The sequence below is a fragment of the Juglans regia genome, chromosome 10, assembly GCF_001411555.2.
Source record: "Juglans regia cultivar Chandler chromosome 10, Walnut 2.0, whole genome shotgun sequence".
NCBI lineage: Eukaryota > Viridiplantae > Streptophyta > Magnoliopsida > Fagales > Juglandaceae > Juglans > Juglans regia.
This window is the reverse complement of record NC_049910.1, coordinates 15,716,391-15,788,479: the sequence shown is the minus strand read 5'-3', so window position 1 is coordinate 15,788,479 and position 72,089 is coordinate 15,716,391. Positions and strand designations below refer to the sequence as shown.

General features: G+C 35.8%; 1 protein-coding gene across 1 annotated transcript; it reads left to right on the top strand.

Annotated features, from left to right (window-relative positions):
* Window positions 1-34,902: 34,902 nt before the first annotated feature.
* Window positions 34,903-70,153, top strand: LOC109008001 (26S proteasome non-ATPase regulatory subunit 2 homolog A). Its single transcript, XM_018987926.2, has 25 exons — window positions 34,903-35,214; window positions 35,469-35,569; window positions 42,960-43,080; window positions 43,205-43,264; window positions 43,485-43,552; window positions 43,808-43,850; window positions 44,229-44,294; window positions 44,374-44,412; window positions 44,537-44,619; window positions 45,320-45,434; window positions 45,714-45,788; window positions 62,600-62,758; window positions 64,663-64,770; window positions 64,841-64,945; window positions 65,027-65,167; window positions 65,253-65,357; window positions 65,609-65,830; window positions 66,041-66,154; window positions 66,478-66,693; window positions 67,105-67,164; window positions 67,308-67,421; window positions 67,531-67,616; window positions 67,831-67,939; window positions 69,431-69,609; window positions 69,735-70,153. Exons 1-25 carry the CDS (start codon window positions 35,125-35,127, stop codon window positions 69,808-69,810), a joined length of 2,655 nt encoding a protein of 884 aa, XP_018843471.2. The 5' UTR covers window positions 34,903-35,124; the 3' UTR covers window positions 69,811-70,153.
* The last annotated feature ends 1,936 nt before the right edge of the window (window positions 70,154-72,089 follow it).

Below are 72,089 nucleotides of genomic sequence, written 5' to 3'. Positions count from 1 at the left end.
TTGGTAAAGTTTGACACAATGAACCCACCATCTGGCTCCTTAGACTCAACTGCTAAAGCCTTCTACTTTTTCTTAGAGGCTATATAACAAACAAGTTAGTAAGTGCCTATGCATTGTAGTGGTAGAACTCGATCAAAATGCTTTAAACAAAGTTTTACACCATTTGCATTGAGGTTGTTTAGCATCATCTCGTTTAGTTTCAGCAAAATCCTTCAATATAATAGAAGTCTTCTTTCTCTTCTTTCTTTCATAGGCAACCGTTTGCACTTCAATTTAGCCCTCGTTGATGACAGTATCAAGAACATCAGTATTTGCAATGTCTCCATCATCATCAGACATGGACTATACTAAGATAATCCAATAGTCTTCAATTTCATACTCCTCCACTGGATCAAGTTCATTCAAATAATCATCCATTTGATAACATAAATCATTTGTAAACATAGAACCAGACAGTTTATATTAATCAACTAAAACATGTTAAAGTCAAATAGCTTTGACTTGATACTTGTCAAAACAGCTTTGACTCGATGTGCCTTCAAAAGGTAAGTGTGATGCCCTCAAGTCCGGCTTGGGATTTGGTGAGATCTGAAGCATCAGGACATGCAACACAAGATTAAATACCCCCCCGTTCATGATAATTAAAAATGCAATGCATCTAACAGTATGCAATATATGCAAAGGATAATTTTTTTTTCTTTAGCAATACTATGTACCATATATGATATATCCCAAAATAAACATAAGCATACTTCATAATTCACATGATAGCAAGTAAAAGTTACAGTATTTGTCTAAAAAATCTGTAACGTCATAAGTATTGGAGACAGAGCTCCATAATTACAGTCTAAAAATAAAATATTTAAATAGATCGTTGAGCTGTCCATGCAGCTCTACTATGATTTCCAAAATAGTGTCTAAGAAACGGATAACCATGGTTATCAATTCTGTGACATTCCTTTATGGTCCAGTCGACCTTGTCCAGACCTCTGGGCGCTGGTTCTTGATATGTTGACACATGGTCTACCATTCTAGGAGGAATGGTAGTTGGAGCTACCAAATGAAATTTGATTACAAATCTCAACAAGTTAACAACCAAATTAACTAGCAGTATACATATGCATGCATGACAATATAATGACATAAATGCGGATGTGAACATGAATGAGAGAGACATGACTTGGCAAATAGCATGACGTGTGCTAACATAACTAAAAACTGACATGGACTTAAAACTGACATTTTACTAAACATGAACTTGAATCTTGTTAAAAATAAACTGGTTAATTAAACATGAATATGGATGCTACACGGTCCTCTAGAGTCATGTATCCTTGTCGGTACCGCATCACATCACATGCATCTGTACCAACTATGAGTATGTCAATAAACTGAAATGAAATTGTGGTTGGCACCACTAGTGTTTTTGCTTGATTTCGCTCTAGAAACCAGTTGTTTAGATTCCAATCAAAGCCTATTGATCTTTACCTTCTCAACCTAGGAAATTTCACGCCAGTTTTAACACTCCAGAGTGAACAATGAAATTCCACTAGGATAATACCCACTTGGGGTCGTGATGAAAGTAAAGACTTAACGGACTTGAAGATAATATTTTTTGTGACATAATCTGTAAATGACATGGCAAGATAGAGACTAATTGTTTGTGTGACAGATGACATGGCATAATATGGCATGTAACAGATAAGCATGTGCTTGAAACAATTAACATGGCTAGACATATGACAACATTTATAATAAGCATAATGAACATGAAAAAATGATTTCTTACCCCCACACATACATAAATATCCTAAAAGTAAGTTAGAGGCAAACTTACAGTGACTGTAACGTAATGTACGTAAAAGTAGCGGGAAAATAGCGTGCACTGAAATGATATAATTCTAAGGGTTAGGATATCCCTTTAAACACTGGAATACAAACCTCACAGACTCGTAGCAAAATTTGCCATTTTACCCCTCTACATGTGAGAAATGACAATTTTGTCCCTAAATTATGGGTTTCACATACGAACTCCAAATGCTACCAAAATTTACATTCCTCATGTAAATTTTGTACTAACTCCAAAAATCTAATCACAAAAATTGAATTCAAAACACAACCATAAAAACTATGCCTTGGCCAAAACATGTAAAGGTTCAAAAGTCTTGATTTTTGTTGCAATTCTTTCCAACCTCAAATTATATACTTAACCGATTCTTGAAATACTAAAAATCATATCCTAGGTTCTAAAATCATACCAAGAAATCAAATTAAACATAACACAAAGATCTAAATTCCTCACAACAAGAAAAGTGCCAAAAAACTAAGTTCTAGACAAATAGAACAACTCCTTGATGTACTTGTACTTGGTCTAACACCTTTCCAATAACTCCTAGGACTTGAAAAGTCCATAACCTCACTCTTAAAATGTGTATAATTCAATCCTAGGTGATAAACATGCTTGAACATAAATAAAAAACACAAAAATCATCATCAAACCAATCAGCATGCTTACTAAGTCTAAACCAAGTAATACATGTTCTTAACTTAAATCAAACACACTAAAACTAAAACTTTCATGAGGTAAACCATCAAAAAATAAAACCATATACTTCATAGTCAAGCCCTAAACATGATCCTAGCATTAAATCTAAAATCACATGGCAAAATGTTTCATAAAAACATCAAGCAAACCGAAAGCTTCAATATTGAGCCATAACCGAACCATTTCATGTAAAACATACTTCCACAATTATCTAATCCAAATCTCTTCAAAACATGACTCTTAAAATCTAAATGAAAGTCTTAAAGCATTCCCATCCACTTCTTCATAATTGGTCCTTAGTTAAATTATTGGCAAAAATATAAAAATGGAAGAAAAATGAGCTACATCTGGTTCCCTATAGTAACTTTTGATTTTAGGATGTAATTTGGGGAGCAACTATACACATCCTAAATCATTCTTTTGATTTATTCATTCCAAAATTATATTTTAATAGAATATAAAAAAAGAATATAAAGGGCAGTGAGAGAAAAAAAAATAATAAAGAAAGAATAGAAAATTTTATTTTAATTAAATATAGAAAGAATAGGAAATGTGATGTAAGAGGTTTTTGAAAGATGAGTAAGATTTAGGAGAAAATTTTAGGAAATGTGTTTTTTAGCCAAATTATAGGGAAATTTATAGGGAAACCAATGAGAATGCTCTAAGAACATCATATAAGAATTTCATAGCCTTTGGACTAGGCTTTGAGAACCAAAATCATCATAACCTCAAAATAGAAACTATTTTGTGTGTTCCAGTTTCAACCTCAAAGACAATATGCATAACTCTTTAATAAAAATACTAACATGCTTAGGATCCACTCATAACATGTATTACAACATGTTAGAATTTAATCATATCAATATCAAGTCCTAACTTTAACAAAAAAATATCAAAACATCAAGACCTCACAACATCATCCAAATTGTGCCCAATATAACATCTGTGTGTTCAAACACACTTCACCAATCAATACTCCATGAGAAATCACAAAAAACTCTTCAATGAAAACGAGACTCAAAGAGGAACAAATCATATGAAGGAATATTCATGCATATCAACTTATAAAGGCTTCAAAAAATCCGAGCAAGATTTGACAGAAACACTGTATGAAACTCCAACTCGAGTTTTCTTCAAGAAAGTGAAACAAAAGTGACAAAAGCATGAAGGGGGATGGCATGGACTACTTATATAGGATTATAGGATTGATGGAGGATGAGAGAATGACCCTTTGATAGGGGCTTTTGTCAACCAAAACTAGGAGTAAAACGGTTGGCAAGATAGCCCATGGTTTTCAGCTAGAAGCTGCTGTGTGATGGGGTTTTGGGGTGGCGGTTTTGGCCTCCCATCAGCTACTATTTAGCCTGACAATGACAGCCATAGTATACCTAGGGTAGTGGGGGAAAACTTCTTAAAGAAGTTTAGCTTGGTGACACTTTTTTATGGACCTTAATGGATTGGGCCTCACTTTGGGGTATAAAAAGGATTTGGTTTGGTGTTTTGGTTTCTAACAATCTCAAATCTAAATTTTCTTTACCCAATGAAATTACCAAGATATAAAAGAATAAATGAAGGTGTGATGACATGAATTTGAGTGGTTAATAACACATGAAAGTGATTTAATCAAATGATTAATCACTTAAGCTAAAACCGAACAAATAGGGTTTAGGGTAACCATTTGGGGTTAGGGGAAACCTTTTAGGGTTTGGGGTTTCAATTGGATCTCAAATTTTTGAGGTTTCACTAAGGTCGAAACCTTCTTTGGTTTTCCACAAAGCGTTTTGTTGGATGGAATACTGTTTGGCTTAGGTGGTATAATCACAATGGTTGATTTTTCTTCATTTCCTTCACATTTTCATCTCATGGTTCCTCTTAATGCCAAGTGTCCTACACTATTCATAAAGTGTGACTAAGATCTTTCCAAGTGTCCACTAAAAATTTCTCAAGACTGATTTTGGACAATTCACACAGTGATTTAACCATCGATTGAACTGGATGCCACATGGTGCCATGACAGATGTTACTATTCACTTTGAAAAATGCAAAAATAAACATTGCACCATAAAATTTTAAATAATCATACAAACATAGTGGTGCAATTCGTTTCACAAAATTCAATTCTTAAGTACCTTGATTAAATCAAAAGGCATTTTTAAACACGTTTTATCATAAAATTAAAAAACATATGATTGCACCATAAAATCCTAAATATTCATCTAAGACCAATGGCTCAAACAGTTTCTCAATCTCATACTTCTAAGTACCTCAAATAAATAAAACAACACTTCTTGTGATAGATACACTGCCCCTCCTCACATCATCCGCCTGTTGTCGCGTCGTCGCCTCCTTGACTAGCTAGTAAGTCTCCTCTTTCTCTCTCTTTCTATTTCTCCGTTCATGTATATGTCTTTCTCTGTTTTTGTTTCTCTCAAACTCCATCTTCAACCTCTCTGCAATGCGAAACCCTTGAAACCCTTTTTCATATAGACAAGGCCTTCGTTTCGTTCGTCGGGAATGCTCCAATGGAAGGCCTAAACCTTATGGCCTATACTCCAAAAAGACTAGTCAATGATACAATTAGAGCCACATTAGAACCACATTAGAACCTTATAAAGAGCAAGAACTTATCCTTCCCAAGCAATGTGGGATCTCATACACCACCTATCTTTATCCTTATCATATGGAGTATCAAAATCTACCCCCTTAAATTGCCGATGTCCTCGTCAAGCCTGTCCGTTATAGGTGGCACGACTCAAGTCCCACATAATTCGAACAAGGGCTGAACAAAAAACTTTATGAATGAGTGGTGGACTTTCAAATTCGAGACTTTTCAGAGTTGATGAATAAGGCCATAGTTTTTTAACGAAGCCTTCAAAGAAGTGCTGCACTGCTTGAGCAGAGGAAGAGGACTACTCCATCTGAGTACCATTCTAGCATGGACTAGGAACTGTGGAAAAAGAGGAACGAAGGTAGTAGCTTGGGAAAGAGGTTGGTTCAGGGTAACCAACAGCCCTATCAGTGTAGGACATGCAATCAAGTGAATTCTGGGGAATGCAGAAAAGGGGTAGGATTTAGTTTCCGTTGCGGCAAACCAGGACACTACATCAGGGACTGCCCATTGCAAATTGGTAGCAACAAGGCGACCATACTACCACCTTAGAGAAACAAAGTTACAGCACAAGGCAACAACCAGCGTCCTACTGCGCCTACACTGGTTTTTGCACTAACACCTGGAGAGGCTGAGGATAAGAATGATGTGATCACTAGTATGACTCCTTTGTTTTGCTTTAAGATTTTTTATATTTGTTGGTTATGGTTAAGACTTTGAATATTTTAGTTCATCGATAATGTTGAACGTGTTCACAAGTACTCTTTCTTTGTTTTCTAATAACGCTTTTGTGTTATTTGATTCAGGTGCAACACATTCATTTGTTTCCATGGCTTACTCTAGATTTAGCACTTTAGAAACCAAAAAGTTGAAGCACAAGTTAGTGGTCGCGACCCCAACAGGAAATTCCGTAGTTTGGATGAGATTCTACCGGGGTGTCCTTTATCTATTGAGGGAAGACTAATGCCAGTAGATTTAATAGTGTTTCACATTATCAGGTTTGATGTGATTTTAGGTATGGATTGGCTGGCTTCCTACCAAGCCAATATTGATTGTTTTAAAAAAGAAGTGGTTTTTAGATCCCTAAAAGAAAGTGAATTTCGGTTTACATGGTCGAAAGTGAGGTTGCATCCACCCATCATATCTGCCATTCAAGTTGAAAAATTGTTACGTGATGGTTGTCATGAATTCTTAGCCTGCGTGATAGAAGCACCAAAAGAGGAGTTGAATTTAGAGCAGATACCCATGGTAAGTGAATATCCAGAGATTTTCCCAGAAGATTTATCTGTACTCCCACTCGAGCGGGAGGTAGAGTTTGCTATTGAATTAGTCACAGGCACGACACCCTTTTCGAAAGCACCTTACCGGATGGCACCGTATGAATTAGTGGAACTCAAGGAACAATTACAAGATTTGTTGGATAAGGGTTTCACAGGCCCAGTGTATGGGGAACTCCAGTTCTTTTTGTGAAAAAGAAGGATGGATCGATGAGAATGTGTATCGATTACAGGGAACTTAATCGGGTGACTATAAAGAATAAGTACCCACTACCCCATATAGAAGATTTGTTTGATCAGCTCCAGGGTGCTCAGGTATTTTCAAAGATTGATCTTTGATCTGGTTACCATCAATTGAAGATCAGGGTAGAAGACTTGGCTAAGACGGCTTTCATGACCCGTTATGACCATTATGAGTTTTAGGTTATGCCTTTTGGCCTGTCTAACGCCTCAGCAGTATTCATGGATTTCATGAACAGGGTGTTCCATGAATTTTTGGATAAGTTTTTGGTTGTTTTTATTGATGATATACTAATATACTCCAAAAGCAAGACTGAGCATGAAGAACATTTGAAACTAGTACTTGGGACACTTAGAGATAAAAAGTTGTTTGCTAAATTGAAGATGTGTGGATTTTGGGAAGATTCAATTTCAATCTCATTTTTGGGGCATGTAGTTTCGAAAGATGGCATTTCAGTGAACTTGGAAAAAGTGGAAGCAGTAGTTAATTGGTCGACACCGAAGAATGTTCATGAGGTTAGAAGTTTTTTGGGATTGGCAGGTTATTACCGTCGATTCATTAATGGTTTCTCCAGGATAGTAGTTCCTCTCACTACACTCACCAGAAAGAATAATAAGTTTGAATGGACAACAAGGTGTGAAGAAAGTTTCCAAGAGTTGAAATAGAGATTAGTGACAGCTTCGGTGTTAACAGTTCCTACTGCTAAAAGAGGATTTGTAGTTTACAGCGATGCATCAAGGCTTGATTTTGGGTGTGTATTGATGCAACATGGGAAGGTTATAGCATACACCTCATGCCAACTGAAAGCTTATGAGCAAAATTATCTCACGCATGATCTGGAACTCGCTGCAGTCATATTTGCACTTAAGATTTGGAGACACTATTTGTATGGGGAAAAGTGCGAAATCTATATGGATCACAAGAGTTTGAAATATTTCTTTACCCAGAAGGAATTAAATATGAGGCAGAGGAGATGGCTTGAATTGATCAAGGATTATGATTACACCATCAATTATCAACAAGGCAAAACTAATGTTATAGCTAATGCCTTAAGTAGGAAGTCAATGGGACTGGCAATTGCAGCCCTTACCACTCAATATAGGTTGTTAATGGACTTAGAAAAAGCCAATATTGAGGTCATCACTAGTGATACAAGTATTTTCATGGCCAATTTGATAGTTCAACCAGCCTTGATAGATAGAATCAAAGCTGCTCAAAAAGTTGATTCAGGGTTGGTGAAGCTAGTGGAAAAAATTGGGAACGGGGACAAATCTGACTTTAGCGTTTCCGAGGATGAAGTTTTAAGGTTTAGAGGAAGACTGTACGTGCCAACTAATGATGAACTAAAAAGGGTAATTCTCGAAGAAGCACACCGTTCTTTGTACACAGTTCACCCAGGAAGTACCAAGATGTATCGGGACTTGAGAGAGTCTTTTTGGTAGAATGGTATGAATAGAGAAATTGCTAAATTTGTGGAACAGTGCCTAACTTGCCAACAGTCGAAGGAGGAGCATTAGAGACAAACATGATTGTTACAACCACTCCAAATTCCAGAGTGGAAGTGGGAGCAATCTCCATGGACTTTGTGACAGGCCTACCAAGGACATTGAGCGGACAAGATGCTATATGGGTGATCATGGATCGCTTCAAGAAAACTACTCATTTTGTGCCCATTAAAATTTCTTATATACTGGAGAAACTTGTTGAGTTGTATGTGTGGGAGATAGTGAGGTTGGATGGGGAACCGGTATCCATTGTGTCGGATAGAGACCCTTGTTTCACTTCCAAGTTCTGGCGAAGCTTACAAGAGGCAATGGGTACTAAGTTAAGTTTTAGTACTGCTTTTCACCCTCAGACAGATGGGCAGTCAGAAAGGATTATTCAAATCTTAGAAGACATGTTGAGGACATGTGTGATGGATTTTAAGGGAACTTGGATGCGACATTTACCAGTGGTCAAGTTTGCTTATAATAATAGTTTCCAGACTAGCATTGGGATGGCACCCTACAAGGTTTTGTATGGCAAAAGGTGTAGATCTCCATTGTATTGGGATGAAGTAGGTGAAAGGAAACTTTTGGAGCCAGAGATTATTCAGTAGACCATAGAGAAGATAGATACCATTCGAGCTAGAATGAAAGCAGCTTAGAGCTGACAAAAGAGTTATACAGATAAACGTCGCCGCCAGTTAGACTTTGAGGTTAGAGACAAAGTATCTTTGAGGATAGAGCCGATGAAAGAAGTTATGAGATTTGGAAAGAATGACAAGTTGAGCCCAAGATATATTGGACCGTTTGAGATTCTTGATCAGATTGGACTAGTGGCTTACGGGGTGGCATTACCACTGGCATTCTCGGGAGTGCATAACGTGTTTCATGTGTCTGTGTTGAGAAAGTACATCCATGACCCCACCCACGTTATAGATCATGAACCACTTCAGATTCAAGAGAATATGACCTACACCAAGGAACCAATATGGATTTTGGACATGAAAGAGCAAGTGTTATGGACTCAAACTATCCCTTTGGTTAAAGTGTTGTGGAATAATCATGCAATTATCGAAGCGTCTTGGGAGTTCGAGAAAGAGATGTGAGTTAAGTACCCCCACCTATTTGACAAGAATTTTGATAGCTTGTAGCAAATTTCGAGGACATAATTTTTGTAAGGAGGAGGATGTGAAGCCCAGGCCCGTAGCCCAGACAGCTGAAGCCCAGCCAGAAGACCCCTGAAACTAAGTCGTTTAGCAGGTTAGTCATCTCCTTTCTTTTTCTTCCCCCACCCCCCGACGGTTTCTCCCATTTCTTTTTCTCTCCTCTGTTTTGCCGAAAACTTCTCCCCTAATCTTATTATCTCTACACAGTAGTTTATTTTTCCCTTGTGGTTAGTTTTCCTCCTGAAATCTTTAGTTCTCTCTACAGACTCATATCCTCTTCCTCTCTCACATGGTGTTCTTTTGTCTACGGGTCTCTCTCTCTCTCTCTCTCTCTCTCTCTCTCTCTCTCTCTCTCTCTCTCTCTCTCTCTCTCTCTCATTCTACACTTACACTCTGAACTACAACCCCTCACAGCCGACCCTCTCTTTCTCATCACTTGCAGATTTTTGCTTTGTGATTTTTGGTGCTGTGTTTTCATGGGTCCCTGAGTTTTATAACTGTCGAAGCCCATCACTGGAGACACTATCGTTTGCCAGTAGGCCATTCTCATTCTCTGTTTCTCACGCGCACACACACATTCACTTCAAGTTATCTTATTTCACTCCAATGAAATTTCCGGGATATGATTTCAAAATGTGTAGTCCGTAGGTTTTTGGGCATTTTTTGTGTAAGCAAACACCTGGTGTTGGAATGGTCTTGAGTTTGGATTAATTAGATTGGACATGCAGTGAATTAAATGGATACTCGGGGTTGAATAGTGGTTGTTTATATACTATTCGGGTTTTATACGACCGTTGGAGTCGAGGTTAAATTATTTTGGAGGTATATTATTGTTGTTTTGGTATTTTGGGTTGAAGTGTGGGCTATCCAAATTATTATATGTCTATTTGAGTTGAGTTATTTTGCTAAAATATGGTTTGAAATTATGGGTTTTAATTAGTTAGATCGAAGTTGTGTCGTTGGTCATTTAACCCTTATCTTCATAATATTTTCAAATGATGTGGAGAGTCCAACTGAGGACTAGGATTAAGAAATGTGGGCATGGTTAAGTTGAGGAGAGAGTGTTGAGTACCCTAGGGTACTATCATTAAAAGAAGGATTTCTGATATCTTTTAGATCTGATGTCTTTTAGATTTAATTATGTATTTGATTTAGTAGAAGTTATGGATTTATCAGTTTAGTATGTTATGACTATTGGGAGATTGTGGACCCATTGGTTTATTATTATTGCAATGATGACTTTGTGGAGTTTATAATGTGTTTATTTAGAAAATATGAGATTGTTTATTGTTTATGAAATCTTTGGAGATTTTAGATGTGTTGGGAGACATGTTTATAAGTGACAGGTAGTAATTCTCCGACCCATCCAGGTACGGGGCGTTATAGTCTCTTCGCCTCACTGTTCATTCTCTGCTTATCAAGAGTAATTCTTCAGATCTACTTTCTCTTCCTCTAATTTTTCTTTTCCTATTTTGGAACTGTTTTTTTATTTTTTATATGCTATATTTCACTTCTGAGAGCATGGGAAATGAAAGTAGCAGAAAATTTTCCTGATCTGGATCTTTGTGTTTTCCCGCGTTTTGAGTCGGGAAATCTACTCTGAATTGGTTGCCAGGAAATTGAAAAAAAAAAAGACGCATCTTCTGTGGGATATATACTAGAAGTGTTTCTTTTGTTTTCATCTTTCGTCCTCGATTTTTCTTAGGAACAAAATGAAGTTGTTTAGGACACTTGTTCTTGCACCGGTGCGTTTTTTCCTGATGCTTTTATAGATTTCTTTTTATAGTTTGTGCATCACTGCTACACATATAGGTATCTTAGTTGTATTGCAAATATTACAAGTAATATTCACAATTTAGATCATTCATTTTTAACTAAGATGCTTTAATGGATATAGTTCCTGTTGTAATTCATTTTGTGGGGTTCATTAGTAAATCAATTGTTGGAATGTGCTTCAGTTGCTTCCTTATAGGCTTGTCATTTATCTTTCAGGTTACTATCAAAACCAAATCAATAGCTTCTGTGTTTGTGGTTGTGCCTTCCACATACTTGATTGATCATTGTTTAAATGATTTTGTTATTAGCAAGACAGAAACTATGTGAAGGGGCTGACTTCCATATTGGTGCTATTTTCATTTAAATTTGGAATGAGGGAAATTTTGTATTCCTTGCTCATTGAAAGAATTACAAGGCTCAAGCTCTTAATATTCCATAAGTTAAATCCTGCTCAAGTCAAATTGTAGTAGAGTTTCTAGGCATAGCTTCTTTTCCTTTGTTTATTGGTAATTTACTTGTAGTGCATGTAGAGCCATGGGCTTACATTATACCCCATTTAAGTTAGGCATGTTATAATGCCAGGGTTCTTCCTTCATAATTATGTGAAGTTGGATAACAACTCACGTCCTAACATCAATAAACCTTGAGTTGCTAATATTTACTTATGATAGAGTATAAATTAGAGGAGACCTCAACGAGAAATTATGCTCTGTTTATAGGTATCATGTTATGATACTAATACACATTTTTTTCCTTAATATTAACTCCTCCTTTCCATGTTTTTTGCTTATTTATTAAAATTTTTCTTCTTCTTCAACATGGCTATATCACACTTGATTACTCAAAAAAGTCTAGAAACAAGTTTCAGTAGAGTTGAGTGTGTTTTGTAAGCTTTTTGGTGCATTTTGCATCATTTTAGAACATATAGTTGATCCCATTGACTGCACTATTTTAATCCTCTTCTTTGCATATGAATCATATCATTTAGGTTATGGTTCCTATTTTGATAATTTGTTTCTATGGCCTTGCTTTTCCCTTCATCATTTAGGGTATGGCAAATTAAAAGAAGCAAATTAAAGTTTTGTCACCAGACTAATTAAATGGACCCATTGCATGTATCCAACATGTATTAAGTATCCTATGTTTGGATTTGATGTACCCGAGATAAGAATATCTGAGAGAATCTGCTTCTTTTTCTTCTTCTTCTAGTTAAGAATATTCATAAAGCATTACCAGCTTATGGCTGTCTCAAAAGTAACATATGCAAGAATAGAATGGATTTGTTTTCTCTAGGGGGTACTTTATATGATTTGGTGCTGAGAAGATGGGCCAAAATTATGCTTGGACTTATCGGTTGTCTTCAATTGCTGCATTTTAATTGGTCAAAGCTGTTGCAGATCATAACAGATGTTGAAGGGATTCTATATGCTTGGACTTTGCTCAGGAGATGTAATATCCCCTTCCCTAGGGTTAGGAATGTTACGCACATACGTGACTAAAGCCAAGTAAGAGACTTGCATAATTTTTTTAAAAAATAAAAAACATGGTTCATCCCAAAAGAAAACTTAAGTTAAACCATTGTCTAAAACATAGTCATCCAAGTTTTCAAACCAACTAAATGAAAAGAACTCATAAATATAGTCTAAGGTTCATTAGTCTGCTCCTTTTAAACTTGGCCCACCTGATTGTAGTCCTCATTCTCCTCACCTAAGTGGTAAAAAAATAAAATTAAATTAAAATAAGCCGAAGACTCGGTAAGAACTCACCAAAATGTAAACATAATAATTAAGGGCAGGTTTGGGGGGTGAGATGATAATTTTGTATTTTGTTTGAAAGTTTAAAATATTGTATTTTAATATTATTATTATTTTGGGATTTGAAAAATGTGACTTGAGATTTGAAAAAATTGAATTGTTTATTATATTTTGTATAGAAATTTTAAAAATGTGTAATGATGATATGAGATGATATGAGAATTTTGTGTCTCATCCCATCCCCCAAACCTGCCAAAGGCTTTCATAAATTTTCATACTAAATAAAATTATTGTCATATCATGTTGATGCACATGCTATGCATGACTGTTTTAACTTATCTAAATTAACTGACTGATCTGACTAGCCCACACATTTAACTATGCGTGCAAAGTTGTGCACTAGCCCTACATCCTGCTGCAGCAAGGGGAGCTACTGAGTAGTATTCTAACATACTACGGTAGACCACGCTTGAGTTTGTGGCTTGCACATCCACCTTCAAAGCTGAACTGAAAGGCCATTTGATTATCTGATTTTATCTTATCTTGCACTTGAATTTAAGATAACTTACGTGTTTTATGCAACGTGAGATATGTGACATTCATACTAATATAAATAACTGTAAAATGTTGAACCTAAACATTATACGAAAAATTAACATAATCATTAGCTATGATGACTGATATTGCTTACATAGATCGTAACATGCATGGTACATAAAAAGAACAACTATCAAAGAACTAGCTTTAATAGTAATAGTCTAACTATATGCTAATCCTAATTTGTAGTCAAATTACTTACCTCTTAGCGCTACTTCCACAATCTCACTTTGTAGTTTGTTACCTATACGAAGCACTAGTCGTCACTAATTTTCTAGAAAAACATGTCATCGCATTCCACTAAATTAACCACATTCTAGGGAAAACAATTTAAAATATTTGGTTAAGTACACTAATATCATAGAATTATTTAAACATTAATATCATATTTAATCTTCCAATTATACTTAGTAGCATAATTTAAACTTACTACAAATTCCTTGACAAGTAATAGAAAACTCACTTAATGACATAGGTTTAATTGCATTCAAAATGATTAAGAAATAAAATCTGAATTCTCATAAAATACTGTTGTAATCTGATTTATAAAAAAATAGTACTAAATGACATAATTTAGCTCCTACATACTTTCTAAAAACAAATTAAGATTTATGGGCTAATTCTTTAAAATAATGTTTCTGGGCTAACTTTAAATAGATTACCGAACTTAAAAATAGTTTTGTATTTTAACAACTAAATCAGCCCAACATCATAGTGGAGCCCAAAAATCAACCTACTCTTATATTTATAGAGTAGGTTTTAGTTTAAACTTAGAACCTTTCGTATCCTGGGAAGGAAAGGAAAAAGTTTTAAAAAGATCATTAATTCCCGTCTCCTTTTCTTAAAAGTTATTTTCTAAAAGTCCCACCACGAGGACTAGCGTTAGAGGAACTTCCTATTAAATCGGATCTAGAAGCTATCTCGTGTTATTGATCTCTGAGGTACATTGGATTTCCATTCTCTTTTGGAGCAGCTAGAAATATGTAGACAAAAGTTTACACACATACTGATTTAGACCCACTCTTTGGTACTTTTTTCCAGCTTAGATTCTCTTTCCAGGCTTAAATTGATTTTAACAGTTCCTATTTACATTTTTCAGGTGACTTGCTTGCTGGGTTTGTAGCTGATATATTGGTTTGTGTCCTGATCTACTTGCCATTTGCGGGCTATGATTTTCTTCCTTTCAGAATCACAATATGAGTCGTGTTTTTCATGCAGAATTTTGTTGTGTTTGTAGGCATGTACACTGATTTGCTACAAGGGAAAAGAAAAAAGTTTACGGCTTGAATAAAATATATGTTCAGGTTTAAAACATTCTTTCAAAATTGCATTTAGATACCTCCAGCATCCAGTAGCAAGCCCATTAATTAATGAATCACTTATACAATTACTCATGGTTAACGTGGTGGTTGTTACTTGTTTGTTGATAAGTCTTCCAACTTCAGAGGCACTAAAAAGAATGTATATGCTTGGGGCAAATCCTGGGAGGCAGTTTTCACATTAGTTTTATAGGAAGCCTAAAATATGAACATGTATTATATTTTTCATGCAGCCTATGTAATGTGTATATATATATATATATATGTTTTTTTTTTTTTTTTGTAAGGGACCTTTTCCGAGAGATAGACATGCCAAAAATAATTTTTTTTGCAATATGAGACTATTTTCAGCAATTTATATTCGCCAAAAATATTTATTCCCCGTGATCAAAATTGTGGCAAAAACTTATTTGCCACACTTGAAATAGCGGCAAGTGTGTATTTCCCACTAAACAAATTGCCCACAAAAAAGTCCTCCCAGTGACAATTAACCATGGTTTTACAATAACTTGCGGCAAAAATTGCCACAACCCGTAATCGCCGGAAAAACTCAATACTTTGTGACTATTGCAAAAAAGGCTAGAAATTCGTTTACTTGGCTCGAAAATTGAGACAACATTCCAACGATAGAAAATTGTCGAAAATAATTTTTTGCAGCGAATATAGGGCGTTTTCCTTGTAGTGGTGGCTAGAAAACTGATTATGCTGATAGGCTTAAACCTAAACGGTCATTTGTTTCGTGAAATCTTTTTGGAATTTCTTGACACTCCTGAGGTCTAAAAAAATCCATCCATTGAATTTTTGACAAGAAGTTACATAGCACCTTAGAAACTTCCAGAAATAGCATAAATATAGAACCATGCAGTTTATATTAATCAACTAAAATAAATTGAAGTCAAACAGATTTGACTCAATACTTGTCAAAACAGCCTTGACTCGATGTGCCTCCAAAAGCAAAGTGCCTCCATAAACTTCCAACAAGAATATAAACATAGAACCAAACAGTTCATATTAATCAACTAAAATAAGTTAAAGTCAAACAGATTTGACTCGATACTTGTCAAAACAACCTTGACTCGATGTGCCTCCAGAGGCAAAGCACCTCCATAAACTTCTAGCAAGAATATAAACATAGAACCATATAGTTTATATTAATCAATCCAAACGTGTTAAACTCAAACAACTGTTACTTGATATTCATCAAAGTAGAGCACCTCTATGTGCCTCCACAAACAAAGCACCTCTAGAAACTTCAAGGAAGAACATAAACATAGAACCAGATAGTTTATAATAATCAACCCAAACATGTTAAGGTCATACAATTGAACTTAATACTCACCAAATCAGAACACCTCTACGTGCCACCACAAATAAAGCACCTCTAGAAACTTTCAACAAGAACATAAACATAGAACCAAATAGTTTATATTAATCAACTACAAATTCCTTCGTCAACAATATACACAACAAACCGAGAGAAGCATATAGTTCAATGAAAAAAATAGAATCTATTGTACAAAAATATAAATGGAAAATCAAGGAGGAGGATAAATGTAACACCCCAATCTCTAGGGTTATGAAAAACATCATTTCGAGAATCTAGGGAACTGGTGTGCTGCTACTAACCTTAACTTAAAAATATTTTCTTTCTTCTAAAAGAATCGTTAGGTACAAAAATTCTTTTTATTAAATAAAATTATTCTTTATCAAAAATACTAAAAATATAAAAGAGACTACGCGGAATCATTTATTAAAATTTTTCCAAAACCTTATTACCATCAAAATCATAACTTAAAAGCTTTGTGCATGATCTAGTCCTCTACCACACATTTCTAGATCAAGTCTTATCCTACAGCTCTAGTTTCATAAATATTCTAACCTAGGTGGTTTTAAAAACACAAAAAAAAAAAAAAAAAACTCAATAAGAAGCTCATCATAACGTAAACATACTAAATGTAAGGTTTTACATTAAATATTTTATGCTAAGAATTTAAAATCATGATTATTTATACATATACTTTTGACATGGATGACTTATCTTGAATTATCTAATTTATCTAATTGACTAACTTGAATTATCTAAATTCTATATCTAATCTAACTGGCCAACACACTTAATCATGTGTGCAAGATTGTGCACTGGTCCCACATCATGTGGTCACAAGGGAAACCGTTAATCTGATATAATAATATTCTGTAGTGGACCACGCTTGAGTCTGTGGCTTGCACATCCACACTGATTGCATTTGTACCATGCATCTGAATGGTCATCTTATTAATATTAATATGTCTCTTATATTTGTCTTATGAAAGCTTACGTATCTTATGCAACATGAAATACATGACATGCATAATACATACATAACTATAATATGCGGAATGAAACATGATATGAATTATGATGAATGAAGTGCTTCCAAATATCATGACATGCGTGGTACATAAACATTGACTTTCAAAGAATTGGATTTAATAATTATAGAGAAATAATTTGTACAAATCTCGCATAGACCTTATAAAAAAAATGGATCATACCTTGAAAATGTGTAAAACAAAACTTTATTTTTTAGTAGGACCCACCTTTTTACCAAATGCATGTGTGGGGCTTGCTATTTGAGATTTGTACCTAGTATTACTTATAATAATATATCTAACTAGCTAACGTGTGTTAATCCTAAGTTTAGGATTAAAAGCAAGCGAGGGTCATAATGTAGTTTAGTTCAAAAGGAATCTATGCAATTATGAAGGCTATTGGCTCCTTTTCTTTTTCAGAGGAATTAGTTGAAACCCATAAGATTTCAGTGTCAAGAGCAAAGTTTTGAATACCGTTTTGGTAGTCGTTTCGGTCAAGGCTAGAACAAAATATTTCGGTACTGGTACTGTTTCGGAATAGTCTATGCATGGATAAATTATACATATATACACACATAAATTATATTCCAAAATAATAATAAAATAAGTCATAAACTCAATAATACTTCTCAATACAAGTCTTAAGTTTTAACAACACACATACTTGTAAAACTAAATAAGTTTCAATCCAGCTACTAAAATAAAATCACTCATCTTGAGATCACATAAAAAATAATACTGCCAACTAAAATAAATAATAAAAAAAATTCATTGAGATCACATAAAACAATAATACAATTCTGAAATTTCAAGCGAGTAGAAATGATCATTTTAATAAAAGACATAATATATTTTTTTATCATTTTATTTAGATTAGACAATATCCATATCTATTTTAAATTAATTAAGAAAACTAAGAAAGTATTCGCAAAACGAGGTGCATTAAGTTACTTTTTTACTGTCAACTCCTTTTTACTTTTCTACTGTTGTGATAAAATGCTCCTACCATTTTATCGAAATTACAAAAAACCCAGATCACTCAACCCCTATATCCGTACCGGCTAAATCTAGAATATCGGCCGGTACCTGCCGAAACACCCCGGTACAATCGGTATTTTATCTGGTAAGAAACACAATGCTTCTTTGTACCAACAACTGTTTTGGTACGCTATATTTCAGCCGTACTGGCCGATACGGTATGAAATTTAAAACTTGGTTAAGAGAGAGAGACAGAGATAGAGATCGGAGCTTACCGAGAGAATGGAAACGTGCAACTAGCCGGGATTCAAATCGAAGGCACGGCGGGGTAGAGGCAATGGAACAGATCTAGGGCTAAGGCAAAAACCCCGATGATGAGGTGCTCACAATGGTTCGAGAGAGGAAGGGTGGTCGTGTGCTCACCAGTGCTGTGCAAAGTCAATGGGAGAATGCCGACTGGTAGGTTTTGAGGCTATTTGAGCACTCTTAGCTCACGATGTCTCCTGGGTATTTCCTTGCTGTTTCTAGCAAGGTGGTTTGGCTGGAAAATTCAATGGGTGTCTAGTTTGTGGTGCTTTGTCAGTGCTTTGTTTGGCTTGGAGAAATTTGTAATGTTAGGAGTATTACTGTACTGTGTGAGAATGGGTTGTTGTGTTTTGAATTTGCAGAGGAAGGGAGGTGTATATATAGATGGGAGAGAGTATTCGACGTGTTTGATTGGAATTTTGTTTATGACTGTCATAGAGTGAAGATCAGCCATGATCACCGAGAAAAGAAGAAGGGTGACAACGGGGTTTTTTTATGAAGGTCTGAAACTGTGGAAATGATAATTGTGTAAGGATTACTAATCTATTTGATGTAAACATTTTTTCGGTCCATGAATAAGGGCTAGTCTCCACTTTTGTTTATTATTTTATTATTATTTTTTACCTATTGTTCATTACTATTCATTAATATTAAATATTTATTATTACTTTTTCATTACTTTTTCACTATTATTCACAAAATATCTGAGATCACCTCACTACCCAAATGCAACTTAAGAGTTTAAGAAATAGAAGAGTTTCAAATAGAATCAAAAGTTCATTTGAGGTAGGATATAAGATAGGATCACGTCATTATATAAGATAGGATCACGTCATTAAATCTAATTTAGGTCCAATAAAATTATCCATATATGATTTAGTCGTCGAGTCGTGATGGTCACATCTCCCATTCGAAGCGGGAACAGAAAGAGACATCAAGTTCAGATAGTCGGAGAATCCCTATCATCCTCTCTGAAATTGAGACTACTTGCATCTCTAATAACTTTGATCGGGTCATTATAATACAAAACAACTCACGGCGTTGTGGTCTAGAAATTTTGCTTCAAGGACAAATTTGGTATTTTTCTTTCTTCACAAAGTTTTTTCCCAAACTTTTCAAAATTAATAATAATAAACTTGTGCCAGTAGTGCAAAGAATAGTAAGATCAAGATAGGAAAATACCATTTTCTAGCATTAAAAAAAAAACCATTTTCATATCATTCAAAGTGATAGACAAGTCATAGAAGCATGTTAAGAGTTGTGACTGTTGATGTATGGCAGCATAGGGGCTATGGGCAGCGAAATTTGCAAAATGGACGACACCAGTCACACCACTTTGGCATACTCATATTAGACAAGACTACAATTTAGAAAGATTTAGGAAAGAACCAAAGGCGATAGCTAGTTCCAAATCTCCCAACCAAATGCTTAGAAACTAGAAAAGAAACTACTAACCGACTGAGAGATAGACGATTCAACGAATGACAAGACCACGAACTAGGGAATCAAGGATCGAGTTGGTTGGGACTCATAAATGCTAGCATTTAATAACCCATCTACTAACTGCCATCTCTAAGACTAAGAGGCGTGCACGACTCCCTGAAAATTTGGTCATCAACTACATCTGCTAGGGTTTCTCACAGCCTGTATCACTCTCTTAATCTCTCTAGTTCTTGACAGTGGCAAGCCTTCAAGTTTGCAAATTGTGTAAGCCTAGGGTCTTTAGTAGAAATGGACTCCTCAATAAACGGTTGCAAACCTTCAAGTTTGCAAATCGTGTAATGTGGACTTCTCAATAAACAACTGAGCTCTAATAAATGAGATCCAAGGGCTAGCATTTTGTCATTCTGATTTACCAAACAAAATACAATGGGACCTTAGGGGAGCTAGACTGTAGTTAAGTAAGATACATATAATACTGTATTACTATGCATTAATATATATATATATATGTATGGTGTAAATTTTCTCCATATAAATTTACAATTGTGCAAACAGATGCTTCTGATCTTGGCTATTGAGGAATATTACAGTAACGATTATTATCTAACCCTAAACAAATTATTTGCTTTCATTCAGGATGTTGGAATCCTATTCAAAATAATTATAATACTATAAATAGAAGAAAATTTAGCTATTGTATTATATATTTCAAATTTTCAAGATGATTTGTTAAATCAAAAATTTTTACGTAGAATTGACTACAAATCAGCCAGGGATGTTTTGATTAAAGACGAACCAATACTTCAGGAGCCTTGCTAATTTGAGAAAATATTTTCACAATATGGTCATAATTGTACTTATTCCACCATTTGATGGAGACTTGGCAGCTAAGAACTTAATGTTGTTGAAGAAGGATGTGAGCTTATAATATATTTCCATTTCATATATAATTTAACTTTGTTTTAAGAAAGAATAAGAGAAAAATAATCGGAAACCAAGAATTGAAGATAAAGATAATAGGTGGTATAACTAGTCATAGCCATAAATAAATAAAATCTAAAGCAATTAATAAACATTCTTGGTTTTATTGAGATCATACTTACAAAGGAGGTTAATTCACAAAGTTAGGAGTGGAATGCATGATGGTAACAAATTACAAGGAAGAGATGTTTTTCGAAATGGTGAAGGGAAGAGCATAGATGATATTTTTCCGAATGCCCTCCTTAGATTGCAAACTCTACTTTTATAGACACCTAAATTGTAACTTTATACAGTAATGTAATAATGGATGCTTCAAAGTTTTTGTCTACATCCGTCGGTGAGGATAAGGATAATGCTGGAGCCTTTTGTCTGTTCGAGTGGAACAGTAAAAGTTGATGCTGTTATTAATGATTCTTTCTTTTGCCAAAAGTAATTTGTCCTGGTGCTTTGGTTTGTCCTGGAGCGTTAGTTGGCTGAAATATTCTTTTACAAAAATAATCTTGTACAAGATTTAGATAATATTTACATTGTCTTTATGGCATAATAAGGGGATCATAATATGAGAGATCTAAATCAAATAGATCTTGAGAGTCTTCAATTAATTGGATGGGTTGGAAAGAGGATGTATGGAAATAATGGGAACCAAGGTGGGCCTAGTCTTAAAGATATGTTGCAAGTTCCAGATGGGACAAATACAAGTGCAAGGGCTTAAAGGATGAAGATTCAACTTTGGTTCATTTGATAAGTTATGAAAATGGCAACAACATAACTTAAAGACTTTGGGCACTTGAAGGCTTTCAATTTATTTAATTCATTTAAATGACTTATTTATTAGTTTAGAATAATTGGGTTTATTACGGGAATAACTTAAGGGGGCCTATGCAAGGGCATGTTGGGAAAGTTATTATTTTATTGACCTAGGGTTTCAAGAGGTTACTGTAGCATTACTGTAGCCGCGACACTGTAGCCGCGGCACTGTTCATCCAAGGGCGTTTTGGGTAAAAGGGACTTTATTTTAGCTAGTGTTTTAATTAGGTTTTGGTTTAAATACTCTTTGTAGCCTCATTTTCAGAAGTTTATGAAATTTGATGAATTTATTCATTGTGAGTTGAGTTTTACTCCTCTTGTTCTTAATTGAACTTTTGAACTTATCAAAAGTAAATCACAACTTTTGTGGAGTTCCTCCTTTGTAATCTAGGTTCTTGAGACGGGTTTTTCAATGGGTCTAGATTTTAATATAATCTAGATTCTTAAAACGGGTTCTCATCGAGTCTAGATTCTCCATCCATTGACTTGATTTTTAGCTTTCTTGGGGAGTTTTTAAATTGATTGTGGATTCAAGGGATTTCATTCCTGCGGATTCATATCATTTGGTATTCAGAGCAAGGTTTCCAATCAGGTCTAATTCTATCTTTTAATTCTAGCATCCTTAAATTTAATTCTAGGGCTTCATTGTTCTAGGGTTGCCAAAAAACAAAAAAAAATATAAACAAAAAGTAGGCTGCCGAAATTCTTAGCGTTTTAGGTTTGGCTGAAATTTGCATCACCTAGGGTTTCAAAATTCTAGGGTTTCCTGCATCTCTAAGTTTGTCAATTGCTTGGAGTGTCGTTCCATTGATTCTCTTCTACTTCATTGTCCATGCTTGTGTGTTTGAATTCAATTGCTTGGTTTTCACAATTGAATATTTCTGTTTGTGGTTGAATTAGAGAAAAGAAAAGAAAGGAAAGGAAAGGAAAGGAAAAGAAGAGAAAAGAAATGAAAAGAAATGAAATGAAAAGAAAAAAAAAGAAAATTCGAAAAAAAAACAGAAAGAAGAAGAAGAAGAAGAAGAAAATAGAAGGTGGCGTATTCAAAGTTGCTACATAGTTACAACAAAGAGAAAGAAAGTATTTGTTGATTGAGTTTTTATCATCATAGGAGTTGACTACATCTTTCTAGTTGGTATCTTGTTTTATAATTACTCTTTCCCTCGTATAAATTCCTCGAGTCTCGTGTCATTTTATTCATTCCTTGTTTCATTGATCTATATTACTGGTTGGAATAATACAAGGTTGTATTGTCTTGATTTAGTTCAACTAGTTCTTAAAGAACTTGAGCAGGAAAACTATTGAGGTAAAAGGCAAGAGAGTATGAGACTATTATCGGGAAAAAGCCATTAAGAGTGAAACACGAGTGGAGTGTCATTATTCGAGTGTAAACACGTAAGGGAGTGTGTGAGATTTTCCACTAACATTGTTTTTGTACAGAATATTATGATGTCTCGTAGAAGTGACTTTTCACCAAAGGGGATGGCAGATAACTCATCCTTTGTGTTGCAAGCCATGCAACAACAGTTTGAGCAGTTGAACTTGGTGTTGGGTGAAGTGAGGGATAGTATGGATAATCAAGAAGCAGTGATTAGAAATCTACAAGGTGAGAGAGATAGGAGGCGACGTGAGCCTAGAATTGAGAATGGGTATAAGAATGGAGAGTTTGGTGAGGATGAGGAAGGCTTAACATCTGAAGTTGGATTGGGTGGACATAGAGGAGTTAGGCATGGAAGAGGCCTTAGGGCAAACTCAGGGGGTCGAGATGGAGTAGATAAGAACCTTGGGAGTATCAAAATGAAAATACCATCATTCCAAGGTAGAACTGACCCTGAAGTTTATTTAGAGTGAGAGAAAAGAATAGAGTTGGTGTTTGATTGTCATAATTACTCTGAGGAGAAGAATGTGAAGTTGACTGTAATTGAGTTCACTGATTATGCGATTGTTTGGTAGGATCAATTAGTGACCAATAGGAGGAGGAATCTTGAGAGGCCTGTAGAAACATGGAGAGAGTTGAGAGCTATCATGAGGCGGAGATTTGTACCTAGCCACTACTATAGAGACCTCTACCAAAAATTACAAAATCTTATACAGGGGTCTAGGAGTGTAGAGGACTACCATAAGGAGATGGAGGTGGCTATGATTCGGGCTAATGTAGTGAAGGATCGGGAGGCCACGATGACAAGATTTTTTAGGGGGTTGAATAGGGAGATAACTAATGTAGTTAAGTTGCAACTTTAGTTTCTAGTACTTCTTGGAAACCAAAATGGGACAAAAATGATCAAGCTGTAACAAAGGGGAAGACCGACCCACCTAAGGGAAAAGATGAGAGTGAGACTGAAACCTCAAGAAAAAGAGAGAATGAATTGAAAAATAATTGTGAGGTCAAGAGTTCAAAAAAAGAGGAGAGTGAAAGAAAAAAAGAGAGTGAGAGGAAAAAAGAGAATGAGAGATTGCAGAGAGAAACAGAAAGATAAAAGTGAATTTTTATGCTAAGGCAAGCTTTTATACTAATGAATTTAACGACTCTTTGTCTAGTGTTGTTGTTTCTTTGTTGCAGGAATATAACGTCATGATTCTTAGCGGTGCATTTAGTGGATTGCCACCTATTAGGGATATAGAGCACTACATTAATTTTGTGCTAGGTGCGACAATTCCTAATCAACCTTTCTTGGAAGAACATGAGTCCTTGACACACTTAAAGAGACAAGGTAAGTTGTTGACTAGAATGCGTGCTAAGCGGGAGGACTGTATTGAGACTTTTCCTCATGTAATCAAGTACACACAAAGTAAGGAAAGTTTTGTGGTTGATGCTTTTGCAAGAATGTATGTCCTTGTCTTTAGTTTAGATGCAAAATTGTTGAGACTTGAATATGATAAGGAATTGCATGCTAATAATGATGACTTTGCTAGTGTGTATGGAACATGTGAGAAAGCATCGTTTTGTAAGTTCTATAAACTAAATTGGTACTTGTTTAGAGAGAATAGATTTTGTGTGTCTACCAGTTTTATGCTTGAGAAAGCATCGTTTGGTAAGTTCTATAAACTAAATTGGTACTTGTTTAGAGAGAATAGATTTTGTGTGTCTACCAGTTTTATGCTTAAGTTGCTTATGTGTGATAGACATGGTGGTTTGTTGGCTAACTTTGGTGTAATGAAGACTTTTGATGTGATACATAAATGTTTGTGGGGGTATCATTTGCCATTTATTGACTTGTTCCATGAACATTTGTGGAAGTATCATTTTTCATTGATTAACGTGTTGCATGAACGTTTGTGGGAATATCATTTGCCATTCATTGAAGTGTTACATGAACGTTTGTGGAAGTATCATTTGCCATACATTGACTTGTTGCATGAACGTTTGCGAGACTACCATTTGCCTTCCTTTGAGTTTGCATATAATTGGAGTTGTTATTTTGGTATAAAGAAGATTTTAAACATGTTGCATGAACCTTTATGGGAGTATCATTTACCATACATTGACTTGTTGCATGAACGTTTGCAGGACAATTATTTGTCTTTCATTGAGTTTGCATATAATTGGAGTAGTCATTCTGGTGTCAAGAAAACTTTAGATACTTTGCATGAACATTTATGTTGGTCTAAAATAAAGAAATATGTCAATCGTATTTGTGGCAGGTGCATTACATGCAGAAAGACCAAATTTAAGCTTTTGCCACATGGGTTGTATACACCCTTACCTGTTCCTAGTGAGTCGTGGGTAGACATATCTATGGACTTTGTTTTGGGGTTGCCTAGGAAAGAAAGGAGTAGAGATTCTATTTTTATGGTTATGGATGGATTTATAGAGTTTGCATATAATAGGACCATGCATACTACCACTTTATATTCTCCTTTTAAAATGGTTTATAGACTTAATCCATTTACTCCTTTAGATTTAATGCCGTTACCTATTGACGACATAAGTAGTTTGGATGAATTTTTTCAAATTATTGAACAAATTAATGATAATGCATATGAAATTAAAGATAATGTTACTAACATTTTTCCCTTTGATCTAGGTGGAGATTCGAGGTCGAATCCTTTTGAGGAGAGGGGGAATGATGGGAACCAAGGTGGGCCTAGTATTAAAGATATGTTGCAAGTTCCAGATGGAACAAATACAAGTGTAATGGCTTAAAGGATGAAGATTCAACTTTGGTTCATTTGATAAGTTATGGAAAGGGCAACAACATGACTTAAAGACTTTGGGCACTTGAAAGCTTTCAATTTGTTTAATTCATTTAAATGACTTATTTATTAGTTTAGAATGATTGAGTTTATTACGGGAATGACTTAAGGGGGCCTATGCAAGGGCATGTTTAGAAAGTTATTATTTTATTGACCTAGGGTTTCAAGAGGTTACTGTAGCATTACTGTAGCCATGGCACTGTTCATCCAGGGGCATTTTGGGTAAAAGGGACTTTATTTTAGCTAGAGTTTTAATTAGGTTTTGGTTTAAATACTATTTGTAGCCTCATTTTCAGAAGTTTATGAAATTTGATGAATTTATTCATTGTGAGTTGAGTTTTACTCCTCTTGTTCTTAATTGAACTTTTGAACTTATCAAAGGTAAATCACAACATTTGTGGCGTTCCTCCTTTGTAATCTGGGTTCTTGAGACGGGTTCTTCAACGGGTCTAGATTTTAATATAATCTAGGTTCTTGAAACGGGTTCTCATCGAGTCTAGATTCTCCATCCATTGACTTGATTTTTGGCTTTTTTGGAGAGTTTTCAAATTGATTGTGGGTTCAAGGGATTTCATTCCCGCGGGTTCATATCAAGAAAGGAGAGGCATGTTGAGTTGGAGATAATCTGGCGTGCTGTGATGGAGAGGCCTGTTGTGCTGGAGATAATCTGACGAGACTGACTTAGTGATAGATCTTCTTCATCGTCACTATTTGAAACCTATGACATGGTCTCAGCTAATTTCTTTAACTCTTTCTTACTAGTTATTAAAGCTAATTGTACTTGAAATATGTTTTGTTGAACCAATACTTCAGGAGCCTTGGTAATTTGAGAAAATATTTTCACAATATGGTCATAATTGTAATTTTTCCACCATTTGATGGAGACTTAGCGGGCAAAGAACTTATGTTGTTCGAAGAAGGATGTGAGCTTATAATGTAATCTCATTTCATAATCCAATTTATCTTTGTTTTAAGAAAGAATAAGAGAAGAGAATGACAATGTTTTAACGTGAGAGGATAATCTTCTTGGGATGATAAAATCTTAAAGCGTTCTTGGAGTGGTACAGGAAGAATGGAAAATGGAGGTCGATAATATTTCCACCACTGTAGAAACCATTGTGGGAGTGTTGTAATTTTCTGTATTTTATCAAAATGGAGGAACTAAGAATAGGCAAATTTTTGTTTTATTTGTAAAAAAAATGTGTTCATGCCTGTTGGTAATCATAGTAATTGAAATATAGAGGGTCATAAGGTTGAGAAAATATTTCTAATAAATAATGACTCCTACCCCAGTGTTTTAGGGTACGTACTGACTTGTTTAATATTAACTTTATGAAAGACAATAATGGGGGGTGCATGGGGAGAAGGCTAGGGCTGTAAACTACAAGGAATTTCAGAGATGATAATTGAATATGTGTACATTAGAATAAACTCGTAAAAATGTTAGGTCTTCTTAGTATCCTGTTGGATATAATGTCAATTTGGTAAAAGAAAAGCATCTAATAATCGATAGAGTTCATTTAAATGTTGGATTTCAATTTCGATTGGGAAAACTAGATGCCAATAAAGTTTAATAATGATGGAAAATGTAGAAGGTAGTGAAAGCAGCAGAGGACTAATAATTTGAGAAAGAGTTGAGGAGGAAAAAGAGATAGCTTTTGAATAGGTGGGTAACTTTGATGAAATTAATGGTGAAAATTAATTGATGAAGGTAATGTTTCCAACATCGTATACAATCTTAGAGTTGCAGAAGAACATGGTAAAGGATAAGGAGGAGATGGTGGTTTGGCATAAGAAGATTTGGATTACTTTAGATTTGGAAGATAACATGATTTTTCCTGTAAGAATTCTCAAGAAAGAAAATAAAAAAGAGAATTAGAATCTCATTTAATATGTTTAATATCAAAATAAAAATAAAAATACTTAATATAGCTTGTCATCTAGCAAATATTTGTTTTGCTACTAAGTTCTTTACATCTTTAATCAAAACTTTTCTGACTGATTTGTAGTCAATTATAAATAAAAACTTTTGATTTAACAAATCATCTTGAAACTTTGAAATACATCATACGATAGTTAAAATTTCTTTCTTTACAGTATTATAATTCTTTTGAGCATGATTCCAATATCATGAATGAAAGTGAATAATTTGTTCAGGATTAGATGATAATCGTTGCTTTAATATTCCTCCATAGCTGAGATCGGAAGCATCTATTTCCACAATTTTAAATGTATATGAGAATGGAAGTCGTAAACATAGTAATTATTTAACATGAGACTTAATTTATTTTATAATACATGTATGTTTTTCAGTCCACAGTGATAGATTTTTATTTAGTCTTTTAAATAATGGTTTACATAATGATTTTGGAGATTGATAAAACTCTGCCACATTATTAAGGCTTTCAAGAAACCTTTATAATCGAAAACTTTATTAACAAATTCTATTACTCTACTAATGAGTGTGATGGTTCGTTGGTAAATATCATGTTCAAGAAATCTAATCTTGTATTGAAATAATTTGAACAAAAGTATTTAAGTGTTTCCAATGTTGTTCAATAGATGAAGAAAATATTAATACATAATCTATATAAGCAATTGAGAAGTGGGTAAAATAAGTAAATATATCATTCATAATATTTTGCAGTTCACTCGGAGTATTGTTTTAATTCAAATGACATAACATTCTATTCATAATATATAAATAGGACCGTAATGGCAAAACTGACCAACCGAAATTTTCGGTCTAGACCAAATTCTGGACTTATCGGTCTCGGTCCCAAAATATGTGGACCGATGACATTCAGTCTGGTCCTGGAGTCTACAAATTTTGGACTGGACCGGACCGATCCCCTATATATATTTTTTTAAAACATATTTTTAATAATTTAATATATTATTTTTATATAGTAATTATATAAGTTAATGACATAATTTTCATCTAATTTATTATCAATGAGTCATTGATCATATAAAATATAAAACAATATATGTTGTCAATTAATAATAAATAATAAATCATGTGATAATTTATGTCATTATATGTAAATAGTTAATACATCATGCATTCATACATACTCTACTATTTACACTTAATTAAATAATTAGGTTTTTTTTTAATACCTAAGTTGCAAGCAAACATGAATAATCTATGCACAATGAAACTATTTGATATTCATTAACCATATATAAAATGTATGACATTATGAATAATTATGCATACTAAAGAGTAAAGTCTAAGTTAGTAAGTAGTAACTATCAATATCATAAATATAGTTATAGTAAAATATTTCTTAATGAGCTAGTTACATAATCTATATTAATAACTCACTTAATTTTAATTTAGTAATATAAATAATTATTTATTAATTTATTTGAAAAAAAAGGTAAAAAAATAATTAGGCCGGACCAACTAGACCAGACCGGATCGATAACTACCGATTTGGTTCCTATGGATGTTTGGTCCAGAAAAATGATGGACCATTGAGCCGGACCAATTTACAGCCCTAATAATTGATATGATTTGTAAATTTCAAACCATGTAAAAAATGATACGTTTATCTAAACTTCTTCTAGATATTCATAATATTTCTTTTGGATATAATTTCTCTCTATATTTGAGAAAGTTTAGAAGAATAACAACATTTTCTGTTTATTGCCCTTTTTCATATAATCTTGTTTAAGATATCTTTATTAATCTTAAAATCTTCTTTATTAAGAGTACATATTTGTACATTATCTTCAATTATTTGTGAATAAATTGGAGAAAAAGGTTATCTATTTTGTTCATGAATATCTGAAGTGGAGGGTATATTAGTATTAATAGTATAAACGAGTGTATTTATAATATTTCCAGGAATAACTCTCCTAATTTGGGTATCTAAATTTTGGGATTTATTCTAGAAAAATGAAGTGAAAACAGATCTAGACGTCTGATAACTAGAGGGTGCAGATGTAGAATAATGAGAGAACGATCTTCTAAAATATTGGATAGATATTTGAACTGATCCATATGATTTTTGGTCTATATATTCTAGATCATTAATAACATAATTTTCTACTTTAGATAATGGGGTTTTATTATCTAATTTCTATTCATTAAGAAGAGTAATCTAATTCCAATTAATTTGCTTATGAATATGTATACTAGAGTCTGATGTACTTGATTGTAACAATAGTGTATAGCCTTTAGGGCTTGTGATTAAAACATGTGGTTCTAATGTAGTTTTCATAAGTGTATAATGAATCCGATAAACTATAGCTAAAGAATGTGATCTTTTTTATCATGTGATCTTTGATTATTAACGGTATTGATTCATAATCTTTATTTAAACTCATAGTTTTTTCCACAGTTTTAATTGAATAATTTGTAAGTAATGATAATTTAAAAGAAAAAGTAGATTGTCTATATATTTGATCTTTTAGGACATGAGGAATTTTTCAATTTTGTTAATTTCTTTCTATATTTATTATATTATAATCTTCTTGATTAATGTAATCTAGTTCTACAGGTACACTTGCAGAAGACCTAGTTGAATATGTTCTAGATAAGAAATTCATTGTTCAAAAAATTAGACAAATATAGTCTATCTTCTAGAGATTAGATAAATTACGATCCTTGAGTTAACATCACTAGAACCACAAATAAAGTTTCATAGCATTCACGATTTGACCATCGATTTTTTTTGGCTTACCAACAAGCATGGACAAAACTTTTTAATATTACGACAACATTAAGTTCTAAACATATACAAGTCAAGCTTCATACGAGTTTGTTCATGAACATTAATTGAGTGGTCGAGCTTTATACGAGTTTGTATAATTTAATAATCGAGTTTAATTCTTTGTTTGCAAACAATCCATTGAATATTTGATTCGAGTCGAGTTTGAGCTACATGTCGAGTAACCTTGTTTATTTTACAGTCCTACTTCGGATTATATAGTAGAAGATATTCATTGTTGAAGTAGACTTTGTTTGAAAGATTGACATTTTCAATAATTTGGAGTAACATTTGTTTAATTTTAATTCGTTGATTGAAGTTTAATTTTAATTCGTTGATCATTTTCAATCTTTTGTTAAAGAATACTATTTACATCTTGAGGTATCAATTATTTTGCCTTCTCCAGTAAAAACATTCTTCTAACCATATCTAGTTAAGGGGTTAGGTTCTCACTTCTTCAGTTTTGGGAACTTTCTCTCATTATCCCAGTTTTTCTATTTGACAAGATTGATTTTTGAGTTGAATTTTAGCTGTTTGTTCAACTATTCCTTAGGCAAGGCAGCTTATATGTTGCCCATTCTTTTTTTCTTTTTAGTTTGCAATGAGCTTTTCAAACACTATTAAATTATCCTTGATTGTAGAGTGGATATCTTAGTGCTATGTGAAAAGCTTGTTTAGCTTATGTAAGCATGTTATAAGCTCCTTTTAAATCCAGTGACTTGAGAGCATTTCCAATGGTTTAGTTATTTTGCATTTCTATGCAAAATAGTTAACAATAGTTAGGGGTGAGCACCGACTTAATCTCAGTCGAAATCTTCTAAATCCAACTCCGACTCCAACTTTGTCAAAGTTCGTTCGAATCCAAACTTCGACTTTTGTAGATTTCGATCCGACTTCGACTCCAACTTGCCGAAGTGGAGTCGGGTTTGATTTTTTTTTTTTAGTTTCATATTTAGTTCATTTATAAACAACACCTTTTTGTAGGCTTTTAAATTTCTATACTTATTTTTATACTAGACTAGACTTATTTGTGGGTTTCAAATTTCTATACTTATTTATAACTTATTTCTATACTAGACTAATTTCTAATGTCTAATTACATGTTATTGTATTTTAGTAAATTAGTATTTTGTGTTATTATCTTATTATACTAGACTTATTTCAATACTAGTGCCTAACTTATTTCTATATTTGATTATGCATGGTAATAATACTATGATGTTTGTACATACTAAACTGTTATTAGTCTATTTATATTATATTATAAGTATACTATTTTATAATAATTAACTCATATTAGTATATAAATTCTAGTTACATAACTATATAACTATACTAGTATATATGATCAATATATAGATAAATACTTAGTTTATAATATATGCACAATATCGAAGTTAGATTCAGAGTCAAAGGACAAAGTCAGAGTTTAAGTCGGAGCATAAAATTAGACTCGGAGTTGGTTTGGCAGCACCTCCAACTTCGACTAAAATTTTAAAAAAAAAATAACTCCAATTCCATGTTGTTGAAATCGGATCGAAGTCGGATTTTTAAATTTTTGTTTAGTCCAAAGTTGTCAATCATTATATATTTGCATAGAATTTCTTTGTTTTTCTTTATTTTTTTATTTTTTTATTTTTTCTTTATATTTCTAACAATCATATTATTTTCTAAAAGAAGTAATGAAATTAATTTTTTTTTTATATTTAATAAAGAAATAATAGATAAACTTTTATAGATATATTAGAAAAAGCTAAAATAACTATTCGTGCATTTTTGTCATTAAATATCTAGATAAAAAAATCATACAAATAGTTTAAACATGAAAATAGGCTAAATAGATTAGGTCATTGGAGCCCCTAAAATTGCTAATGTGGCTTAAACTGGAGAACATTGAGGCAGCATTTGGGTGCTGAGGTGATCTTAGATGATTTGATTTGATCTGTAAATAGTAGTATTTTGTGAATCCAATTGAAATATATTTGAATATATGAAATATGTTAAGATATGTATCTTAAATATATGAAGCAGGTTGAGATATGTTTAGCTTTTTATGAAAAGTTGAAAAAATAATGGATTCCATTAGTATTTTTTTTTAGCGACCATTCCTCAATTTTAATAATACCCTCACTTATAGCAGAGAAAAACCATTCTTACGACCATTCTTACAAACACAACCACATTATTAGAGAATACTAAACAATTTCATTCTCACTAAAATTACTGCCAAGTAAACCAATCCTACCCCAAAACACCATTACCTCCGTCTAACATAACACGTTCTCATCCTATCCAGCTTGTACAACCCCCTCACTTCTTGAGATAACTGGACAACATCAGAAAGAAAACATTCTCTTTCCATAGCACCACCTCTAGCTAACTCATCTGCTATCTTATTACATTCTCTATACAAATGACTAATAGAAAAATTAAAACCCTCCAAAAGAGCTAACAATTGATCCCAAAAATCTCAGAGATACCAAACTGTACATTTTCCCCCCAACCATTTCACCACAATTAAAGAATCACATTCAATATCAATATAAAAATGCCCCAACTGACGACAGTATTTTATTTCTTTCACCAATGCATGTAACTCAACTTCATTATTAGTAATCGTCTCAAAAAATTTTGAGAAAGCAAAAATCAATTTCCCCTCATGATCCCGCAAAATCCCCCCTCCTCCTCCCAAGCCTAGGTTTCCAAAGCAACATCCGTCTAAATTTAATTTCAACCTCCTCAATGAAGGCCGCATCCATCTCACAACCAACAACTTTGAACTAGCAACTTTGAACCAGCTTTCTTCACATTTATTGGAATTTCCAGATTTTGTAACACCCGGATGTCCTCATTTTCCATATTGTTTCTTTCAAAATGGAACCCCACACTCCCATCACATTTTTTATTTTTCTTCCATCCTTGCTACACAACGACGCCTCCACAATCTCCAAACCACTATACTCGGTATTAAACCCAGCAAACTCCCACTCTGAGATCTCCTCCTCGCTCTATTCAATCATAGCTAAACTTGTTCCCTCCAAGTATGGTTAACAAAAAATGGTATCTTCATCTCAGCCGAACACTTTCTCCATATTGCCTAAGCAAACTCCCCTTTATACAAGATATGCTTTAAATCCTCTTTCTTGCCATATTCACAACAATCACATCTTGAAACCATTGGTATCCCCAACTTCCTTACCTCATCATCTACACCAAGACAATTAAAATTTGATTTTCACATACAAATGGATATTTTTTTTTATTCCATTAATGATTAGTTTAAAATAGATTGAGATATGTTTGATATCCAAACATAACTTGAATTAGGAATCATAAAGCCATCTAACTTCTAAGCTACAGTAACATAGAGGTGATCAACAGATATGATGTGTAGCAAGATCATAGTTTTTTTTTTGGAAGAATTTCATCCAACTACAATAATTGAAAATATGATTATTTCATCCAACCAAACTATTGAAAATATAAGTAAAAAAAAAAATTAATTAGATGAACAAAATAACTATTATGTTATCAAATATAAAAATCACAGAAAAAGTACATATTATAAATTATGAAAATTAATACAAAATATATTTTATTTGAAAAAAATTAAAATATGACCAGTAAATCAGTAAAATATGAAGAAAATAAATTAGATAAAAATATTAAAAATGTCATAAATTAATAATATTTTATAATTATATAGAATTTAGATAAATAATTTAACATGATATTAAATTTTGAGTGAGATAGGATTAACATTTAACAAGCGGATGCGTGCTTGTTTGAAAATAATTCTCATCTCAAAATTCTTGTCTAATCTCATTTCCTTCCTAAACTTAATTAATTATAAACATTTTCAAATTAATCAAAATAATTTTTCCAAACTTTTAAAAAATAAAATAAAAAAGAATTCAATTTTTTAAAATTTTGAAATAAAAATAATATTATAAAACTATATTCTAACAATATTTTAATTTTATAATATTTTTTATTTAATTTTTTCTCTCTCATTTTTCAAAACCCAATAAATACTACATTTAAACTATCTCATTACTATTCATAAGTTATCTCATTACTATTTACAAAATTTTTATTTCATCTCATTCCCTAAATCAGCCTTAAATTGTTAATACTCTAAGGGTTCGTTTGGAGTTAGAGATGATATGATATAGTTTCAAATAAAAATTAAAAATTAAATAAAATATTATTTTTTAATATAATTATTATTTTAAGATTTGAAAAAATTGAATTGAGATTTAAAAAAATTAAATTATTTATTATATTTTATAGAAAAATTTAATAAAATTATATAATAATATAAAATGAGGTAAACACAAACGAGCTCTAAACACACGGGAGAGTGCTATAAGAGGAAATGAAAAAACACCTTTCTTGTACACTATTCGCCGTATAAATACGGGACGGGGAGCCAGCTGCTTTTCTTGTGCAGAGGGTCACTCCATCAGACCATCTGTTTCATTCAGTTCGTTTAAAATCAGAGAACTAAAAATCCTATTACTGCACACAAACAAGCTTCAGCTCGGTTCCCAAGGTTAGACTTCGCTGTGGAGCATGGCGCCGGATCCTAATGCCAGCGGTAGCGGCTCGGTTCCTTCGAAGGAACCCAAGAGGAAGAAGGATGACAAGAAGGAGGAAGATCTGGTGTGTTTGATATTTTTAGATTCACGAATTGTTCTTGCTAAGGTTTTACAGTGTCCTTTCTTGTTATGCCTCAGGCTTAGGCTGCTTGAATTTTATTTTGGTTAGCCTCAGACTTGGGCTGTTTGAATTTTATTTTGGTTAAAAAGTTCACCTTAGAGTTGTAGTCTTGGGCATTTATTTGTGGGGTTTTTAGTTTTTATTATTTTTTTTCGAGTCTCAAAAACCTTAATCATGTGTGGTGTTGGCTGATGCAGTCGGATGAGGACTTGGCGTTGAAACAGCAATTAGAGCTGTATGTGGAAAGGGTTCAGGATCCCGATCCTGGGTTGCAGAAGGTTGCGCTTGAGAGCATGAGGTAATCCCTATCTTCTTGGTTAGGGTTAAAAACTTGAGAATATTACTCGGTTAGGGTTAAATTATTTAATATTTTTTTTATCCATTTTGTTATGGTAGATCGTGCTTTTTCCCCTGTTTCTGTAATTCGTTATATTTGATCGGTTATTTTGGTTCTGGGGCTTACCTTTTGAGATTTATATTAACTTGGAACCTTGAAAGGAGAAGAATCGCTCATTGTATGAGAAAAGAATCTTTCTAAATGCATATGAAATCTTGTGTCCGATGGCAGTCATTTAGGTTGATCAGTTTGGTTTGTTCGATGTGGCATACATAATCCTAGAGGGTGAGAAATGGTGTTGAGGTGAAATATGATAAAGCTCAAGTTTCTTTTCAAATTTTGTACTACATTTAATGTTGAAAGCAGAGTGTAATTAAGTAAATGATTAAAGCAATGGACCACCAAGTGAATTACCTAGATTTAAGCTGAAAAGAAAAATCCTCAAGATCTTTGGATTTAGGTTCCCTATAATTTCTGTCCGAACCGTAGGACCTAGAGTGAAAAGAGAGATAGACATAACATTTATTGACCATTTAAAACTCTGGGAGATATTTTGTGGGACCCATTTCATGTATCTCTTTCTCACTCTAGGCCCTAGAGTTTGGGCAAGAATTTTAGGGATCTTACTCTATGATCTTCTTCTTCAGCCCATTTATGTTCTTTTTAAATTATCGACCGATTAACATCTATTTATAGAGGAGAACATAAGAACTTAGAGCTATAATGCATTATATGCACAATAGAAGCACCAAACTTGAGCTTTCTACACCATGTTCCTATTCATGGTTAACATAAAATGGAAAGTGGAAAGGTATTTGCAAGGTCCTTGCCATGCAAGAAGGCTAGAAAAAGAAATTAGCAGTTGACCATGATTATTAAATTGTTGTTAGAATATTTTTAGATAGGCAACAAGAAGTTTGTTCATAATAATAGGCATAGCCAAGTCTACAAGACGAATACATGAGTAGTACCTAACTAGGATATACAACCGAAATAAGAAACTCTTGGAAATTAAGCCCATTAAAATCTATTGTCCCCACCCAAAGGAACAAGGTTTTTAAAAAGAAAGCTTTCAATTCATCCATTGTCCTCTTTTGGTTGTCAAAGCTTCTATGATTTCTCTACCTCCAAATACACCGGGACATACATATGGACCATCTTCCAAATTGTAGTTACTTGTGGATTGCCTTGGAGACCACTCCTACTTGCTAGGAAATCCACTTGCCTTCTTGGCATGACCCCCATGTTAAGCCCATTCCCACAAAACAAATATTCCACATGGTTCTGTCCACCTCGCAATGTGGACACAATTGATCTACTTTCCTCGTTTTTCTTACACATCCAACACCATGATCCAACGTTTTGTTAAGTTATTTATGGTAAGGATCTTCCCTAAAGAAGTTGTTAAGATGAAGAAAGCTACATTCAAAGGAGCTTTAGTCTTCCATATCTTCTAGCATCGAAATGCATTCATGACTTGGCTAGTCAAATTCTGATCGAACGATGTAATAGTGAATCTACCTTTTTTAGAGGGACTCCAATTGATCTTGTCCATAGTTCCCATTGTGTCACTCTTGTGGAATACAATAAAGCAAAGAACACAATGATGACATCCAACCCCCAATCTTGTGCTATCCATTGAGGGGAGCTGCTAGGGCAATCCAAGAGCTCAGCTACTGAAGCATCCTTCGCTCGTGGGATATCAAATAACTCTGAAAATGTGTCTCTAAGGCTTCGATCATCACAAAGGTAATTAAATTCCACCAAGGTAAATTCGGAAAAAGGTAGGGGCCGTGGAGATTAGAGATTTTAGGCCTATTAGTTTGGTGAATGGCATTTATAAAATTATCTCTAAGGTGCTGGCAAATCGCTTGAGTAGGGTGATGGAGATGATAATTTCACCATCTCAAAATACTTTTGTGAGGGGTAGGCAGATTTTAGATTCTGTTTTAATTGCTAGTGAATGTTTGGAGAGTAGGTTGAAGGTGGAGAAAGCTGGTATTCTTATTAAATTGGATATGGAAAAGGCTTATGACCATGTAAGTTGGGATTTTCTTAATTATTTATTGAGGAGATTTGGTTTTGGTGTTAAATGGTGCTCGTGGATTAAGCATTGTGTTTCTACTTCAAAATTTTCTATTTTGGTGAATGGAGAACTAGCTGGTTTCTTTTGTAGTTTTCGCGGTTTGAGGCAAGGCGATCCCATTTTCCCCTTTCTTTTTGTTATGATTATGGACGCCTTGAGTAGAATGCTTGAGAAGGCTATGGAGGGTAATTTCCTGTCCAGTTTTGTGGTGGGTAATGAGACTAGGAACAGTTTAAAGATCTCTCATTTGTTATTTGCTGATGACACCTTGATTTTTAGTGAGCCTTATTCGGATAATATTTGTGCTTTAAGAGCACTTTTGCTGTGTTTTGAAGCTGCTTGGGGGTTAAGAGTTAATTTATCGAAGTCTGAAATTGTTCCTGTGGGTGATGTTCAGAATTTATCAGACTTGGCTAATTTACTGGGGTGCAGAATTTCTTCTATGCCTTTGAGGTATCTTGGGCTTCTTTTGGGAGCCTCTTTTAATGCTGTCAACATATGGGATGGGGTGATTGAAAAAATTGAAAAGAGGTTAGCGGGTTGGAAGATGATCTACTTGTCTAAGAGGGGAAGACTAACTCTTATAAATAGCACTTTGTCCAACCTGCCCACCAATTTCCTTTCTCTTTTTCCTCTTCTGGCAAGAGTTGAAAAGAGGATTGAGAGTTTATTTAGAAATTTCTTATGGGGAGGCAATGGAGAGTTTCACTTGGTTAGTTGGAAGAAGGTTTGTCAACCACTGGATTGTGGTGGATTGAGGATTAAAGATTTAAGGGTTTTTAATAGAGCTTTACTTGGGAAATGGCTTTGGAGATATCAATTGGAGAGTAAAGCTCTTTGGAAAAATGTGATAGAAGTGAAATATGGAAGATTGTGGGGAGGTTGGTGTACTAATGTAGCTAGTGGAGCTTATGGGGTTAGTTTGTGGAAATTTATTAGAAAAGGATGGGATTCCTTCTCCATCCTTGGTGTAATAACAGTGTTCTACAAGATCTGTTTCCGTCTCTTTTCTTGATTGCAAGTACCAAAGATGCCACAGTGGCGGAGGTTATGGAAGTCTCAGGTGGAAACATCCATTGGAATATCAATTTCAACCGAGTGGCACAGGATTGGGAGATGGAGAGTTTTGTAGATTTTTATAGCCTCCTTTATTCTGTTCGTCGAAATATCCAGCAGGAAGATGGGTTGTGGTGGTGTCCTGCAAGGAAATTGGTGTTTTCTGTTCGCTCTTTTTATAAGGTTCTCACACAAGCTCCAGAGATACAGTTTCCTTGGAAAAGGCTTTGGCGTCATTAGGCTCCTCCCAAAGCCTCTTTCTTTGTATGGGCAGCATCGTTGGGTAAGATTCTCACTACGGATAATCTAAGAAAGAGGAGGATAATTATTGCAGACTGGTATTGTATGTGTAAAAGCGGGGGTGAGTCGGTAAATCATTTACTTTTACACTGTGAGATAGCCAGGACTCTTCGGGACGAGGTGTTTAAAAAAATGGAGTTAATGTGGGTTATGCCGGAAACAACTTCGATTCGTGAGGTGAGACAGATCAAAGCAGTTTGGAAGATGATCCCTATCTGTATTATGTGGTGTCTATGGCAAAAGCGCAATGAGAGGACATTTGAGGACAAAGAGAGATCTTTAGAGGAGCTTAAATTGTTTTTCTTTAGGACTCTTTGTACTTGGGCCATTGCTATAGACTTTAATAGCATGGACCTTCATGTTTTCCTAGTTTCTAATGTGCCTACATAATTAGGGCATTTTCTCTATATTCGATATTTGGTATATTAATAAATTCTTGTTTTACTTATATAAAAAAAATAATTTCAGATTGAAGGTGAGAGATGGTAAGAGGATTCTCTTTTAGCATGATCTGTGGTGTGGGGACACTGCTCTCAAGCTAGAATTTCCTACCCTTTTCAGAATTGCTAGGGATCATAATGCAACTATTTATGATTCTTACTACTTATAAAAAAAAAAAACTATTTATGATTCTTACTGTAGTAGTAACAATAAGGTTGAATGGAATATCATTTTTACAAGGGACGTTAATGACTGGGAAGTGGATGAACTTAAGGCTTTGTTAGTTAAACTCTACAGTTCAAAGTTGGTGCTTGAAAGAGAGGATAGCATGGTGTGGATTCCTGTTGGAAATGCTATGTTTTCAGTCTCAACTTATTATAGAATTTTGCCAAAACTTTAGTAGTTGTGTGTTTCCTTGGAAAAACATTTGGAAAGTGAAAGTTCCCTCTAAGGTTGATTTTTTCTGTTGGGCGGCATCTTTGGGTAAAGTATTGACTACTGATAATCTTAGAAGGAGAGGTTTGTTTATTGTTGATTGGTGTGTTATGTGTAAAAGGGACGGAGAATCAGTAAATCACCTATTTCTTCACTGCGAAGTGACAAGATTCTTGTGGAATGAGATTTTGAGTTGGACAGGATTACATTGGGTAATGCCTAGAGATGTGGTGGATCTGTTGGTAGGGTGGAAGGGTTTGAAGGGCTGTAAGAAGGCGGCGAGAGTTTGGAAGATGATTCCTCCTTGTCTTATGTGGTGCATTTGGCTTGAAAGAAATGAGAGATGCTTCGAAGATAAAGAACGCTCATTGGGAGAGCTTAGGGATATCTTCTTGACTACTTTGAGTTCTTGGGTTAAAGCTTTTGTAATGGAGGATAATTTTCTGCATTTGTTTTAGTTTTCTGGTGTTAGTTTCATTTCGTTTTTGGAAGTTGTAGGTGTTTCCTTTGTATACGTCTTGTGTACTTGGGCTTATGCCTATTTCTTTGAATAATATTATTACTTATAAAAAAAAAAAAATTGTGTCATGACACCCACCTCAATTGTATCGTGACACAACTGATCTACCGTTTCCTCATTTTTCTTCCACATTCAACACCAACCCAACACCATGATCCAACGTTTTGTTAGGTTATTTATAGTAAGATCTTTCCTAAATAAGTTGTTAAGATGAAGAAAGTTGCTTTCAACCTTTGTAGCCAGCCTACATTCCACCCTTTCAATCACAACATCCAAATACCCACTGACTAAAAGGTGGCACCTGACAGTAAGCCAAGGTATTTCATGGATAAGGAAGGTACCCTACATCCCAAAAGACTAGCCAAGTTCGCCACATTACTAACATCTCACTCCGGGACTAATTCAAACTTTGATAGATTTAGTATAAAAACAGAGAACTTTAAAGCATAGAAGAAGTGTCCGCTGAGATTGTGCCCCACGAAAAATGAGAGTATTATCGAGAAATAATACCTAAGAGATAACAAGAGAGCCCATCGAGAAGGCTAAGGCCCTGTTTGGATGCAAAAAGTGTTTCATCTCATCTCATCTCATTATTACAACTTTTCTAAATTCTCACACAAAATATAATAAATAATTCAATTTTTTTCAAATAAAAAGTGAATAATAATATTAAAAATAATATTATAACAATATTTTGTTCAACTTTCAACTCTCATCTTATCTCAACTCACTATCTAAACAGTAGTTAAGAGAAAGCCACCATCTGCAAGACCTGAGATCATCTTACTATGAGCTTCCATGACAATTATTAAAAGTAGTGGAGAGAGTGGATCCCTTTGTCAAAGAAACCCATCGGAGACCATTCACCACGATAGAAAAGCAAACAATAGAAATACAAAACGCTATCCAAGAATGCCATTTCTCCCCGAAGCCACTCCTCGAAAGCAAATAAAGCAAGAAATTTCAATTGATGTGATCATAGGCTTTCTCTATGTCTAACTTCCAATGTATCTCAAGTTCTCTAGACTTGTGTCTATCATCCAAGCATTCATTCGCAATTAATACTTAGTCTAGAATTTGTATACCTTTGACAAAAATGCAATTTGGGGTGTTGATATTAGGTTTTCTACCACCATGCTCAATCGGTTCGCCGAAACTTTGGACGAGATATTATACACCTCATTTACAAGTCTAATAGTGCGATCATCTTAAACATCCACTATCCCAACCTTTTTTGAAACAAGAGCCATGAAAAGTAGTTTTATCAAACCTTTCATTTGTGTGAAACTCTTGAAACAACTTCATTAGATCATCATTAATCACTCTGCATCAAACTTGGAAGAACGCCAAAGTGAAATCATCAGGATCAAGAGCCTTGTCACTGACCATGCTTTGGAATACTTTGCGAACCTCTTATTGGTCTCTCAAGCCGCCTTGAACCTTGTTGGTCTATAATCTCAAAAATTAAGCCATCCACTCTTGGTCTCCATGCATATTGTTCAGATAGAAGGTGCTTGAAACACTATACAATGTGATTCTTGGTGGCTAATTGGTCGGAGGAAATTACTCCATCCACCACCATTGTCTCAATTGTATAATTCTATGCAAATTAGCCACTCGGTGGAAGAACATTGTGCACTTGTCCCTCTCCCTCAACTATAGTGCCCTTGATTTTTGTCTCCAAGAAATCTCCTTCACTTTCAAGAAATCTCTAGATAACACTCCTAGATGCCCCTTTTGATTGTTGGTAAGACCATCCAACATCTTGACATCTCCACATACTCCGATTTAACCCTCTTGTAATATATTCTAGCTTTGTCTCCTGTAAGAAAATTATATCTCCCTTCCATTGACGAAGTTAGAAATTTGGAAAGTGGCCCCTTTTGAAATTTTTAAAGGCCACTTTCTAAATTTCTAAGGGATAATATGCAAAACTGACTCAAACTACCACCCAATATGCAATCATTCTCCCAAGCTATCAATTTCAATTGCAATACATCCCTTATGTAAAAAAATATTCCCTCCCATCACTAATTAGAAAATTCATAAAACAATAGAAAAAAGATACAACTATTTCTTTCTCTTTCTTCGTTTTTAATTTTTTTAGTTAGTAGGTTTGTATTGTATTTTGAAAATTGTTAGGCAAAATGGACTTCTAAAAGGAAAATGGTGTACATTACAACTATTTTGTAGTTTCAGCGGATGATTGCAAAAATTGATAGTTTGGAAGTGATTGCTAATGGTGTGGTGGTTTAAGGGGCTTATGTATTTTTCCCAAATTTTAGTAATATTTTATCGGTCATGAGAAAAATGCATTTGTGAGTGGCGAATCAAGGACACTTGAGATGGATGGTCTAAGTTGCAGCAAGCTGGTTTTAGTTGTTCCCTTCTCCAGCAGCCCTTTGGATAGCAGTGATCCTTTTGACAATCTGTGTGGGAATTGCGAGTAGCAATGCTTGCATTATGTATGTCATATGGAGTGGCTTGACGGCGTGTAAAATTTTATCTTGTAGACAGGAAATTCGAACTTCTACTAGCTCCATGACCTCAGTGCCAAAGCCATTGAAGTTTCTTCGTCCACACTATGGAACTTTGAAAGCATATTATGAGACAATGCAGGATTCAGATTTGAAGGTAACCTATTTGGTTAGACACTGTCCATTTAGCATCATTTCATGTCTAATCTTATAAATTGAATTGCACTATTCTTGATTACCTATAAAAAATATATAATCTTATAAATTCTTGTTGACTACAGACGTACTTGGCAGATATACTATCAGTTTTGGCGCTCACCATGTCTGCAGAGGGTGAAAGGGTATGCATAGTTGTTTTGGGGTTTAAGATTAGTATTTTGTCTTTGGTGATTGGTTCCTTTCTTCTTCTTCTTCCTTTTTTTATTTTTATCTTGTATGGGCTGCTTCATTTGTCATGCATGTTTCACATTTTAGTGTTTTTAATGACATGATTATTTCTTGTCAAGAAAAGAATATCTCTGTATTTTTTAATTGCGTGCTCGCGTGCTGCCACCCTTTCAGGAGAGCCTAAAGTACAGATTGTTGGGTTCAGAAGGCGAGATTGGCTCATGGGGCCATGAGTATGTGAGGTGAGGCATCACAGAATTTTTATATCGATTGTTATAATTTATACCCACTATGTAATGCACATGCACAAAACATCTGATTAAAAAAAATGTTGGTCAGCATTGGGTGTTAAGGTGGACATAGCTCATTATTAATTAGATTTGGTGTGGTTTCCTTATGAGTTAGGTTCTAGAACTTTTTTTTAATTAGTAGCCATTGAAGTACAATCTATATAATTAAGTGTTATCCTCACTAGTGTTTGATGTTTTTGTAATCAGGAACTTAGCTGGAGAAATTGCACAAGAGTATGCTAAACGACAGGTAAGGAATCAGTTTTATTAAATGCAAGGATAAGTTTCTGGTTTCAGGTCCTGGGATTGTTCTCAGTCTTCTCGTTTAATTGGTAACAAGTGCTCTCTAATCATTTGCATTTACAGCAACATTGAAGTTCTTGACTTTCTTCTATAAGATCATGCACGAATATGCTTTTTTCCATGACTTTGATGTTATGTATTATGTGGCATGGTGTTGGAGTTGTATTACATTGTTGGTGTTCATTCCACCTTTTTTCCTAGTATCTGTGGATTGTAGTGGGATATGCATTGATAAATACTTTTTCAAGTATTTTGGTTCATATTGGATTTTCAAGAGCTTGTTTTCAAGTATGATTATATTTATATGTTTTTTTTACACTAACAGATTGAAGAAGCTCCAATCGATGATCTTATGGAACTTGTTCAACAAATAGTTGCTTTTCACATGAAGGTATGATTCCCATTCAGTAGCATGTTATATTGCTATAGGGATTGTTTTTTCTTTTTTAATAAATTTTGTTGCTCTGCAGCACAATGCGGAACCTGAAGCTGTTGATCTTCTAATGGAGGTACTAAGCAGAGTTGCTCTTTTGATCTTCTTCTTTAGTTGCACCTTCCCACTCCCTTTTTTAGTTTTTTTCTCTTGTTGGTGATTATCCAAACTTGGAATATGTAATATCTGATGATTGCCAGGTTGAAGACCTTGATCTTTTAATTGAGCATGTGGACAATACGAATTTCAAAAGGACATGTCTCTACCTCACAAGTTCAGCAAGGTAAGTGGGATTTTTCATAATTTTTTGGAGATATTGATCCAGCAAATTCACCATTTAATGGGGCTAGTTTTCATAAATTTCTTGTATCCATTTCTAGTTCCTAACTTGTAACTAGGTGTTTTCTCTTGTGTACTTAGGTCATGCCTATTTACGATTCAATAAAATTTTATTTTAACTTTCAGAAAAAAGTTCCCTTGGATTACCTAATACACGGTGGTTTTGGAGTTTATTCCCCTGGGGTGGTTCTGAAGGGTCTTGTTTGGTGAGGTTCCACATCATGGAACAAGAGAATATATACTTGCATTTGGACTGAAAAGAACATTGATAAGTGCAATGTTTTGTGTTAGTGTAGTCTTTGAAGTGATCAACTGGTATAGGCATAGGATACATGCTTATTGTCTAAACAATTGACGTCCGATGAGTCCTTGCTTTCATTCAAGGATTTGGGACACCCTAATTCATAAAGTTTTTAACTATTTTGCTTCTCATTAAAGATCAAGAAGGAACAGGTTGTTATATGTACAAAAAAATAATATCATATATCTTCTGTCATATATCAAATGCTACACCAACACTCTACATTTATTATCACATATGCTAAATAAATCACTAGCTTTTTCCTTGGGGGTTTTTTTGTATTGATCTCTCTGTCTCTCTGTCTCTCTGCTATGATGACATTTAACATTGCAACATATTGCAGATACCTCCCTGGCCCTGATGATATGTTGGTTCTCGATATTGCCTACACGATCTATGTAAAATTTGAAGAGTATCCAAATGCGCTTCAGATTGCCCTCTATCTGGATAACATGCAGGTCTGTACTTCGTCAGAATTAAATATGCATTACTTATTGAAGGAAAAAAAAAACGACTTCAATGCATTTTAATCCATCCTTTCTTGACTATATGATTGTGAATGATGTTTCTGTGCATTTATTTGAAGAGTGGCTGGAGGATTTAGGCTTATTCATTGATTGGAGTTTTAAAGCTACACGTTACTAGCAAATATTATTGCACGCTCGACCAAATATGTTATGCAATACTCGAAATTATCGGTATGGTTTGGTTCTAATAGCTAAAGTATCTCTCTGCAGTATGTGAAGCAGGTGTTTACATTATGTGATGATCTGCTACGAAAGAAGCAATTCTGTTACATTCTTGCTCGGCATGTAAGTATTGACATTTATATGGTTTTGACCCATTTAGTTTACATTGATGACGGATTCGTTGCGTCTAGCATTGTTTATAAAATGAATATTTAATTTGCACTATTGTTTTATTTAGGAGTACATAGAAGGGAATTTCCAATGTTTTGTGTGTCCCATACTGGTTTAAAGTAACTTCCAGCTTCTGGTACTTCTTGGGTGATATTATTGTAAAAAATAATTGAAAACTAATGGTTTTTGTATGGAGTTAATACTTTTGGACAATGTTGAGCACTTTTAGTTGGTGTTTTGTTTTAATTTTTTTGCTTTTTGTTAAGACTATTTTAGGGGACTATGGTAATTTCTTGTTGGTTAATGTTACTTTGATATGGGTAAATGAGTTTACTGTAGATAGTTAATTATAAAAGGGTATGACTGGTGTACCCATGATCAATACATGGAAATTAGATGCCTTGACTGATTAGATGGTTTGGGCCCATTCTTGGTAAAAGCCTCGGGTGCAGTTAAGTGCAAACATCAGCTAGATCCCGGGCCCTAAGTGCAAAGTGCAAGTGTGCATTTGATTGAAGTAAAACAAACATTTAAGAAAAAGGGTATTATAAAACATATTCATAAAAACAACAAAAAAAGATACACAAACAATAAGAAAGGAATCCGTTTAGCCTATAAATTCAATTGAGTAGTCTCATGCAATATGACAATCAAGTGATAAACTAATTACATATCATTTAAACATTGAATTTATATAATTATCTTGTGTTTTATAAAATATACACAACCATGAAATGGTCATAATCAAAATAAAGTACATAAAAGAATCAAAATATGCCCCAAAGGCAATACCAAAGTACAAGAATTGTTGATATTGACATATAGTAAGAACAATGCAACGAAATCCCAAGGCATATAATGTTCCTCATAATTTATTTATTTATTTTTTATAAGAGATAGATATTATTGATATGAATGAAGTAGGCGTAGCCCTTGTACACATGAAGTATACAGAAAAACCCCTAAATACATTTTAAGAGCGATAAATTAAAGATAGGAAATCATAAACATTGTTCCCATTTAGTAAAATAGCAGAAAACCAAAGCATTAAAGTGTGAAAGAAAAAATTCTTCAGTTCCGCCATTGTGAGTTCCTTGTCTTCAAAACATCGCACATTCCGTTTCGCCCAAATACACCACATGATGGCCAACGGAATCATCTTCCACTCTGTAGCCATTTGATGACAACCTTGCATCTTCCTCCAACACCCCAACAAATCCACCACCCTCAAAGGCATAACCCAAGCAATATCAACCATTTGGAAGATCTCATCCCACAATGCAATAAGAGGTGATCCACAGTTTCTCCATGCTTTTTACACATGGAACACCAATCCATCACAATACATCCCCTCTTCCTTAAATTGTCCGTGGTCAAGATTTTCCCAAGAGCAGCATTCCATACAAAAAATGCTACTTTTGAAGGCACTTGAGACCTCCAAATATTCTTCCAAAGAAATGGAATAGGATCCTGTGTTGTCAAGATTTTATAATACGCCTTAACCGTACATGTCTTATGATCCTTGTTTCTCCATTTCAATATGTCGTGCTATGCCGTAGGAGTCCCCATGGAATATAGTAGACTGAAAAAATCTGATACACTAGATAATTCCCAATCATGAAAGTCTCTATTAAAAAGTACATTCCACTGGTGAGCGCCATGAGAAAAAAACCGCATATTCGCCAATGAAGCTTCCCTATTAGTTGCAATACAATAGAGAGCCGGAAAAGTCCTTTCCAATGCATATTCTCCACACCACACATTCTGCCAATAACTAATTCGATTACCCTCTCCAACTACCAACCGAATGTGTTTTTCGAAACAAGGCCACCCCCCTATAAACTTCCATAAACCCACACCATGCCCCCCTCGCACTTCATTGGAGCACCAACCGCCCCAAGCAACTTCATGTCTAACGTTAATAATTTCTTTCCATAATGATCCCTCCTCCGAATAATATCTCCAAAGCCATTTCCCCAGTAAGGCTTTATTAGAAGTTCTTAGATCACTCACTCCCAACCCCCCATACACCACTGGAGCACAAACTGTCTTCCATCTAAGCACCCCTACAGGCATCATAAATAGAGATAAAAAATATGTGGGAAGGTTAGTAAGGGTGCTCTTCAATAGAGTGAGGCGACAACTTTTTGATAAATACATTCGTTTCCATCCAGCCAACCTAGTCTCTATCTTTTCCACCACCCCATCTCATATAGCTCTAGCCTTAAAAGATGCTCCCAAAGGAAGACCCAAGTATTTCATTGGTAGAAAGGACACATTGTAGTCTAAAAGGCTAGCTAGACTGAGGATATTAAAAACTGCACCCACCGGAACCATCTCAAACTTACCAAGAATCACCTTGAGCCCAGACACTACTTCAAAACAAAGTAACAATGCTCGTAAAGTTTGGATCTGGTTGCTATCTGCTTCACAAAAAAGTAAAGTATCATCTGCAAATAAAAGATGAGAGATGATGGAACCACCAGTGCCATTACCCACCTGAAACCTAGATAAGAAACCTCCACCAACAGTAGACTGTACCATTTGGCTCAGAGAGGAGATAGTGGATCTCCTTGTCGCAAGCCCCGAGATCTATCAAAGAAACCAACAGGTGTACCATTAACTAGAACTGAGAACCGGACGGTAGAAATACAATGACTCATCCAAGAAATCCACCTATCACCAAAACCACACCTCCCAAGAGATATAACAGGAAATTCCAATTCACATGATCATAGGCATTCTCCATATCAAACTTGCACAGGATACCTGAACCTCCCTCCCTCAATTTATGATCCAAGCACTCATTTGCAATAAGTACCGAATCAAGAATTTGTCTTCCTTGAATAAATGTGGTATGGGACTTGAAAATGATTTGATCCAACACAGGACTTAACCGGTTAGCAAGAATCTTTGAAATAATCTTATAAACACTACAAACCAGGCTTATAGGGCAAAAATCTTCAATAATCGAAGTCCCATGCTTTTTAGGAATGAATGCAATGAACGTCACATTAAAGGATTTTTTAAACTTTTGTAAAGAGTGAAATTCACTAAAAACCTGCAAAACATCACATTTTACAATGTCGCAACAAGTTTGAAAGAAACCCATTGAAAAACCATCCGGATCCGGTGCTTTATCCTTAGCCATACCAGAAATAACCTTATAAATCTCATCTTCATCAAAAGGTCTCTCCAAAACACTCGTACTCTGAGAATCAATTGCCTCGAAAGACAATGCATCAAGCTTCGGCCTCTAGCTAGCCGATTCCGTGAGAAGGGCCTCACAATAATGCACAATATGATTTTCTAGTTCGGAAGGAGAGGATAAGACCTGAGTACCTGAGTATAGCGACTCGATAGTATTGCTACGCCGATGTGAGTTAGCTACTTTGTGAAAATACTTTGTACACTTTTCTTCTTTCAACCAAAGGGCCTTGGATTTTTGACACCAAGAAATCTCATTCGACAGCAAAACCCTCTCCAAATTTGCGATCACCTTGGCCTTCCTCAATAACACCTCCTCCGAAATATCACCCAAAAATTCCTTACCCTCTATCTGCTGCAATTCCTCCAACAAAGTCGACTTTTGATTGTCAGTGTGGCCAAAAACTTCCAAGTTCCACTTCTTTATGTCTTTCTTCAACACCTTCAATTTACTTGCAAGAATAAAACTTGGAGTGCCTAAATACTGATATGTTGACCACCAGGCATGCACCATCTCTACAAATCCATCCACTAAAAGCCACATGTTTTCAAACTTAAAAGACTGGCAACCCCTGTTCATACCCCCACACTCTAAGAGTAATAGGAAAATGATCTGAGCTGACTTGAGCTAGCCGTTTCTGATAGACTTCCAGAAAGTGAGCTTCCCATGACGGAGAGACAAGAAATCTATCCAATTTGGACCAAACCTGACCATTTGACCAAGTATACTCACTCCCTACCAATGGAAGATCCATAAGTTCCAGATCAAAGATGAACTCTGAAAACTCCTTCATAGCCATAGAATTTTGATAATGCCCTGATCGCTCACTAGGGAAGCGAGTTACGTTAAAATCACCCTCCATACACCACGGCACATCCCAAACGAAATGTAGGCCCGCCAACTCCTCCCACAACCTTCTTCTATCCCTATCCACATTAGGGCCATATGTGCCTACAAAAGCCCATTCCCATCCATCAACAACATTTTTGAAAAGAGTCGTTACTAAGAAATCTCCAATACACTCCTCAATTGCCTCAACCAATCTTTTATCCCACATGAGTAACACTCCGCCTGAGGCACCCTCAAAGGCCAAGTAAGACTCCAATACACTCCTCAATCGCCTCAACCAACCCACATACGAGCATCCCCATAGGCTCCGCACAATACTTCTATCAATAAGTTGCAACTTTGTTTCTTGAAAGCACACCACATCACCCTTTCACATCCACAATAATGATTTGATACGGAGGCGTTTATTGCGATCATTGAGCCCCTGCACATTCCATGATATGATCTTAGGCTTCATGTAAACATAAATTGCCCCTCCCTTTCAATCTATCTCTTCCGCCACTCCCTTCCTTCACATCATGGTTAATGAAGCAAGTTAGCCTTCTAAGTTCCCTATCCCGCTTAGAGGCTGACTTTGAACGATTAGCTTCAATAGCCACAACAAGGGCCTTAAATTGTTCTTCATAGCCTTCGCAGGACACCCCAAAAATAGCCTGTAATTCTTCCACCTTTTTAAAAACCCAGTTTGAAGGACAGTTCTCAAGTTTAGAGCTGGGAGGGAGTGAACATAGCGGGGTTATAGTAACTCCCTCTTCCCCAACACAATCTTTATCAATCAAAGCCAAATGCAAGTCCAAACCTGCACCTGAGCCTCTAGAACAATCATCTTCACCTCTGAATACCAAACAATTATCAGAAGTCCTCATCTCAACTTCAGATTCATTTCTAGTGCAATCCCCCATTAAATCCCCAGCAAAACCATTAATCTTCAAATAGGGCGTGCCTATTAGAGTCCCCTTACCATGTTCTGGCGTGACAAACGGTACCAAAGAGACACAGAAATCTCCGATCACCTCATACGATGATTTCTGTGCCACGGCCGTCGTCAACGTGTCGTTCTCAGCATTGCAAAAACTCAAGTTCGCATCTCTGGGCTCTGCCGACACATCCTCTGATACCATGGGCTCTGCCGACACCATCCAACCTTCAAACGATACCAAAGAGACATAGAAGTCTCTGAACGCCTCATACGGTGGTTTCTGTGCCATCGTCGTCGTCATTGTGTCGTTCTAAAAACTCAAGTTCGCATCTCTGGGCTTTGCCGACACCTCCTTCGATACCCCAGACCTTGCCGGCTGACCCACCGTCATCGATACTGATCCCTAACCCATCGTCGGCGTTGAGGGTTGAGGCCCGCACGACGACGATGTTGGGATGTCACTGTTTGCATCCCTCCGTCTCCATACAGGCAACACGGGCCGGGCCTGCTTATTAGGCCTCTGGGCCACTTGAACGGGTAATGGGTGAGGCCCAACTGAAGCCCCATTCTTAAACTTAAGCCCATGGGACTGCTGGGCCGGTTGGACCTGCGTACAAGACCTCTGGGCCACTTGCCCAGCCTGTGTATGAGGCCCACTTGAAACCACTTGCTTTCCCTTAAGCCCCAATCCATCACCGAAGTCCCTCTGCATCCCTTCCTTAACACACCGTTTTATAAAACAAATGTTAGTTTGCAATGTACCCTCTGCGTCTCCATCTCCACCAACGCATGCATTAGAGTTTCCAAATGCCAGCCCCGACACACGCCTGCCATCATCTTCGCAGAACTGCTCCATCACCAAAGAGGAAATAATTCCTGACCTCCCAGTAGGTTTCGGTGCTAATGCTTCTCTGTATGAAGGAAAGACATGGTGCCTCTGCGTCGGAGGAAGAGGTAGCCATGGCAGACTCCCTCTGTTATTTCTTCCCGAAACAAAGGAGGTTGCAGCTACTTCCATCAATAGTTCCCCAAAATTTCTCTACCCCACCCCTTTCCTCCCTTCCGGTATTCCAAGTAAGCCACGCCGCTTCTCTTGACCAAACTCTGATACGGATAAAAAATTCCCAAACAAGTTGGGCTGCCTCTGCACAACCAAAACCTGAGTTCCATTTCTACGCGATCTAAGAAAACCAGAAGTCCCCTTAAAAACTGCACCTTCCTTCACATGGCAGCCAACCAACCCAAAGATTTTTGGTCCAAAGAGATAAACTTCACAGCACGCCAGCTGCTCTTAGTGATTCTCAACCACCTTGCATTTATCTTCTTAAACTCAAAACATTTTTGATCGATAATAACATTCCTACTCAACCCCTTACTTCGTAACTACTCATAATGTATTGAAAGAATGAACTAGTTCCTCATCATTAAGCATAGGATCATTGTTATTGTAATCAAAAGATTTGTAATTCTCGTAAACCCTAGGGTTGGCTCAACTGGTAAGGGCTTTTGTCTTAGTGGTATGCTTCTCCTAGATCTAAAGTTTGGACCCTTGGGTGCAAACAATTTCTAGGGGTCACGCCCAATTGGTGAGAAAGCCGATGATTTGCCTTATCTGTGTAATGGGATGCATTATACAGGTACGAGGTTTAACTGGGTAAAAGACATACTTACAAAAATAAAAAATAAAAAACTGGGTAAAAGACATGTTGTGTATGCACAATTTCTGGGATTCCTCGGCATAAAAAAGATTTGTAAACCTCGTTTTCTTTCTCATCGACTTCATCTAAATTAAGCCTCCCTCCCCTTCATTAGGAATTAGGAGTATGTTGTGAACTAAAACTGGAACTCTTTTCCCTCCTTGGTGACCTCACTCTTGATCTTATGTTGAATATTTCTTCAACTCTAGCAGCTCTAGCAACTGTACCCCATTTCAAGTAATCATTTTTGCAGTAACCAAATAGGGAGAGAACAAAGGAAATGGAAGGGATGGGCTTGAGGGAGCTATAGCGTGCGATCAAGCCTATGGGAGGGAAGAAAGAGAATGATTTTCTTGAAAGAAAAGGGAGGCGGAATGAGTTTTGGGAATGGGGAGCCAAGGAATTTTGCTACCTTAGGTCAGTTAGAGTTAGTGCCGACGTTTACCGGGGCTTCCATTCAAAGCTTATAATACTTCTCCACTTGGGAAAAAAAGGAATGGGTATCTTGGAGACAAAGGAACCTCAACAGATGGCCGCACCCACACACACACACACAGAGGGAGGGTCCAAGAGATTGTTTGATTGTTGTGCTGCTATGCAGTTCAGAGAGGCAAAAGTGATTTTTTTCCTCATTATATTGTTTAGACTATGCTGGTGCAACAAAAAGCACAATCCTATATTTTTCTTGTTTCTAGAGGAAGGCAACCTATGTTATTGGTTAGACTTGACTATCTCTACTTTTCTCTCCGTACACTTTTTTCTTTTCTTGGTTTTCTTGTGTCTTGCTTCTGGTGTTGGGTCGTCTATGGTGGTAGTTCCTTATGGTGATTAGCATGTAGTCCAGTTGGAATTTAGACTGGTATCATCTGGAGAAAAAAGTAAAAAATTTGCATTGCTGTTGCCGTCAAGGATGGTGGTTAGTTTTTATTAACTCCATTGTCGATGACTAGTATGGGAAGTTCTTGGGAGCTTGTCATTGAATCAGAGATTTTTTCCGTCATGAGAGAAGGTCTCGTAGGTATCACTAAGAGAGGTAGGAGGTTTAAGCAGGAGTTGTTGATGGGTTTGAGCACTGCGCAGTGGCTTGAGAGAGTTTTGGAGGAGAGTGAGATGGGTGTTAAAAAAGATTATTACTCGTCAATAATGGAGGGTTACCGGAGTTTCATTAAGCAGAGATGCTCCAATAAACGTGGCAGATTCTTGGAGGTTGCGGTGTATGTTGAAGGGGGTCGCCGTAGTCTCATTTTTATTCCTGAAGAAGAGGGAGGAAGGGGATGGAGAAGAATGAGGGAGGTGTTGAGGGAGGCTATCCAGGTGGTTAGAAAGAGAGCTGGGTAGGGTGATGATGTTCAGAGGAGGCAGTGGGGGAATGTGGCTCTTTTAAAATCATATAAAGAAGCTTTGACGCCGACGGTGACCTTCGTTGCGCCAAGAAATGGGGCTGGCGGGGAAGAAGAGCCTCGAGTACCTCAGGGCTTCTTTTGGGAAAGAGAGTATGAGAGAGACATGCGGGAGGTACACTGCATGGTGAGGGATGTGCAGTGGCAATTGGGGAATTTGTAGAGGGAAGTGGCAAAGTTGTTGAGTATTGTCGGGGATGGTTTGGTGTTTGATGAAACGAGGCGTTTAAGGGGAGGAAAGGTGGAGGGGAAGACAAAGGGCTCGTCTTCTCGCGTGGGCCAGTATGGGCCAATACAGGCCCGAGACCCTCATGGACAAAGATGGAGGCCCAATTCTAAGACCCGAAATGTCTGGAGGCCTAAGGCAGTTTTTGCGAAGGGAGGAAGGCAGCCGTCATCGAGGGAGATGTCGCCGCGCCGCAATCAGGCGGTGGACTTGCCAGAATCCTCGTCGCGACAACCTCAGAAGTCGCCGACGAAGGTGTTGGTTAATCAGGAGGGTGGGTTGCACACGCAGGCGATGAAGCAGAATGCGACAGTCCTAGAAGTGGATCTTCCACCACCACCGAGTACACTTCCTCCTCCTCCTCCGAGTGCACAGAACCTGTCGACGGTGTGTGGGGGAGGTAGTGAAGGTCCGACGAGCGCCTTTGAGCCGTTTAACGATGTCGTTTTTATGAGGGACAGTGAAAATGGGGATTCGGCCAGTGAAGACTTATTCCTTTCGGATGAGGAGAATTCCCAGAGGCTTATTCAGGTGTTAAAAAACTCTATTGGGGAAGTATGTTTGGTATTAGGAGAAGAGCACATGGAGGAACTACCGGAATTTCAAATGCAAAATCCTTTCCCTTTGAAGTGTCTCTACCCAGATCAGTCGAATGCTTCAGATTGGGTTTTTAACACAGTAAAAGATATACAGGAAATTGTGGGTTTGAAGTGTGAAGGTTACGAGGAGCAGTTCATGGCATTACTCACGGCCATTGAAGCAGGCCATCAACAACAAAAGAAAATTGGATCCAAGAAACAGCGTGAGCTTAGGAGGTTGACTTGGTCAATGAACTCTGAAGGTAGCTCTAGTAGGGAAAGGACTAAAGGAAAGGGGCTGGCCTTTCCCAAATGAAATCAAAAATAGTTTCATGGAATGTCCGCAGTCTAAATGTGCCGAGTAAGCGGCTTCAAGTAAGAAACTTGTTGAGAGGGTGGAAGGCGGACATTGTTTGCTTACAGGAGACGAAGTTGAAAGCTATCACCACAAGAATTGTAAGAAGTTTATGGAGCTGCACACATGTGGAGTGGGTACATTTGGCAGCTAATGGAGCCTCAGGAGGTGTTTTGGTGATGTGGGATCAAAGGGTGGTGGAGAAAAAGGAGGAGTTTATTGGGTCATTTTCGGTAGCATGCTCGTTTAAGAGCGTCTCGGATGGATTTTTGTGGGCATTCGCAAGGGTTAATGGTCCAAATTCAGACACTGATCGTAGACTTTTGTGGGATGAACTAGCTGGACTATACAATTGGTGGGATCTTCCATGGTGTGTTGGTGGAGATTTCAATGTTACAAGATTCTCTAGTGAGAGCTTCGGTAATAGAAGACTGCGCCCAGCTATGTCTGATTTTTCGGAATGTATTTTTGAGTTGAATTTAGTGGATCTACCTATGGCAGGATGTAACACCCCCTTCCCGTAGGCTAGGTGTGTCACGTATTTTTTTCATGAAAATAAATCCGGCAAGCGATTCTCTAATTTCATAATTTAAAAATAAACTGAAGTAATTTATTATGAAATAAAAGGTCTAATAAAAATGTCTTCCCAAAAACATTTAAGGAATAAACTGAATAAATTCGTCATAAAAGACACATTTTATTTTAAAAAGTCTGAACAAAACTAAAATGCTCCTTCTACTCCTGGCCTGCCTGCTCGTAATCAACATCTTTACCTGGATAATTAAAAACATGAAAATAAACTAAAATGAGTCGATGACTCAGTAAGAAATCTATCATAACGAAAACGTAATAAACATAAAATTTTCATAAGAACTTTCATGCTGAACTTAAAATTCATGACTGTTCATGTTAATGCTTATGCTATGTATGACTGAATTATCTGAATTAACTGACTGATTTATCTTACTTATCTGACTGGCCAACACACTTAACCCTGTGTGCAAGGTTGTGCACCAGCCCCACATCCCGCTGCAGCAAGGGGAACTGCTGATAGTATTCTAGCATACTATGGTGGACCACGACTGAGTTCGTGGCTTGCACACCACCCTGAAACTGGACTGCATTGGTACCATGCATCTGAATGGCCATCTTATTAACTGATCTGAACTTATCTTACACTTGAAATTAAGATGGCTTACGTGTCTTATACACATGAGATGCATGATATATTACATACATAAATCATAATTTCTGAATTTAAACATGATGCGGAATGACATGATTGTATGCTATGCTGGATGACATGCTTGCATATGACATGAGCGGTTCATAAATAATGGCTATCGAAGAACTGGCTTGAATAATACATACATATAAACTAACTGTGATGATCCTAATTTATGATCAAATTTACTTACCTCGATGCGTTTCTTCTTGAATAATACTTCGTAACTTGAGACCTATATTCAATAAATAACTATCACTAAATTGTTTGGAACTAAAATAAATGATAATACTTTACTTAACTAAATTTGGAATTCTAAAAGATAGTCAAACTAAAATCAATAATTCATAGTATTTAAATTACTTAAAATACTAATAACATATTAAAACTTAGTAGAATACTTGAGCTACTTTAAAATAATTCACAAAACTTAAATTCTTAAACTAAGTTTCATTTCTCAACATAATTATTAAATCTTATAAGAACTTAATAAATTCCAATAAATTCTTAACATAGAAATTTTATTAAAATCTTACTAAATTGACAAAAGAAATATTAACTCAAATATTAGACTTAAAATTATACTTTAAAACATATTTCCAATTCTTTAAACATTTATTAAAAAGAACCTTTAACTAATATATTTATTTAATTAAAAACTAACCTTTAAAACAGTAAGCCCAATAAAATTACTAAAACCGTTGTTAAAATAAGATTAAATCTAATTTAAAATCCCCTTTCAAATTCTTTAACTATTTATATAAAATGAGCTCATGACTAATAAATTATTTAATAAAATAAACTCAACTTCAATACAATGACATATTAATATTCATAATTAACCTACACTTAAACATAAGGTTATAAATATAATTATACTTAAAAAAACACTGCTTCAAGATACTAGATTAGAAAGGGCATACTTGTAATCATCTACTAACACTTAGTAAACTGAAACCTAAAGCAAAATACGTATATATATATACTCTGCAGCAGAAAAACAGAGAGCTCGGGAGAGAGAGACGCGCGACGCAAAGGCTCACCGAGAGAGACTGACGTGCGGCAGTTCTGAGTTGCTGGCAGGAGTCACGGCGGCGCGACTGGGGGCTCGTCTGTGGTGGTGCGACGCCGAAGGGAGTGAACCATGCGGCAGTGCAACCGAGAGAGAGGGAGGAGCACGTACTGAGCTCTGCCACGCTGAAACACCGCCGAGAGAGAGAGGAGGGTGGCGACGGCAGTGGGCTTCCCGGAAGGGAGTGGGTGCGACGGAACAAGGGCGTCCGGCAATTTCTGTGGTGACTGGTCGGTGGTTCGACGTTCCTCAAGGTGGCTACCGTTGAAGCGAAACAGAGGCTTCGGCCTTCACGTCCGTGGCTGCTGCGGCGTGTCCTCGCGGCTGGGGATGGTCCGGTGTCTTCTAAGGTGGCTGGTGGTGGCAACGGCGTGTTCTGAGCAGCATGGAGTCGCCGCGGAGGAACGTGGGAGATGGTGGTGTTGCTGCAAGGGGAGGAGCAGCGCTAATACTACGGTATTGCATGGCTGGGTAGTGCTTTCTCCTGGTCCGAACGTCACAGTGCAGTGGCGGTAAATTCTGGGCTGTTCGGCATAACGTTCCGACGTATTTTATGGTGGCTTCCGGCAAAACAAGTAGCTCGGTGTGGAAGAGAGGTGACCGGTGCTATGGCATGGGCTTGCTCTGTTCCGTGAGTGTAAAACAGAGTCATGCCCTTCTGATCAACCCGTGCGGCGCTGGTTTCTGTTTTGGTCTAATGAGATCGACGGCACTACGGGTAGCGGGGCTGAGCATGGGCTGGGCAAGGCTCGAAGTGGTTCCTGGTCTGCGGCGTGAGGTTTTCTTCATGCAGAAGATCCAGCGTATAAACATATATATAGGTGGTAGAGAACACCCTAAAAAAATAAAACCCTAAGGAAAGAGACGTGCATGCATAGGAGAGGAGACGTGCGGGACGGAGAGGAGGGAAAACGTGGAACTTAAAATATGAGAATAGTTATCCTAATAACAATAAAATCTTAAATTAATAATAATAATAACAAATATAATAAATGTAAAATCTGCTAAGAATAATAATAACAATAATAATAATAACCTAATTATCAAACCTAATAAAATATCCGTGTAATTGTCTCTAATGATATAGGATCGGGATGTTACACAGGATGTTTATGTACGTGGGCTAATAATCAAACATGGTCTTGATTAGATAGATTCTTAATTTCCCCTGAGTGGGAAAGTCATTTCCCTAAGGTTTGGCAAAAAAGATTGCCTAGGTTATGTTCGGATCATTGGGCAATAATGTTGGATTCTGGTGGGATTCAAAGAAGACGTAGGTATTTTAAGTTTGAAAACATGTGGCTGGAAACGGAAGGTTTTGTTGATAGGGTCAATCAGTGGTGGTCATCTTATCATTTTCAGGGCACTCCAAGTTTTATGTTGGCGGGGAAATTGAAAGTTTTAAAACAAGATTTAAAATTGTGGAATAGTCAGTCTTTTGGGGACATTGGGGAACAAAAGAAAACCAAGACAAGGGAGATCACTGAAATGGAAAGGATACAAGAGTCCAGGTCCTTATCACAGGATGAAATGACTAAAAAAATAGAGTTGGTCGCAGATCTTGAGAGGATCATTCTTTTAGAAGAGATATCGTGGCGGCAAAAGTCGAGAGCGTTATGGTTGAAGGAAGGAGATAGATGTACTAAGTTTTTTCACAGGGTGGCCAATTCTCACAGAAGATCTAATAATATTGAGATGCTGAAGATAGATGGAGCAGATTGTAAGGATGAGTAGAGAATTAATGATCATGTAGTTGGGTTCTTTGAACAACTACTTACTGAGCAGGAGGGTTGGCGACTGAAGCCTGATGGGTTAGCTTTCGACTCTATTGGGCCTATGGATGGTATTCGTTTGGAGAGGCCATTTGAGGAGGTTGAGGTTTTTGAAGTGGTGAGGAAGATGGCCAAAGACAAGGCTCCGGGCCCTGACGGGTTTTCTATGGGTTTTTTTCAAACTTGCTGGGAGGTATTAAAGGATGATCTCATGATGGTGTTCCAGGAGTTTCATGAGGCTGGACAATTCGAGAAAAGCCTAAACGCCACATTTCTTGTTTTGATTCCAAAGAGGGTTGGGGCTGAAGAAATCAGGGAGTTCCGACCCATTAGCCTGATAAATGGGGTTTACAAGATCCTTTCTAAGGTACTTGCAAATCCCCTTAGTGAGGTAGTGGGAAAGATAATCTCAAAGCCTCAAAATGCCTTTGTAAAGGATAGACAGATCCTAGATGCTGTCCTTATCGCAAATGAATGTCTGGACAGTAGACTGAAAGTTGGTAGTACTGGGGTCTTATGCAAACTAGACATGGAAAAAGCGTATGACCATGTAAATTGGGAATTCTTGCTAGACCTCCTAAGGAGGTGTATTTTGGGAAAAGATGGAGATCATGGATCCGTTGGTGTATATCTACAGCAAAATTTTTAGTTTTGATAAATGAAAGTCCAACAGGTTTTTTTAATAGCACACGAGGCCTTAGACAAGGAGATCCGTTGTCACCATTACTATTTGTCATTGTAATGGAGGCTTTGAGCAGAATGACCTCAGCCCTGGTTGCAAATGGGCGTCTGAATGGTTATTCGATAGGATCCCCGGGTGGAGGATCTATTAATATTTCGCATTTATTGTTTGCAGATGATACTCTTATCTTTCGTGAGGCAGATAACAATCAGATCTGTGTTTTAAAGGCCCTTCTTTGTTTTGAAGCGGTTTCAGGGTTGAAAGTGAACTTGGATAAATCAGAGATGGTGCTTGGAGGTGTGCAGCGGCTAAGACAGTTGGCTAATACTCTGGGGTGTAAGATTGCTTCACTCCCTATGACATACCTTGGTCTTCTATTGGGGGCCGCCTTGCGAGCGACTCCTATATGGGATATAGTGATTGAGAAAGTAGAGCGTCGATTAGCAGGATGGAAGAGAATGTATTTGTCAAAAGGTGGTAGGATTACCTTGATAAAGAGTACATTATCTAACTTACCGACATATTTTTTGTCCTTGTTCCCTATCCCAGCAAGTGTGGCAATTCGCATTGAGAAACTACATCAAGATTTCCTATGGGGAGGATTGGGGGAAGAGTTTAAATTCCACCTAGTCAGGTGGGAAAAAGTATGCAGACCTATCTCTTCTGGTGGTTTGGGCATTAGAAATTTGAGAATTTTTAATCGGGCACTTCTTGGGAAATGGTTGGGGAGATACCATAAAGAACCTGAGGCTTTATGGAAACTGGTGATTGAGAGTAAATATTGAGAATTATGGGGGGATGGTGTACCAATAAAGTGAGTGGGGCATATGGTGTGGGTTTGTGGAAACATATAAGAAGAGGATGGGGGTCTTTGCCAGGCACACAAGATTTTGTCTTGGAGATGGGACTAGGATCAAATTTTGGTATGATACTTGGAGTGGTAATGGGGCTTTAAAGGATCTATTTCCTGTTCTTTTTAGGGTGGCAAGTGACAATGATTAGGGGTGTAACCGGTCCAGTCCGGTCTGGTTTTGGATAAAATCTAGGACCGAACCGGTATGTACCGGTTTTGTATTTTTCAAAACCGATTACGCACCGGTTACCCTCATAAACCGGTACTTCCGGTTTTACCGGTTTCCGGTCTGGTCCGGTTTTTCGATTTTTTTAAAATGTAAATTTCACAATTTGTCATTAAAAATTTGTTTATAAAAAAAAATTGATTTAAAAAAAACTGTTTTATATTTTTATTAATATATTAGACTATATAATAGTATTAATATTAGACTATTAGTATAGTTATAAGTTATATATTAGTATTAGTTATAAACTTTTAGTGATTTAGTATTAACATTTTATGTAATAATTTATAAATTATAATAAGAAATTATTTCATATATGAATATATATGTTATATATAAAATTTCACATAAAAATTTATAATTATACATTATATATAAAACTTATATATATTAATATTTAATATATATAAAATATTTTGTATAAAACTTATATATAAAAATATTATTTTGTATTTTTTTTAATGAACCGATCCAGTCCAGTTCAGTCCGGTCCAAAAACTCCCGGTTCCGGACCGGATCGGTTCAAAACCGGTAAAATCGGTCCGGTCCGGTTTTCCGGTTTTTCGATTTGAGTTTACACCCCTAACAATGATGTCTTTGTGGCGGAAGTTATAGTGATTAAATTCAATGGAACATTAATTTTAGCCAGGCGGCACATGATTGGGAAGTTGACAATTTTGCAGCCCTTGTCAGCCTCTTATATTCACTCAAACCAGTAACCATCAAGCTGATAGGTTGTTGTGGATACATTCGGGAAAAGTTTTAATCTCGGTTTGCTCGTTTTATAAATCTTTGTTACAAGAACATCCAACCCAATTCCCTTGGAAAAGGATTTGGAGACACAAGGCGCCCCTCAAAGAAGCGTTTTTTGTGTGGACGGCTTCTTTGGGTAAGATACTCACAACGGATAATTTGAGAAGACGAGGGATGATCATCGTAGATTGGTGCTGCATGTGCAGGAACGAGGGTGAATCTGTGGACCATCTTCTACTACATTGTGATATAGCTCGAGGGATTTGGAATGAAGTATTTAGAAGACTAGGCTTGGGGTGGGTTATGCCCGAGTCTGTAGTGGAGATGTTGGCTAGTTGGACAGATCTAAGAGGTAACCTACAGATCAAGGCTATATGGAAGATGTTGCCTATTTGTGTCATGTGGTGTTTATGGCAGGAGCATAATGAACGGACTTTTGAAGACAAAGAAAGATCAATGGAGGAACTAAATGCTTTCTTTTTTAGAACTCTTTGTACTTGGGCCATTTCCGTTAACTTTAATGGCCAAGATTTTCATGCTTTCCTTATTTACAATGTTCCTACTTAGCTAGGACAATCTTTGTACTGAACATGGCTTTTGCCTATTCTTTTATTAATATACTTACACTTATAAAAAACAATATTGTTTATAGTGTAGAATACTGTATGTTCTTATTTGTACCACAAATAAATGGTCCAGAATACTTAAAACTGATGTTTTTATATTTTTCTTCAAAAAACTATAGAAGTGTGCTTTTTGTTATTTAAGCTCTCGAAAAAAGCACATAATGGGCTTCACTTGTGGTAAGTGCTTCGTTCTTGGTGTTCAAGCCTGCTTTTACCAACATTGTTTTGGCCTGCCCTCTGTTTGGAAGACATCAATTTAGCTACTCATACACGTCAAATTTTTACACTTATAGTTGTTGCGTGTTGTTGTTCTTTGATGCAGGGTATTACATTTGAGCTAGACGATGAGATGGCTGCAGATGATGATGATCGGGAGGCGTTACAGGATATAATAAACAACACCAAGTTAAGCGAAGGTTATCTTACACTTGCTCGTGATATTGAGGTTATGGAACCTAAATCTCCTGAAGATATCTATAAGGTCTGGACTTGATCTGTATAATCAATAATGCTGGATACAATTTGGTTCTTCTTGAGTTCATAGTCTTTACTTGGGTTATCTAGAGTCTGGTTATGCTTATGTATTTTTTATGTAACTACTCTTGCAATGTTTCTTTAGGCTTCGTTTGGAAGTTGAGCTCATCTCAATTCATCTCAATTTATCATTACAATTTTTTTAAATTTTAATATAAAATATAATAAATAATTCAACTTTTTCAAATTCCAAAATAATAATAATAATAAACAATAATATTCTAACAATATTTTATCATCTCAACTCAACTCAACTCAACTCACTTTAACATCCAAACTCACCCTTAGTGTTTTATTCAAAGAGGAATTCCATCAAGTGGGATTATTAAACTTTGATACTCACATGTGATTTCCACTGGTTTTTTATAGGGGTGATTAACGGTCCGGTCGGACCAATCGGACCGACCGTTTCAGTCCGGACCGGACCGGACCGAGACTTAGACCGGTCTGGTCCGGTCCATATTTTAGAGGACCGAAATCATTCGGTCCGGTCCACGGTCCACAGTTTTTTCGGACCGGACCGGACCGAATGAAAAATTAAAAAAAAAAAAAAATTTATATATATTTTATATATAATAATTGTACAATTAATAATATAAATTTTTAAATATATTATTAATACTTGTTAATATTCTATAAATTAACAATATTTTATATATATCTTCATTTAACCTATCACTATTAACAATATAAAATTTTAAATATACTATTAACACTTGTTAATATTCTATGAATTAATAAATATATAATATCAATTAGTTAATTATATAGTAATTATATAAATTAATAATATAATTTTCATCTAATTTATTATCATTGACCATATAAAATATTTTTTTATTGAGTTTATTACATAATCCACATTAATAAGTCACTTAATTTAATTTAGTATTTTAAATAAATTTTTTTATTAATTATTTAAAAAAAAAAAAAGAGGGCGGACCGACTGGACCGATCAGTCTGGTCCGGTCCCTTTGGGTGTTCGGTCCGGTCCGGTCCGGAAAAATAATGGATCGAAAATTTTCGGTCCATCGCCGGACCGGACCGGACCGGCCCGTTTGCAGCCCTAGTTTTTTATGGTACTTTGTGTATTTTGGCGAAAGTGCTTATGATCTGCTAAGGAATTCTTTCTGGGCGAAGAAATCTTGTAGAAAGTACTAAACTGTTGCTGAAAGTTCCATCTTGAGTTCATCTTGAATGGCATCATCGTTCTATTTGGAGATATACTGTTAAGGTTAGTTATTAAATGAAGAAGCTCATGCTATGTGGAGCTCTTTCTTTAAGAGGTCCACATACATTTTAGTGAAAACCAGGTGTCTGCTTATAGGTTAAGATGAAAGCTAGTGGGTGATTGCTGTGATTTCTCTGTTTGAAGACCTTGTTGAAAAAGCATCTTCATTGAGTAGTTCTTCTATGTATCTGGTGATGTATTTTGGTCAATTATGATTCTTCCAATACGCTATGGCACCATCTAGAAGTGGTTGCTGCCAATAGATTTATTTATTTTTTGGATAAGTAAGAGTAAATTTATTGATGAGAATGAAATAGGCATAGCCCGTGTACAATAGATTTCTTGTTTTGATGGTCTCCTTGTTCCTTCTTGCGCATTACATATGTAATTTTTTTTCTTAATAAACTCATTTATTATTAATATCTAATTGCATAGAAATCCTATTTGCAAGTCTTTTAATATCATCATTTCATCATCTCCTGATGTGACATCATCTCCTAGTATATATAAAAGAAAAGGAGCAAAAGAAGAGAGAGAGAGAGATGTTCTAGGTGCTCATTATGTGTTAAGATAAATGTGAGTTCCCTTTTGATAATGTGCTTTCTCTTGTATTTTCTCAGGCACACTTGCTTGATGGCCGTGCTAGTGCTGGTGCAAGTGTTGACTCGGCTAGACAGAACCTTGCTGCCACCTTTGTTAATGCTTTTGTAAATGCAGGCTTTGGTCAGGTAATGTGCTATAGGCTTGAGAAATAACATATGGTGCGAATTTTTGTGATATTGATTGTTTTTGTTGCAGGATAAGTTAATGACAGTCCCATCAGACAATTCTAGTGGTGGCTCTTCTGCCAACTGGCTTTTCAAAAATAAAGAACATGGAAAGACTAGTGCTGCAGCAAGTCTTGTATGTCTTTTACTGCCCAGTTTATCTCTTCTTACTTCCTTAACCTGTAAGTTGGATTCTCATTTCCTCTTGTCATAACAGAGCATGATTTTACTGTGGGATGTTGACGCTGGACTTGCCCAAATTGACAAGTACTTCCACCTAAGTGACAACCATGTTATTTCTGGTGCATTATTAGGAGTTGGGATTGTGAATTGTGGTATCAAGAATGATTGTGATCCTGTGAGTTCCATTAAATATCTTCCTTTGCACAGAGAACACATGATCTTGAATTGTATCTCCTTTTTTACTCTACTTCTTTTATCAGGCTCTGGCACTTTTAGGTGATTACGTAGATAAAGAAGATCCATCCATTCGAATTGGTGCAATCATGGGCCTTGGCATTGCATATGCTGGTTCCCAAAATGAGCAGGTGAAGTAGCTTGGTTTTTATCAATAGATATTTTAGGACATGGCATACTCCAAAAATATATATATATGTTTGGACACGGCAAGCATGGTTATAGTAATGGGTTAATGAAATGATGACTAGTTGAAAACTATTTTGTCTTTTTTTTGGGTGAAAGATGTTGTTAGTTGTAAACTTTGGGACAGTAAAGTGGTGTTGTTATCTGATTTATAATGTGTTTCAAATGAAATGTAACTTATTTACACTTCTTACAGATACGCAGTAAATTGGCTCCCATACTCAATGATGCCAAAGCTCCCCTTGATGTAATTGCGTTCACTGCAATCTCTTTGGGCTTGGTATATGTGGGTTCCTGCAATGAAGAGGTTGCTCAGGCAATTATATTTGCACTGATGGACCGAAGTGAGTCAGAGTTGGGGGAGCCACTTACTCGACTTTTGCCTCTTGGCCTTGGTCTTCTATACCTTGGAAAGCAGGTAACTTGCTAGCCCTTGAGAGGCTTTTATTTACATATTCTTGGTGATATTCTAATATATCTAAGATCATGGCTTTGTTTGAATATTTTTTGTTATCCCATGGTAACTTTTTCAGTGGTAGAAAATGCCATACAACGTGAGAATATTGGACTAACAGTTCTAGCATTCTGATTATTTACAAATTTACAATCATTCTTTGGTGTCTAACAGGAACGTGTGGAGGCAACGGCTGAAGTTTCTAAGACCTTTAATGAAAAGATTAGAAAATACTGTGACATGACACTACTTTCATGTGCCTATGCCGGAACGGGGAATGTTCTCAAGGTATTCTGTTGTACTGTGTACAATTTTCCTTTGGAAAATACTACTTTGACACCCCATATATTTTAATTTTTTTTAATTTTTCTTTACTTAATAGTTAAGGAAGTAACTATTAGTGTATTGATATTTTTTTAAAATGTTTTAAAATGATAAAAAAGTATGAATAAAAAAATTAAAAAAAAATAGAAGATGAATTTTGCTAGGCGGCACACCCAGCGGTCAATGCTGGGCAGCAGCCTAGCACTGCTCTTTTCCTTTTTCAATTATATAATATATGAGTTTCTCTTACATGCACGATGTAACTGATTCTTGTTTCTTTTTTAAAGGTTCAAAACCTTCTGGGTCATTGCTCACAACATCTTGACAAGGCTGAAACCCACCAGGGTCCTGCTGTGCTCGGAATCGCTATGGTAGCAATGGCTGAAGAATTAGGGATTGAGATGGCAATTCGTTCATTAGAGCATCTTTTACAATATGGCGAGCAGAACATCCGTCGTGCTGTTCCTTTGGCTCTTGGGCTCCTTTGCATATCAAACCCTAAGGTATTTATGCTTTTAGCTCCAGCTGATTACCCTTCGGTCTGGTCAACTGAGTCCTCTTCTACAGCGGAGGTGTTTTGCATTGTCCCTTCAGAATGGGATAACTTAATAGCTGTTTGTGTGAATAAAAAAGCTTACTCACTGAAGCATACTCATCAGTCCAGTTAACTGGTTTGACTATGTATAACTGGCTATTAAAATGCTTTCTTTCTGGCTTAAGTTTGTGATCTACTATTCATCAACTTCAAGGAAATATGACTTTGATATGTGCTAGCTGTTTGAATCTCTTTTAAACGCTTTCGTTAAGTGTAGTCAGTGATCTCATATTGCGCTGAATTGGCTTGCTGCTGAAGATAAGTCTTATTTCATGATTTTTAGTTGCTTACCAATTTGTTGATTGGTTTGTCTGGTCAGGTCAATGTTATGGATACATTAAGCAGACTTAGCCATGATACAGATTCTGAAGTAGCAATGGTAATATCCTTGAACTAGTTAATTGGTCATTAGAGCTATTTATTAATCTATTTAAATTGTTATTTTTCCGGTTAATGTTTGAGGCTAATATATTTATTTGGATGCTGCTGATAAAAAAAAAAATATTTATTTGGATGCCACAGGCTGCTGTAATCTCCTTAGGTTTAATAGGTGCAGGAACCAACAATGCTAGAATAGCTGGCATGCTTCGCAATCTTTCAAGCTATTACTACAAAGATGCCAGCCTTCTTTTCTGTGTAATGTTTTTGTTTTTGTTTTTTTTTTTGTTTTTATGATTCTTTGGTTACTTTTCCCTACATTATTCGATGGCATTGAGAATGATTGGTACACTTGCTAATTTTGCAGGTTCGAATTGCTCAAGGTCTTGTACATTTAGGGAAGGGCTTATTGACTCTCAATCCATATCATTCTGAACGGTTCCTGCTATCCCCGTAAGTAATCCTTCTACTGGGAAACCTTGCAATTCATTTTAAATATCTTACCTTCACTTCTGTTAGTCAATTAGGGCAGAGGGTGGATATTTAAATTATTTAAATTATCAATTAAGGCAGAGGGTGGATAGACCCAGTAGATATTTAAATTATTTCCGATTTCCCTAGCCTTTTGTTCCATTACAGGTATAAATAATTTCTTCTCATCTGACAGGACGGCACTCGCTGGAATAATAACCATGCTGCATGCATGCCTTGATATGAAAGCCATCATCTTGGGAAAATATCATTATGTCCTCTACTACATTGTTTTGGCGATGCAGGTTGGTTCTAGTTGTGCTTCCTCTTTTTCTTCAATTTGGTGGACGCCTTTTATTTTAAATTAGTCATAGAGTAGTGCAATGCATGAGAATAGAACTGATTCTATAATGTAATTTTCTCGTGTGGTGACTATTCATTCCATATTTCCAGACACAAAAGGTTGTTTGTGGATGTAGGTTGTACGAAATTGAACATAAGAAGGAACAGGTAGAACTCGCCAGGAAAATCAAGATTTAACCTCGTGAAAAAAACATGAGAAAGAATCAAGATTGAAAAGGAATAATAAAGCCAACATAGCAACATTGGCTAATTGTTTATTGGCTTGTAAACTCTCGAATGTTCATAGATGCCAAAACTTTTAAGGCCAAGCAATTGAAATTTACTAAATATTGAGATTTCTACTTTTACAGTGTAGTCTAAACCTAGGAATCATAGTGAAGAAACCCCCACCGGAGGGAGGGGGTTTAGGAAAGCATTGCAAATCCTTGATCCTAGATTATCGAGGAAATGGACTATTATTGAAACAAAGCACCAATGACCAAAGGGACTTAAATTTTGACCAAATAAGACTCAGAATTAAATCAAATGGAGAAAAATGAAATCTTTACCCAACTTATATAAAAAAAAAAATTGAAATAGAAACTTGTAATAAAAGTATCACTAAAATGTGGTTAAAATTTTGAAGGAAGTGAATTTGGACAGAGAGAAGACCGAAGGATTGAGAAAATTTATTCATTTATTTTTTTCTTTTGGGCAAAGATGGACAAAGAGGGTTAAAATTAATATATCAGAAAAATAATTGTTGAAAAGAAGCTTTCCCTCTTCAACTTAGGCCTCGTTTGTTTTCACAGCTCAGTTCATCTCATCTCATTTCATCTAATCATTACAACTTTTCCAAATTCTCACACAAAATAAAATAAACAATTCAATTTTTCTAAATCTCAAAACAAAAATAATATTAAAAATATATATTTCAACAATATTTTATTCAACTTTTTAACTTAATCTCAACTCATCTCATCTTATCTGCGAAAACAAACGAGGCCTTAAAAGTTGGAAATAAAACAATCCATTAAAATGTTGTTGGTGAAGCCTTCAAGGAGGTGGTTTTGGAAAGAGTATATTGCTTTTTTTAAGAACTAAAAGGGTAAGAGCTATTTTTTAGAATTAGAAATTGAGACAACCTAAAGGTTGGGAGAATTTTAAGCTTTGTTTTTCTTTTTTTAGTTTAATGTTTAACATTGTTTTATATTTTAAAATTATAGAAGGAATAGGATGATGTGAAGCTGAAAAGTTGAGATGTATTAAATGTTTAAAATGAATTAAGATTTCAAAATTATCAGAAAAATAGGATGATATGGCTCAATAGGAGCAATTCTTTTGCTTTAGAAATTATATAGGTTATAGGTGTCAGCCAGTAATTTATTAGTTTCTCTCTTATAAAAAGAATTTTGTAGTTTTTGTCATGGATAATTATTCATATGCTGTGACAGCCAAGAATGTTGTTGACTGTGGATGAGAATCTCAAAACTCTTTCTGTACCTGTTCGGGTGGGCCAAGCCATCGATGTCGTTGGCCAGGCAGGTCGTCCCAAGACAATAACTGGTTTCCAGACACACTCAACCCCTGTTCTTTTGGCTGCTGGTGATAGAGCAGAACTGGCTACTGAGAAGTAAGCAACCCTTTCAAAGTGGCTTCGGGATTTTCATATGTAAAAGAAGAAAGAAGGTGGCTCTATAACCTTTCTGCTATTCAAATTGCGTACTAACAGTTAAAAACACTTTTTGTTTTTTGTAGATATATACCACTGTCGCCCATTCTTGAAGGCTTTGTAATCTTAAAAGAGAACCCAAACTACAGAGAAGAGCATTAGAGTTGGTTTGGACAAGTGCATGAGATCTGAGAAGATTTGATAACCAGATTTATTGGTAAAATTGAGGCGCATCCTCTTTTATTCTGTATGATATATATATATTTATATACAAAAATGCTGTCGATAATTGACGTTTTTTATTTTTTTACTTTTTAAAAGTTCTTTTCATTTCATTTTGACCCCCTCTTTTTCCCGAGCAATTCTGAATGTTAAGACAGTTAGAAGATAATCTCTCAGCAGGTCAGCAGGTTTCCAAGTGAATTGAGATACGTATGGCCTTCCTTGTTCATTTACTTAAGATCAAAGTTAATGGAACCGTTGGGCCATTTGGGGTGCATGTGCTTCTCGTGACTTCATATTTATTTACTTTTTTCAAAAGGAATGTGTGGCGATTACTCACTCTATAACTGTAAATATTATCTCTCTTTATTTTTCCCTTCTATGTGAAAAGGGTAGGAAGGGGAAACAGGGGATGACTTCTCTACCTAGACGTGATTATATATAGTAGCTGCTGGAATCGGATAGGAAGGGCTTGGATGACGGGAAGTTGCTGGTGCTCCCTCAATTCGAATTTGAGTTATAGCTTAAACTTCAGTTCCATACAACATACAATTAATTCTTAGGCTGTTAATGCCAACAGTCTAATCATTTCGTCATTAAGCCCCTTATTTGAATATAAACACTTAATACGACACCTCCCCTTCTAGTAGGTGTAGGATCGATCAAATCATAAAATTACATGGAATCAGGCTGAAGCAATTCATAAATTACTATATTAAAGTAAATGAAAATTGAATGTAGCAAATACAAATAACTCCAACAATATATATATATATATATATATATATATCCATAATTCAATCATAAATCAGAGCACAACCATTATATGTTGAATACTTATTATAGCTTGACGAAGCCATGGTCTCCGATATTAGTTCTAACGTTCACAAATCTCGGTTTTGTCCTGTGGAAATAGGTGGAACTATATCTAAGATAATAGATATCACATGATAAAATGGGGAGAACCACACAAGATGGTTGCCCTCACCCCTCCATCTAGCCATCTACCATCACTAATCAGTGATCATTAGTCCAAGTAAACATTTCAAAACCTTGGCATGCATACGTACAATAGCTCCCTTTTCCTTTCTTTCACTTTCTTTCTTTTCCTTTGACTTTCATTAAATATCGTGAAGTATTAGGAAAGATTCCATTACAAGTCACATAAAAATCATTCGCATTCAAATTCATTACACATATATATATAGTTTTGGATGCATGAAGAGGACTACCAAACAAAGGGTACATTATTACATCATAATACTTGCAACAATTTTCAGAAAAATCATTGCAGTTTCAACACTAATTCCCTTCACAACACAACCTAGCTTCTTCTTCAAGATCACACCTAGTAGGTAGGTTGACTTACTTTCATTTTTTCAATGTAACGCGTCTCGTCGCAAGGCTCATTTTGACTTATTCTCATGCTTCCCAATGTGCTAAACCAACGCCACCCATCACCTACCAGCAAACCATTGATAGGTCTCTAAAAAGGCTACCTGGAGTCACAGAATTTGGCCATTAAGGTTGCTGCATGCCCATTTCTTCACATTCACCTTGTTGCTGAATGATAAAGGCGTATGGTCAGGAGTTTCCAGCTAGCATGCACTGAGTACTTCGTAACTTCTATGGCCTTCTAAACTGTGGCTTGTGTGTACCTTCTAGGGTTTTATGCCACTTTAGGGACTCATGTTGGGTCTGAAATTAGCCCCCTTCAAATTCTCAAAATATTTTTTATTATGTGTGCGCGCGAGAGAGAGAGTGTGTGTTAGAATGATATTTGAAATTGAAGATTTGATGAAAAATATTTTATATTTAAATGATATTTGGAAAGGAAATTATTAAAAGTTTTGAGAATATCTGAAGATCCAAAAAGTAGTATCTGTTTGTCACAATGTTGTAGAATTTTCTGCAGTGGTCAAGTTTCACTAGAAACTAACATGTTTGACTACCTTGCTCGTGTCGTACGTTGACATGAAATATCTAGTTATGATGTGATCATGCAAACATACAAAAAGTTTTTCTATCGAACCCAATGAAACTAATTAACTTTTTTTCATTCTTCGACAACATGTACAAGTCTTAAAAATGTGACCTCTAATACCTTGCGTTCTTATTCTAATCAATTATTTGATATAGATGATAGAGACTACATGTAACAATATCACACCCAAAAAATCATCACCTAAAGGATTCTAGCAAAGTGGTAGAATTTTTCC

What these genes read in the sequence shown, in the direction of transcription:
- LOC109008001 (XM_018987926.2), top strand. Translation starts at nt 35,125, where the DNA reads ATGGCGCCGGATCCTAATGCCAGCGGTAGCGGCTCGGTTCCTTCGAAG. An exon ending in AAGAGTATGCTAAACGACAG is followed by an intron (nt 43,851 to 44,228) that starts GTAAGGAATCAG and finishes TTACACTAACAG; the next exon opens with ATTGAAGAAGCTCCAATCGA. An exon ending in CAGATTCTGAAGTAGCAATG is followed by an intron (nt 67,165 to 67,307) that starts GTAATATCCTTG and finishes TGGATGCCACAG; the next exon opens with GCTGCTGTAATCTCCTTAGG.